Consider the following 72,089-nt stretch of genomic DNA (forward strand, 5'->3'; position numbering starts at 1 on the left):
GTTCATTTCACTGATAAGGAATGTGATGCTCAGAAAGGACCCGTAACTAATCTGTGCTGTAACTGCGATGACAGCCACACGTCCAGACTGTGCGTTTCCATCTGTAGTCATCTGCACACTCACAGCAGCATAGATTCTGGTGGAGGGAGGAACCCACTCACACCCAACTTTTCCTATAATGGTGCTGAGAAATCCAGAAAGTTTTTTTCTGGCATCCCAGTCCAATCTTATGCTAACAAGCATCAGGTCCCTAGGTGGTACCCAGAAACTGCCAGAGACTACAGGGGGAAGGGGTTTCCAATTACTCAGCTCTCTCTGATGTCTCAGTTCTATCCCTGTCTTGGCTCCATCCATTCCCACTGGGCTTTCAGTAGACTGTGTGGGAGACTGAAGGGGAAGATACAGAGAGAGGGAGAGAGATAGGATGTCCTTAGTCTCAGGGATACTTCTTGAGCAAGTGTTTGGATCCAAGACTTTGTACCTGGGTCTCCCTGGGATTTTTTTCTTCTTCTGTCCCAAGTTCTACAGCATCCCAAATCCTGCTTGTGTGTGGTTTCTACATGGAAGAAATAGAGGAAATTCCTAGATTCGACCCTGCTGGTAGCAGGTATGTGGCTGGGTGTGGGAGAATTGTGGGAGGTGGGTGTTCTTCCAGATACAGGTTTGTCTCTGCATCCACCCCTCCATCCACCCATCCATCCATCCGTCCATGCATCCATTCATCCTTCTATTCATCCATCCATCCATCCATCCATCCCCTCATCCATTTTTCCACTCATCCATTCACTCATCCATCCATCCTTCCATTCGTCCATCCATCCAACCTTCTATCCATCCATTCTTTTCCTTCTACCTGAGATACTTCCCTCTGTCTCCTGGCCACGCTAATAGGGTCACTGTTTTGTTCTCCCAACACTTCCTTCCATCACTTCCTTGGGAAGATTGCCTGTCCCTCAGATTGGAGCAGGGTCCTGATTACTGGTGTCAAAAACTCAGATCCCTGCGTTGCTCAGCAGGTAATACAGATGTGGGGGTTAGGTGAGTTTAAGACAATAAGGAGTAATGACACCTTTGAAAGTCCTGGAGACTGCATCGCCAAATGCCCCCTGGAATAACAATCTTTTACACCTAAATTCAATGAAATAAAAATATAATAAGTCTGGGCTCACTTTCTTATCTCTTAGCAATATTTATTTAACTTTTCTTTTTCTTTTTCCCCTTTTGGTGAAGAAGATTCGCCCTGAGCTAACATCTGTGCCAATCTTCCTATTTTGTATATGGGGTGCTGCCACAGCGTGGCTTGATGAGCAGTGTGTAGGTTTGTGCCTGAGATCTGAACCTGTGAACCCTGGGCCACTGAAGCAGAGCATGTGAACTCAACCACCACACCACCAGGCCAGCCCCCCTAACTTTTCTTTAGGAAGCTTGTAGAGTTTTAAAATATTTTAATAGTGAGCTTTTGGGAAAGATGGCGGCGTAGGCAGACTCTGAACTCACCTCCTCCTGCAGACACAGCCAATTTACAACTACTCGTGGAAAAATTATCCCTGAGACAGAACTGAAAACTGGATAAGAGGAACTCCTGCAACAAAGGACAATCCTAATTGAGGTGGAAGAGGCAGAGACTCCCTTCTGGAGAGGAAAAACGCCGCCTTCACAAGCCGCCAGCGTCACAGCTGCCTGGGAGCAGCCCACAGGTACTCAGCCCTCCCTGGAGGCGCGGGGCCCTGAGCCAGGGAGCGCCCCCGCTGTGGGCATTTTGTGGACCCAGCACAATCGAGACGAGTGGCATAATATCTGACTTTTCCTGCTACTAAAACATTGGGGAGTACCCCCAGAATATCTGGTTCACAAAGAAATTAAAACCGGCTCTTAAATGGTCCGGGCGCAAACTCATCCTTTTCAGAAAGCATCTTAAAATCACCAGAAAGAAAGGCACATAGTGCTTTGGTGAAAAGAGACTCACCTGATAGGCCCTGAGTGCATCTCGGCGAGAAGTGAGACCTCTCCAGGGACTGGGACATTGGCGGCGGCCATTGTTGTGGCCTGGTGTGAGCGAGCTGACACAGACGCCATTGGAGTTCTCCCTGAGGCCTGCTAGCCCAGGGTCTGCCCCACCCACTAGAGCGCCCATTTAATCCAGCTCAGCCGGGGCAGGCAGCCCACCCTAGAGACTGGCCCCACCCAACAACAAGCCCTCAGGCAACTTGTGGGCCTGCATAGATTGGTGACTGGATTCTCTGCAGCCTGGCAACTGAGCCAACTTCAGCAGGGCAGGGTGTGCACAAGGAGCGGGTGGAGAGTGTGGGGCGGTGGTGGAGTGTGTGGGGCTCCCGCCATGGAGAAACTGGGTCCACTTGGGGAGGTCGGGGAGCACACATGGGGCGGGACTGTGTTGACTGTGTGTGTGGACCTGTGGGCGGCAAGGCTTGTCAGCTGCAGAAGACTTGTGCTTCTTGAAGACCCACATAGGGGGTTTGCCCCACCTTCCAAAGTCTGAAACAATTGGGTGCTCCCGTGCCTGAGACCAGCCCCACCCAGCTGCAATCCTCAGACAGCTGACAAGAGACCTAAAGGCTGGAGGCTTATAGCAATTGTAAGCCCCTGAGCCTAACAACCTGCCACGCTGGGGGCCTACTCACTTAAAAGAAATACTGCAACACAAATGTGGTATTAGAACTTGCAGCCAACTGTGCTGGGGCTCCCCACACCTGATAAAGAGACTGAAGGGCCCACAACAACTACAAGCAGCTGAGCATTACAACAGCTGACCGGGAACATAACTCAGCCTCCCTGAGCGCCTACAGGGAGAGCAAACAGGCCACAACAGAAGGACACACGTAGCCAACGTGGGAGTCACCCCTGGAACATTGAGAACTGAGGGAAGCACACTGGAAGCCTCCTAAGCCATCACTTACATAAGGTCACCTATCCAAGAGCAGGAGACATAGCTGACCTACCTCATACGTAGACACAAGCACAGGGAAAGAGGCAAAATGAAGAGGCAAAGGAATACATTCCAAGTAAGGGAACAGGACAAAACCCCAGAAAAGGAACTAAATGAAACAGAAATGAGCAACCTACCTGACAGAGAGTTCAAACTAAGAGTGTTGAGGATGCTCACTGATGTGGGGAGAAGAATAGATGAACTCAGTGAGAATGTCAACAAAGAAATGGAAGATATAAAAAAGAACCAATCAGAAATGAAGAATACGATACTGGAAATGAAAAATTCGCTAGAGGGACTCAAAAGCAGAGTAGAGGATACAGAAGAACGGATCTGTGAGCTGGAAGAAAGACTAGAAGAAATTACCCAAGCTGAACAGGTAAAAGAGAAAAGAATTAAAAAGAGTGAGGACAGTCTAAGGGACCTCTGGGACAACATCAAGCGCACTAACATCCGTGTTATATGTGTCCCGGAAGGAGAAGAGCGAGACAAAGGGGCAGAGAATCTATTTCAAGAAATAATAGATGAAAACTACCCTAACCTAAGGAAGGAAACAGACATCCAGGTACAGGAAGCACAGAGAGCCCCAAACAAGATAAACTCAAAGAGGCCCACACCAAGACACATCATAATCAAAATGTTCAGAATTAAAGATAAAGAGAGAATCCTAAAAGCTGCCAGAGAATGACAAGTTACACACGAAGGAAACCCCATAAGGTTATCAGCTGACTTCTCAGCAGAAACCTTACAGGCTAGAAGAGAGTGGCACGATGTATTTAAAGTGCTAAAAGGAAAAAACTTACAGCCAAGAATACTCTACCCAGCAACATTATCATTCAAAATGGAAGGGGAGATCAAAAATTTCCCAGACAAGCAAAAATTAAAGGAGTTTGTCACCAAGAAACCAGTGCTACAAGAAATGTTAAAGGGACTGATTTAACGGGAAAAGAGAAGACCACAAATAGGAAAAATTATCTATTTCCATGATCAGAACGTAATGGATACAAATGCACAAAAAAGAGGTTAGATATGATATCAAAAACATATAATGAGGGAGGAGGGGAGTTAAAGAGTAGAGCTTTCAGACAGAGCTCAAACTAAAGAGACCATCAATTCTGTATAGAAGGAGAAAGGAACAGAGAAGGACTACTAAAACACTGAGAAAAAAAGTTAAAAAATGGCAGTAAGTACATACTTATCAATAGCTACTTTAAACCTCAATGGACTAAATGCTCCAATTAAAAAATACTGTATGATTTCCTTCATTAAGTAGTAGATAATAACAACAATAAACAAACACAGAGACAGATATTGGATTGGTGGTTACCAGAGGGGAAGGGGGGAGGGAGGAGGGTGAAAGGGATAATTCGGCACATGTGTGTGGTGATGGGTTGTAATTAGTATTTGGGTGGTGAACATGATGTAATCTATGCAGAAATAGAAGTATAATGATGTACACCTGAAATTTATACAATGTTATAAACCAATGTTACTGCAATAAACAAAAAATTAAAAAAAAATCTGCTATGGGCACAATAATGATGAATGGGGGAACAAGCGAGTGTACTTGCTATCCCTGGCTAAGGGCATGAATTTAGGTGTCAATTCCAAGTCCCATATGCTTTCAACTAAATCCTTCCAATAATAAAGGTTCATATCTCATGTGCTAGAATATTTTAATAGTAATCCTTGAGGTTTTTTTTTTTTAGATCTGCAGAAAATTGCAAAGAGAGCACATATACTTGCCATCTATTTTGCACCCATCTTCCCTTTTTTAAACATCACTTTTGTTAAAATTAATGAACTTTCATTAAAATTTATGAACCAATATTCATACATTATTATTAACTAACGTCCTCACTTCATTTAGATTCCTTAGTTTTTACCCCGGGATCCCATCCAGGATGCTATATTTACTTATCATGTGTCTCTCAGCTCTGATAGTTTCCCAGATTTTCCTTATTTTTAAGGATCTTGAGAGTTTTGAAGATTACTGGAATTTTGTAGAATGTCCTTCAACTGGAATTTGTCTGTTGTTCTTCTCAGAATTATTATAGGAACTAGGGGATTTTGGGAGGAAGACCACTGAGGTAAAGTGCCATTTTCATGACATCATTTCATGAGTAGGTAATGTCACCCAGACTTATCACTGTTAATGCTCACCTGCTTACCTGGCTAAGGTAGTACTTCAAGTTCCCCCATTATAAAGTTATTCTCCTCTCTCTTTCTAGAGTTTGAAATGATATATTTCTTGGTGATGTTTTTTCCTGCTCTGGTCTGCCTCCCATGCTAGACTTAGCCCCATAAAATTATGGTCAGAGGAGGAATATGTGCTAGAAACAGGTGGTTTAATAAGCATGTCATGATGAGGAGCCAAGGGCAGGGCACTGTGACTGTCATTGAAGTGGAGACGGGAATGGAGGGAGTTGGGGTTGCAGAGGTTGATGGGAGGAGATGATGCAGGGCCTCTGGGTTCTACTCAGAGGAACAACATGAGATTAGAATTGTATTTTAGAAATATAGTTTTGGCTGGTGTGTGAAATGGTGGAATGGAAGGAGAGAAGAGAAGGCTGGAGTCTGGAACAGCAGTGGGCAAGCTGCAATGAAAAGTCAGATTAAAGATTAGAGTGGCCACCAGTGGAAATGCAGAGGCTCTGAGAGGATTGTGCAGAGCTGAAAGATGCTGATGAGATGAGGTCCATAAGACAATCTTGCAAGATTGGATGTCAGGGAAGTGAGAAAGCCTGTTGTCTGGATGACTCCCAGATGTTTTGCTTGGTCAACTGGGAGAAGAGTGGTGCCACGATTGACAGGGGGGAGACGGGTGGCGGCACTTGTGTGGAGCAGGTGGGAGAAGGTGGAGATGACTGTGCTTATTGGACATGTTGAGCTGCTCGTGTTTGAGGGACATCCAGAAGCCTTGAGATATCAAGAATTGGGCTTCATTCATGGGGTTCAGTTTGAGGGGTGAGAAATCCATTGGTGATTGATGGTGGAAAGTCTCAACTTTTAATCATGATAGTCATCATTCCATAGCTGTGAATCCAACCCGATGTCATGCAACATGGTGCATTTGGATCTGCTGCCTTCACACAAATTTCTAGCGTTTGTGGAGTGTTTGTTTTGCACTGAGCACTGTTCTATGTAATTTGTATGTAACATCTCATTTTATCCTCATCCTGTTACATCATTACCCTATGATGCCGCCATTACTAGATCCATTGTGAAAATGATGAAAATAAGACATGGAGAAGTTAACCCTTGTCCAAGACGACTCAGCCAGTGAGTGGATGAGCTAAACTTTGTCCCCAGAAAGTCTGGCTTCCACCCCAGGCAGTCAACTCCTACACTCTCCTGTCATTCAAACAACATCTGCTCCTTTCCAAGTTTTCGCCTTCTAGAAGCTTATCCTACAAATGTGGCCACATGTGCAAAACAAGAGATGAATAGAACTATTTTCAAACACAATTTAAAAACAGTACTAGATTGTAACTCAAAAGATGGAAAACTATTCAAACATCTATAAATATTGGTCCAGGTAAAGAAATTATGGCTCGTGCATAAATAGGGATGGGTAAGGAAGTTGTCATCTATCCATACAACACAGAAATCTAAAAGGAGAAGGAAATGTTTTTATACTTTTATGAATAGACTATCAATACATTGTTAAGTTTAAAAATAGTCTGGAATGATTCATTTGGTGGAGGCAGTAAGTATGGTTGGAACAGTGGGTACACTACAGTGACCAAGAGAACAGTAGGTAGGCCAAAATTTCTGAAAAACGGGGGACAATTTATATGTATAATTTTATCTCCTCCTTTGTCCTGACACCCAAATTGAATGCTGTCATTTGAAGGGGATGAGAGAGGACATGTGTGTACCTTGGATGAGGGAGGTTCTCTGTGAAGGAAGTACAGTGGGGACACAGCAAGGTCTTTGGATGTTCCAAGAGCAGTGGGAGCCCCTGGGTTGGTATAGGGAAAGGTAGGAGAGACTGTTTATTCAGCATCCAGGATGGAGTTGGCCAGTCTTCTGCCTCGCTGCTCTCCTCTCACTCAATCCCCCAATTCACCTCTCCACATGGTGGGGTGATTCTTCCCATTTCCCAGATGAGGCGCTGAGACCATGAGCAGTGAAGGGATGTGGTGATGGTGACACTGGCTTCTGGAGCATGGCGACTCTTCCTGTAAGGGAGGTGCCACGATCAACACCCTTGGGACCCTTTTCCTTAAGGATCTTCAAATTCCTCATCAAGGACTAAAACCGGCACTGTCTGTATACCTTTCATACTCAGTTCCCCTGACATCTCACTGCAGGGTTTGAGGGTTTGTTTGTTGATTTATTTACATACTTGTCTATATCCTTGTCTCCACCCCTAACTGGAATCATTTTGAATTCAGGCACATTAACTTCTTTATGACTTGTCCCTCTGCCTAGAACAGACTCCTAGGAAATGGATAGTAAACATTCGTTAAAGTAATGAATGAAAGAATGAATAGCAGGATTTGCTATTTTTCTTTTAGTTTTCCTTTGCTTCTGCGCTTTGTTCTTTACATTATTTTAAATATCTGGCCTTATCCTGTGCTAAGAGATTTCACCTCTTGGGGATTATCCTAAGGAAATAATCTTACAACTGTGCAAAGATATATGTAAAATAATGCTTAAGAAAGGAATGTTTATTGTAAGAAAAAATGGAAATAATCTAAATGTTCAAAATGAGGGATTAATTACATGAACCATGACACAATTATCAGTGTTTTGGAATATGTCATAACTTGAAAGAAACAAATAAATCTTATTTATTACTATGGACTATGTCAGGGCTATCTTGATAAGAGAAAAAGCAGGTTAGAAAATAGAATGACATACATGTTTCTGTTTTGCTTCTTATGTGCACGTGTGTGTGTGTGTGTGTACATAGAAAAATATTTCAAATGAGTTATATTAAAAAAGTAAGAGTGGCTAAATCTGGTAATGGACTCGTGGGTTTTATTTTATTTTTTTATCTTTGCAGTATTTCTATATCTGAAAATTTTGAACATAATTAGTTGAACATCGAGGATAATTTATAACACAGTTGCCTTAATTTATAGCTACAATGAGACAGAGTCTGTTCTCAGTGCTTTTTAAACATAGTTGCATGTAATCCTCCCAGCATCCCTGGGAGGAAGATTCTTTATTTCCATTTTCCAGATGAACTCAGGATCCTGAGTGGGTTTTCTGAGTTTGCATAGCTACTGAGACACAGCGCTACGATTTAAACCTGGACAAAAGTGACACCTGAGGTCTTACACAACACTATCTCCATTCTGGTGTTGTTTACACAAATCTGCACAAGTGCTAAAACTCATAGGAGTGCAGAACAAAACCTTCAGCATTATATACATTAATTTAAAAATTAAGTCATTAATCTGAAGGATTAATAAATGAAGCGAGAAAGAGAGGAGCCATCTGCATACCCCACACTTTAGAGGAAAGAGAAGAGAAGACTACTATGAGATCATTACTCATAAACTCAAATATCTATGGGGCCCAGCTGGATATATTAGTGGGTAAAGCAGGACAGGAGAGTAAGTTCCACAGCTTCACTAAGACAAGTGGCTGTCACAAGTCTCCAGTGTCCCAGAGACTGTGGTAAGTAAGCTGGAGAGAATCCTCATCTGAAGAAGGTAGGTCCCCATCCCAATCTCTAAATATTTCTAAATGTTTCCATTGCTAACAATTAAGCCAATAAGCACAAATGGAAGGCAAAGAATATACTAGTGTTACTTTTCCAATTTTCCTTTAGGCTATCAACTCCATGAGGGCAGATCCCGTTTCCCATGTTCTCCATCGTAATTCCTTTGCCTGGGACAGAGTCTGGACCTAGTTAGTAGCTGCTTAAAAATGTTGGTTGAATGAGTGAATGAATTCATTAAAGAAAAAATGAGTGACTCCATCCATAAATGGATTCATTTTGAATGACTCCTTTATAAATGAATGAAGGAAGGAAGCCATTAACCAATATGTAAAAGAATTAATGAATGAATGACCGAATCGGTCCAACAATCCATCAATCCACTAAACACTGAATGGTTATATAATTGAATGAGTCAATGAGGGCTGCTGAATGGTAGAATATATTAAGCAACTTTCCCAGTGTTTGACATGGCCATTTTGGGGTAAAGGGGTAAGAATCTGGGCAGCAGTGCCCAGGAACACATTAATGCTGGTGTCTGAAAGAGTCAAACCTTATCTATATAAGACGGCAGTTTCTGAACAACCCCTCAAGGTGATACATGTTTTTCCACCCAGCTAGAGATTCAGAAGGAGCATGGACAGCCAGAACAGCACAGACGAGGTCACCTTCATTCTGCTTGGGCTCTCCCAGTACCCACAGGCCCAGACCATCTTCCTCTGCCTGCTCCTCAAGTCCTACATCATCACCCTTTGTGGGAACAGCCTCATCCTACTCCTGATCTACTGTGATCCCTGGCCCCACACCCCCATGTACTTCTTCCTCAGCAACCTGTCCTTCCTGGACATGTGCTGCACCACGTCCAGTGTGCCCCAGATGCTCATCAACTGCTTGGTGACCATCCTCATCAACTTGCTAGGACAGTGTTTGGCTCAGATGGCCGCAGAACTTTATCTGGGTTATGTGGAATGTCTTCTGCTGGCTGCCATGGCCTGTGATCACTGTGTGGCCATTGTTGACCCCCTGTGCTACTCTGTGCACATGAGGCCCCAGCTGTGTGTCCTGTTGGCTGGGACTTCATGGACTGCAGCCTTCCTGCTGACTGTGGTCCCTGTGCTGATCATGCCATTGGAGTTCTGTGGTCCCCAGTTCATCAATCACATCTCATGTGAGCTCCTGGCCCTGCTCAAGCTTGCCTGCTCTGATCTGCAGTTCTACCACTTTCTTCTGGTGGGCACCAGTGCCCTGACACTGCTGGCTCCTTTTGCCTTCATCCTGGGCTCCTATGGAATCATCCTGGTGGCCGTGCCTCAGATGCAGTCCACAGAGGGCTGTGATATGTGGATCATGCCTCACATTGGTGGTCCTCCTTTATGGCATGGCCATCTCCATGTATATGATGTCTCACGGCAAGACCATCCATGACCAAGAAAGATCATCTCCATCTCCTATAGCGTTCTCACCCCCATGATGAACCCCCTCATCTACAGCCTGTGGAACAAGCACATGAAAGGGGCCTGCAAGAGGCTCATGGGGAAAAGGATTGATCTCTAAGATGTAGTGTTGAGGGGAGAAGAAATATATTAATATACTGGATTGCCCCCTCTAGGCTGTGAACTGTGTTATTTCTTTGCCACAGTTCTATGGAGGATGTGTTATGCACACTTATACTCAAATACATAAAAACTCATATTTTAAAAACTGGCTATACACTATTTCCTCTGAGGAAATGAAACAAGGGCAGTGTGTGTGTGTGTGTGTGTGTGTGTGTGTGTGTATGTGAGAGAGAGGGAGAGAGGCAGAGAGAGACACAGAGACACACAGAGAGAGATGTGGACTAGAATGAGACTGTCCCAGAAATTCTCAATGACTGAAGGGGAAAAGGGATGAATAGATGGTGCCCTTCACATGTTGACCTACTCTTACAGCTGGTTTCAGGGCACAGAGGCCAGCCCCCAGCAAGACCTGACTGTAGCCTCATCTGCTGCCTAAGTAGCTCACTCTGGGAAGCCACAAATGGTGTGTGCATTTTAAAAATACTGGTATTCCTGCATTAGTGGCCCCTGCCAGCTTGCACTTTCCTGCCTGGGCAGTGTCTCTCTGTCAAGAGCTAAGAAAGACTTGTGATTTCACTCTAGATGTAAATGGTAGAAGATGCTGGTAGAAGGCAAGAGACTTCTGGGTCAGAGACAAAGGACTTTAGTACTCTGGCTAAAGAAGTATATAGCGCTTCATTTTTTTTTTTTTTGCATCAGTTCTCCATGCCCTCCAAGTCCCACAGGGATGATTGCAAAGAGCTTATGATGGATAACTGCAAGAATGGGTTGCATTACGGGAGAGGCACACTGAGTTTGGAAAATTTACCTCTTTCATAGTCAGTGGAAGCAAGTCTGCTCTTTCTCTGTGTAGAAGATGTGCCTTCATGCTGCAGGGTTTCTCACTGCAAACACAAGGCTGAGAATTCTCCTTGGCAAAGAGTAGTCAGGTTCGCAGTCATAGCATTCCCTTCAAGAATGTGCAGGGACATTCAGGACCCAGTGATGATTACTTCTCCCAACACCCTCCCTTCCCTCTGCAGTGCTCTCTAGTGTGGCCCCATTTGCTAAAAGCAGAATATTGAAGCATGTAGAGTGACTGACTAGCACAAGACCCACCACTAGACACTGAGGCAGCCAAGATGGAAACCAGTTCATCTGATGTGATGCCCCTTTGCAGCCTATCATTGCTGCATATTGCAAGGAAAAGGCTGGATATAAAGTCATCATCTGGCTGTGGTTCCCTTCTGTCCTGACCTGGATGACTGTAGACCATCCCATACGAGAGAGGTGTCATAGTTTTCCATTTTGCAGAAGGTTGTGAAAATCATAATCATAGCTAGCACGTTTAACTACTGCTGTGTACCAAACTCTCCAATTTACTTTGCTTCCATTTCTTCCTTATCCATAAGTTAAGTATTATGTCTATAGCAAAGATTGGTACTTTGCACCCAAAAAGCAGGCAAAAATTTCCCTGGTTCAGCCTTTGACTTGCCTTGCCCAGCCCCACCATTGTCTGAGATCTGTCCGTGGTTCTGAAATCACACTAAGATTGTGTACTCAATGACAGCTAAGGGAGGCAGGTGATGTCAAGTAACTTGTGCAAATGTGGCCTCAGAGCAAATTTATGGGATCAAGTGAGGTCAAGTTCCACTGTTTTATAAAGAAGAAGAAAAGGCCCCAACTGGGGGCATGATGTGTCTTCAGACACACATAATGTCTGGGTATGTATTCACCCCTTCACTCTGTGGTCACTTATCAGAAGCAGTGATAGGACCCACGCTGGGTGCTGAGGGAATAGAGCGTGTAGAGAATGAGAACATGTAGATAAGGCATCTGTGATTCCTGAATTCAAAGCACATTACAGTCCATGGTGTGTCTATGGTTCTATGGTGTGTGTGTAGGTAACACGCTGATGATTACAACATTCACATGCCTATTTCCTTAATTTTAGAGCAGTGCCTGTATATAAAATTGTGTTGATTGTTAAAAAATTGGCTTTGATGATCCTGAAAAAAAAACCATACTATTTTGAAGGACAGATGAGAAAAAAGAGGAAAAAGGACAATAGGGGAGAAAGAGTGAGAAACTCTGGTGGGAGAGAAAGTGAAAGAGTGGGCAAAAAGTACCTTCAGATTGAAGGAGATTCTGGGAGAGAAAGGGAGAAGCACATAGAGAAAGTCAGAGAGAGACCGAGAGTAGAAGAAACCTAGAGAGACACAGATACCACGGAAGTGAGTCAGAGAGACAATGAGAAATGAAACAGAGTGAGGGACAGAAAGCTGGTAGCAGGGAGACAAAGACATTTGGAAAGACTACAACAGACAAAGACTAAGTAAAAAAGACAGAGATACAGAAACAAAGAGGGATGAGAAACTGAGAAGGGGGCAGGCAGAGAGAGAACTTCAGAGAAATGGATTGAGAGATATTTAAAGAGATCTGGGAAAAATGAAAAGACAGAAGAGAAGGACAGAGGGAGGCAATTACAAAACACAAAGAAATAAGCAAGCTTCCCTCCCAGTCTGCCTTCAATTCTCACATCCAGAGAGGGTAGGCAGGGGTCCCAGAGGAGCCCAAGAGAGTCTGTGCTCTTGTGCCAAGGTCTCCCCACCAAAACCTCCTTGGTGGTGGCCAATTAAGGTTCCTTGTGGGAGCCCCGGGTGGTGCCCAGAGCCCTGGCCTGGGGCGCGTGTTCAGAGCAGGGAGACTGGCAGTTGCTTCCTCCAGTCCCTTGTGACAAGGCTCTCCAAGGAACCACTTAGAACACTTTAACTCTGCCTGTGATGAGGCCAGTTGGGACATCTTGCCACCCTCTCGGCTCCTGAGCCCCGGCACCAGGAATCTCAGACATACTGCCCACCCCTGGTCTTGGGGAACCATGTGACTGTCCTGCTATGGGGATGTGGAGCTTCGAAGCTGTCTTGTGGTGAAGGAGGAAGCAGGAGATTTCTGGGTGGAGGTGAGTCTGTGGCGTGTCATGGATTCTTGAGGAGACCCACATGGAGGCAGTTTTGTGTGTCAGAGATCCCAATGTGCAAAATTACTTGTGTGAGAGTGTGTTTATGAGGGTGATTTTTCTCCTCAAAGACTTTCATGATCCAAAAGGCACACACCAGTTCTGCATGCACCTCTCCTGCATGGCCTCACCTGCACCCATGACTTCAGTTGGTTTTTAAATGCCAAGGGCTTTTGATCATCTCAAATCCCAGTCTCCATCCATCATCCCTCTCCTGAGCCCCAGAGTCATACATATAACTGCCTATTGGAGATACGATTTTTTTGCACGCCCCCCCAAAGCCCTAAAAACCAATAAGTTCAAGAGATCAGGTTACCTTCCAAAATGTATTGGAGTATTTGCAGAGCAAGGATTCTTAACTTCAGGTTCATTACATTCATCAAATTGTGAGCACAGCTGTGCATGCATAAGACCTGTGTTCACTTGGAGACTAGAACCCACAATTTTTCTCCCATTGCTTCAGGTTTTGTAAATCAGACTCTGCCAATCTCCATGGTCGTCTAGCTCCTATATGGTCTGGGCAATGCCGGCCTCTCCAACCTCATCCATATCATCCTTCTCTTTACTCACAACACTTCAGCCACTGGCCTTCTGTTTGTTATACCAACCAAGCTTATTCCTGCTCAGGACCTTTTCACTTGCTGCTTCTCTACCTTGGATGCTCTTTCCCCAGATCTTCACTTTGTGGATCCTCCTTATCTTCAGGACTTGACTCAAGTGTTACATTCACTGGCCTCTGCTTTAAAATAACCCACTTGCTAACCACATCCTATCATAATATACCCTAGTATTTCTTCCATAACCCATAGTGTCTCTGTGAAAACACAGGACTAACCAATTGTTTGTTTGTTTGTTGGTTATCTGTCTCCAGCACTGCAATATACATTCCATGAGAGGAGGGACATCATCTATGAGTTTCTCCAGTGAACCCCAAAACCCAGCACAGTCCCTAACATTTGTTTGGAAGGTGCTCAATAAATGCTTGAGGAGTGAACAGCAAGGCAGAAAGGTCTCTAGAAGCTGATGTATAGGTGGGAGGTGCTGGGGTGCCAGAAAGATATTCCAAAGTATGAAGGGTCTCGTAGGGCTGTTACAGAATTTCCACTTTATCCTGGAGGCCAAGGAGACACACTGAAGATTTTCAAGCATGGAAGGGACATGATACAATATGTTGCTCAGGAAAATCACTAGTATTGAATCTGGAGACAGGGAGACAAGACAGGTGGCCACTGCAGCAGACAAGACCAGAGGAGATGCTCCCAATGAGGTGAGGGATGGGTGAGGGATGGTCAGAAACCTTTCAGCATCATCTGTCTTTATTCTGAGATGAAAAAATTCAGCATTAATGAGAGTTATCGTCCCAGGCAATTTGAGAACCTTTCTTTGAGTTGTTGAAGAGAAATCCTGCTGCATATTTTTTAAAAATGTCTCCCTTGGTCCTATCCTTCACAAATCTAAATATATTTAATTCTTTCAGTATTTTTCCTATAACATGGTTTCACAAAGCCTTGAACACACTGTTCTCTTCAAAGGGCCCAAGAATTGGTTCAGGGATCAATCACCTCTGATTTATAGGCGTTATGTTACGAATGGGATATTTTCTGGGGAAAGAGGTATGTCTCTTCCACACTCTCAAAAGGAGCCCTGATACAAAAGGGATTAAGAACAAATGTCATATAGTGGCTGGAGCTTGGCGTATAGGGAGAGAACAACATCAATAATGGCAATAGATTATAGTAGTAATAATCATGACAACAGCAATTATAATAGTCACATGCATAGGGCACTTTCCATGTGACAGGCAGTTTTCTTAGGGCTATGTGTATTAACATTTTTTGGATAAATGTTTTTTATTTATAAATCAAAATATTTAAACGGAATTGCATCCTTTTTTTATCCAAAAGAGTTTCTGATTCTGAGAGGTCTTATTGACTTTTAAGAAAATAGTACTAAGAGAAATCATAAGCATGAAACTCAACATCTCACAGACTTTAAGACATTGATGTCATGTGAAATACATACAATTTAGTGAGAAACTAAATGACTATCAGACACTTTGTAATTAGAGATCTGATAGTCACAGACTGAAAATTGTCAGAAGTTAATTTGAGATTGTGTGCTCCAAGATTAGTTTAAAATGAGAATAAAGTTGATATTGTAGTAATCTGAAGAAACAACTTACCATTAGGGATTTTAACATATAGGTAGATCTGGAAATCCATCTAGGCCATGCTGAAGATAAATTAAATAACTCTAAAATGAAAGAAAGTGTGTCGCTCTTGCTCATCATTATATCTCCAGCATCTAACACCAAATCCAGCCCATGAAGGGCAAACAAAATATATTTGTCGAATAAAGAGGAAAGCACACACAAACAGCCCCCCACACACACATGCACGCACATTCTCTATGTAATGATTCTCTTTCTAAAAAGTCATAGCAAAGACCTCCAGCTGGCTTCTACAGTATTTTCAGCAGATCTAGACATACCTCTCTATAGACTCTAAATGCCCCATCCTTCCTCTCTTAGCAGTAATTTCAATTATCACACTACAGACTACCCAACAGACCAGATTCAGGTGTGCATTGGAACTCATTTTCCATCAATATAATAATCAGATGTAGGATTATAATGCCATTATAACACTGTTTACTGAACTCATATAGTCTTCAAAAAGTTTGTGAGTTAGGTATAATAATTATCATCTTACAAATGAGGAAACTGAGGCATAGAGAGGCTACATCAGTATCCATGAACAAGGCAGAATATTTACAGAACAAATCAATTACAGAGACTCACACTCTCAACTACTATCCTCCATTTTTCAAACAAATATATATGGACACCTCTTCAATGAAGGCTCTGGGGTCAGCCCTGGGGATGTGGTTAGCTGAGAACAAGACCAACAAGGTCCCTGTGACTCTTGGAGGATGGGTGCCCTCTATTGACTTCCCAGGAGTGGTCTTCCTCTGGTGGAGGAAGAGGCCAGATTTCTCATGTGTTCACAGCCTGCCCTGTGTTTGTCCATTCCAGGCCCTGATGCTGAGAGAGGAGGAGTGGAAACCAGAGTCTTGAGCCTGGCTGTCCCCACAATGAACTGACATCAGCCACTGGTACTAAGGAGGGAGAAGAGGGGGAGAAGGAGGGAAAGGGAAGAGCGGGAAGCCAGAGAAAAAGTTGGGAAGGATGTTGAGGGATGAAGGAGAGAGAAAAGCAGGAAGTTGAGAGGAAAGAATGATGAGGCAGAAGGACAGCAAGAGGGGAAGTGAAGAAAGACATGATCAGAGAAAGAAAAATCTGTAGGGAGAGGGGGTAATAGAACTGCAGGGAACCATGAGAGTGGTAGGGAGAGAAGGAAAGAAAAGGAAGAAGAGAGAAGACAGACGCATGAAAATAAGGGACAGCAGAGGGAAAATAAGGAGAAAAACATAGAGACAAATACAGCTGGAACGAAGGAAGGAAAGGGAAAAAGAGAAATAGAGACTAAGGAAGGAAAGGAAGGAAGAGAGAGTGAGAGGGAAAATGAAAGACCCAATTGGAGGATCCATAGCACGAGACATGGGAGTAAGCAGAGAAAATAAGACACAGAATAAATAGAAATGGAAACAAACTCTGGGATGCAGAAGCAGAGAGATAGGGAGAGGAAAGGAGAGAGAGAGAGAGAGAGAGAAATGAATGGATTGTGACAGACCCAGAGGAAACATAGGTGGGGGAAGAAGACAACCCCATGGGGGGAGGGAAAGAGGAGCTGGGAGGAGAGAGACAGAGGAGGTGCTGACTGTGACCCTACCCTTGTGTGGGTGATGAAGCTCTTGGAGAAATTCGCTCTCCTCCCAGCAAAATGGACAAACACAACTCATGATTTAATGTTGGGGGTTTGCAGACTCCTGAAGCACAGCCATGGACCTCAGAGTAACAGTGCTTAGTCCATGGTGTGGAAGAAGGAGCTTTCAGAAAGGGAGGAAGATGAGAGGAGAGTGGAGAAAGAAATGAAGGGAGAGCAGAAGAGGTGAAAAGAAGCTGGCAGAATGGGTGGACTGGGTGGTGTGTAAACAACCCCAGGGCTTATGTTGCTGATGGGGGTCAGGATCCACTGGGGAGAATGGGCTCCTGTGGCCCCCGTGTACACACACAAACCCCTGCCACAGGGTGAGAGAGAGGGAGTGATAGAGACTAGGAAGAGAGAGGAAGACAGAAATGCAGGGGAATGAATAAGGGAAAAGAAAGGAACTAAAATAGGAGAGAGAGAGAGAAATGGAAAGAGAACAGAATGAGCTTTTACCAAATCTCCCAAGTAATTGATGAAGCAATTCTTATATACAAGACGTTACAGACAAGAGAAAAAGAGAGAATCCTATCTAGCTTATTTCAGGCATGGATAATTTTGATTGATAGCTGGTCAAAAGATTGATAGTTGATCTAACTTTTATCAGGCATGGATAATTTTGATCTGATAACTGGTCGAAAATAGTATAATAAACATACTCTAAAAGTCTAATGAATATGAAAGAAAAAAATCTAAATAAACTTTTAATTAAACAAATCCATTATTCTATCAAAATATTTATGCAACATGAGACAATGAAAGTTATTCCAGGAATGCAAAGAAGAAATATTCAATATAACTGGAATGGCACAGAGAGGAAGGTTACTGGTTCCAAAGTGAGAATGTCTAGGTTTGAACCCCAACCTGAATGCTTGTGTGGTTATATTAACTTGGGCAAATTAGTTGACCTCTCTTTACCTCAGTTTTCTCATATATAAGATAGTAATAAGAGGAAAATAGTAATAATAACATAAAAACACTAAAAAGAAAACTTACCTCATTGAGTATTTGTGAGGATGAAATTTATTCATCCATGTAAAAGCTCTTAAAGTATTTCCTAGGACACAATTGGTGCTGAAAAATTATTAGATACAATTGTAGAATGTGTATCAGTGTACAGCCATGCATCACTTAACAACAGGGATACATTCTGAGAAAGGCATTGTTAGGTGATTTTGTCGTTGTGTGAACATCATAGAGTGTACTTACACAAACCTAGATGGTATAGCCTACCACACACTTAGGCTGTATGGTACAAATCTTACGGGACCACCATCGTTTATATGGTCTGTTGTTGACAAAAACGTCGTTATGTGGTGCATGACTGTAATTCACATTAACAGAATGAAGAATAATGCATGATAATTAAAAACAATTAATGACAGAAAAGTATTAGATATAATACAGCATTTACTCATGATTCAAATAAACAAATATCTTAATAGATTAGAAGAAAGGGTGACTTTCTTTAACCTGATAAGGGTTGTAAAGAAAAGGCACCAGGAAACATTAGCTGAATCCTTATGAAGGTCAGGAGTAAGGCACGAATGCCTGCTATCATCGCCACCATTCAACACTGTCCTCGAGTTCTCAGCCAATGCAATAAGACAAGACAAGGAAATGAGAGGAACATGGATTCAAAAGGCAGAGAGAGAAGGAGGGAAGAACAAGTTGGATGTGATGGTTAAAAGCCTAGGCTAGCAGTCAGGCATGGCTTGGTTTGGTGTTTTGCTCATTTCTTCCTCTGTTTGACATTAACAAAAGATATGTCTCAGAATTTTTTTCCTCGTGTGTAAAATGGGAAAAATAATAATATGACTTTTCCTGGAATGAATAAGTTAATGCGTACACAGTGCTTAGAGGAGTGTCTGGCCCACACACGGTGCTCAAACAATGGTAGCTGCTGGTATTATCACTGTGAAACAGAAATCAAGATGTGGAGACAGAGAAATATGAGATAAGAGGCAGAGGAGAGAGGGAACCAGGCGCATTAGAAATGACAGGAAGACCAGGTAGGGTGAAGGGTGTGGGAAGACAGATGGAGAAATCAGAGAGAGGAAAGGAATAAAAACATGGTAACGTGCACAAGGCACTGTGCTGGGTGTATCCACTCATGCAACCTTCCCAATCCTGTGAGTTGAATTTTGTGATCATTATTTTATTTATTTTTTAAATTATTTCATTGAGGTCACATTGGTTTATAACATTGTGTAAATTTCAGGTGTACATTATTACATATCAGTTTCTGTATAGACTGCATCGTGTTCACCACCAAAAGTGTAGTTTCCTTCCATCACCATACACATGTGCCCTTTTACCCCTTTCACCCTCCCTCTGCCCTCTTCCCCTCTGGTAACCATCAATCTGTTCTCCTTATCTATGTGTTTGTTTGTTTATCTTCTACATATGAGGGAAATCATATGATGTTTCTCTTTTTCTGTCTGACATTTCACTTAGCATAGTACCCTCAAGGTCCATCCATGTTGTCACAAATGGCATGATTTTGTCTTTTTTAATGGCTGAGTAGTATTCCATTGTGTATATATACCACATCTTTTTTATCCATTCATCCATTAATGGGAACTTGGAGTACTTCTATGTCTTGGTTATAGTGGATAATGCCATAATGAACATAGGGATGCATAAATCTTTTTGCGTTAGTGATTTCATGTTCTTTGCATAAATACCCAGTAGTGGGATTGCTGGATCATATGGTAGTTCTATGTTTAATTTTTTGAGAAATCTCCGTACTGTTTTCCATAGTGCCTGCACCAGTTTGCATTCCCACCAGCATACACTGATTGTCATTTTTAAGAGAGAGAAAAGTCATGTTCACAAAGATCTGGAGTTAGCTTCCCAAAGTCACACAGCTGGCAAATGGCAGAGACGAAGTTGAGGCAGAGGAAGGGAGTGCAAGAGGAAAAATCTATTGCAAAAGGAAGGGGAAAGAGAATGGAGAGGTTGAGAGGACTAGAGAGATGGGGGGTGGGGAGGAAGGGAGAGAGAGGAAGGAAGAGAGGGAGACAGAGAGAGAAATAGCAAGAGAGGAAAGAGAGAGAGAAAGAAAACAGGGAGACAGAGAGAAAGGGAGAGAAGAAGGAGGGAGGAGGTAGAGAGGTAAGAAAACAAAGAGACAGAGGAAAAGAATCAGTGCCAACACCCACAGCCCCAGAAGTGGCTACCTCTGTGAGTGGAGCCTCACAGCTGCGTTTCTTCCCCAGGATGGACCCGGCCACCTGGAATGAGACGGGGACCTCTGACTTCCTGCTGCTGGGGCTGTGGGCCCCGCCACCCCTGCGGCCCCTGCTATGGGCGGCCCTCCTGGCGGCGTATCTGGCCACAGTACTGGGCAACGGCACCCTGGTGGGGCTGATCGCACTGGACCAGCGGCTGCACCGGCCCATGTACCGCCTGCTCGCCCACCTGGCGCTGCTGGACACCGCGTATGTGAGCACCACGCTCTCACAGGTGCTGGTGCACGTGACGGCGCGCCGAGCCACCCTCTCCCCGGCGCGCTGCGGAGCCCAGATCCACCTGGGGATCTCCCTGGGCAGCTGCGAGGCCATTCTCCTGGCTGCCATGGCGCTGGACCGCTGCCTGGCCGTGTGCCAGCCCCTGCGCTCCGCGGCGATCATGACGCCCGCGCGTTGTGCCATCCTGGCCACCACCGCGTGGGCGCTGGGCTTCATGTTGTCGGTGCCCAACGCCGCGGCTGCGCTGCGCCTGCCCTTCTGCCGCCGGAGGCCCCCAGTCGACCACTTTTTCTGCGAGCTGCCCGCGGTGCTGAGGACGGCGTGTGCAGACACCACCGCCGATCACGTGCTGGTCTACGGCTTGGGCACGCCCATCCTCCTGGTGCCCTTGGCCTTCATCCTCGCCTCCTACGCCTTGATTCTGGCGGCCGTGGGCCAGCTGCCTTCTGCCAAGAGCCGCCTGAAGGCACTGTCCACCTGCAGCTCGCACCTGGCCGTGGTGGGTCTCTTCTACCGCACGGTGACCGCCACGTACCTGCGCCCCCGGGGCTCCAGCGCCCTCCCCGCCAAGCGCCACAAGCTGGTGGCTGTTTTCTATCTCGTCATCACGCCCGTCCTGAACCCGCTCATCTACAGCCTTCGGAACCGCGAGGTGCATGCGGCGGCCCGCCATGCCCTTGCCCGGTTCCGAGGGTGGCGCGCTGTGCTGAGCTGACCCGGGGAGCTGGAAACACAGCTGGAAGCTCCCGCCCGGCTCTGACACTTAGCCCTGTGATCTTGTACACATCCCTCTAGCTCCCTGAATCCCCGTGCACCTTTTAGTGCCTTCTGTCTCCCTGAATCTCTGTGCAGAGGTCAGGGGCCGCCAGCATTTTCTATAAAGGTCAGATAGTAACTATTTTCAGCTTTCCAGCTATGTGCTCTCTGTTGCAACTGCTCAGCTCGGCCATTGTAGCCGGGAAGCAGTCATAGATGATACATGAATGAGTGAGCATGGCTGTGCTCCAAAGAAACCCTTTATTTAGGTACACTGAAATTTAAATTTTATGTAATGCTCACATGTCACAACATATTCTTCTTTTGATTTTCTTTTCAACCATTTAATAACATGAAAACTGTTTTTAGCTTGAGGGCCATAAACACCAGGCAAAAGGCCATAGTTCTCGGACCCCTGGTGTAGGACAAAAGATTGTCCCAATAGCATCATTGTCAGGATGAAGTAAATAAGATATGCCAGGCATGGACCTTCATGGTTCTTTTGGCCCCCAATCCAATGTAGGATATTCATTGTCACCCAGATACAATAGGTTGCACTTTATATTAAGTTTGTACGTGCCAAGCATATTTATAAGGGCTTTATGTGTTGTAACTCAAGCTGCAGAATAACCTTTTGAGGTTGATAGTATTGTGACTCTCATTCGACACATTTAAGGGGTGAGAAAACAAAGGCACCTATAAATGAGGTAACACATATGGCAAGTGGTGAGTGATAGTCAAGTGCAGGCAGTCAGGTTCCAGAGCCGTTTGCAAAAACATAGATGGACCTGGAGGGCATTGTGCTAAGTGAAATGAGCCAGGCAGAGAAAGACAAATGCTGTACAATCTTATTTATATGTGGAATCTAAAATTAATATGGATAGGGACATGGACATAGAGATAGATATATAGATACATCAACATGGAGGTGACATAGATATAGATATAGAAATGGATATGGATGTAAGTAGAGAGAAAGGGATGAAGATGTAGGTATAGACACAGACACAGACACGGGTGTAACTTGACTTATTCTTATGTCCTGAGAAGCTGATATTCTCTCCTCTATTCCATTTTTAATGCTGTATGTGACTTACTAAACTGATTAACACTTCGTAAAACACTTAAACAGGTATCTGGCATAAAATAGGCATTCAACAAGTGACAACAGTCATTCACTTACTCATTCATACACTTTACAAACATATATTGAGCACTCGCAATATGATGAGAACTATTGCAGGCGCTGGAGATGACGCTCTGTGGGTAGGCATGCAGTAATAGGGGTACTAGTGAGCGTTTATTCATGGCATGGAGGGAACCAGGCATTGTGCTAATCACTTAGAAGCATGATTTATTTTGATCATCGCATGCACACACAATATTAGGAGGTACATACTATTTTTATGCCCCATTTATAGAAGAGAAAACTGCAGGTCATGGTGTTCAAACCCTTTTCCCAAGCAAACAAGTGGGGAAAAATTGTGGAGCGCGGACACCCAACCACTCTCGTCAATAGCTGGTATTTTCATTTTCTACAATAAGGGGCTTAAAATGGCTATTTTTACTTTTGTGACTGAAGCATGGCAGTCATGGAGGAAAGAGCACAAATCATAAGCACAGAGCTTATTTCCGCCCCCCTGACATAACCAGCAGGGGTATGGGGCAGTGTGGTGAGGGTGGGAAGGTGAGCAGGGGCAAACTTCAGGGGTCCTCGAATGCCGGAGTGAAGATTGTGGATTTCTTATGTGGTGAAGGGGGAGCAGACAGAATCTAGCCCCTCTGGGACATCCTGGAGGCAGGAGGTCAGAAGGACCATGGGATGGAGAAGCCCAGGAAGAGGGAATGTGGTGGGGACCACAGCCTCCAGGGAAGCAGAGGCTCCACACTCCCCAGCTCCCTCTGCCCTCACGTGGGGCATACAGGCATAATGAATGGAATTCTCTGTGGATTGAGTCCTCAGGGCTCTCATCCCATGGCCAGAGCCAAAGATTGAAATTTCTGGTTCCTGTGATTCCAGTCAGCCCCAGGAGCTCCTGGATCAAAGGGATAGTCAGAGCTTTGTCCTCAGCTCCAGACAGACCAAGCAGGAGAAGGTAAGTGGGTCCTTCTTGAAAGGCAAGGGCTCCAGGCTGTGAGGGGAAGAGGAGTCTGGGGTTCTGTCAGACTGTGTGATGCTGGGACAGCCAACGTCCCTCTCCAGACAATGACAATAATTTGTAACAGTGAGTCATGGTGTTGTCATTCTTTGATGGTGATGATGATGGTGGTGATGATGGTGATGATGATGATGGTGGTAATGGTGATGAAGCTGGTGGTGGTGGGAGTAGTGATGAGACAGTGGTGATGAGGTTGGTGATTATTGCTAACAGTAACTGAATGCTTACTGTGTCCCAAGGATTGTGCATGATCTCAATGAATTCTCACAACAGTCTTATGGAACAGACACCATTATTATCATCAGTTTGCAGGCAAGGAAACAGAGGCTCAGAGAGGTTTATTAAGTCACACGCTAGTAGGTGGTAGAGTTTGGGTTTAAGTTTCCATCTGCTGGGCTTTAAGGTGGCTCCCTGAAATATTTGGGGGCGCCCGCCTTTTGCCAGGCCTTTCTCCTCCCACCAGCCCTGAGCCATAGGTATTGTTACCTCTCTTTTGCAGATGAGGGAATGGAGACCTCATCAAGGTTAAGTCCCTTGCCCAGGGCTGCACAGCTGCTCTGAGCTCTCACTCTGGGCTATTCTCACCCCAGTATTCGGTGGGATAGTTGAGCTCTAACTCCATCCCCCATAGCAAGCGTTCCACCATTAATGCTGTTTGCATTAAACCTCTGTTTAGGAGAGTAACTTCAAGGTAGACGGTTCCTTTCCTGTCCAGAGGTGAGCACCCTAGGTGAGTCTGGGGCTGCATGGAAGGTGCTGGGTCATTAATGGAGGTGGTTGTCATTCTGCATCATATGCTCAGGTCATCCCTAACATGGCCAGGGAAGCCCTTGAATATGAGACTGAGGGTGTGGACCGCCTCCTGGGAAACAACAGTGAATCATTTTGGCCAAGGTTTGGACATTGGCTGACATGTTGCCCCTATGAGCTGTGGGGACCAGGGCAAGTTATTTAACATTCGAGTCTTGGTTCCCAGCACTGTTACATGGGGATGATAGTACCTAGGACTGTGTTGAAGACTCAGTGCATTAGTAACATGCTTGAAACAATGCCTGGTACAAAATAAGTCTTGTATAAGTGCTTGGCATGTATAATATTGAGTCCCTCTCTTTCCCTCTCTGGGCATGACTGCTAGCCCGAACAGTTATCTGTGTCATTCCCAAGAGGGCAAAGAAAATGGCAGGGATTTCATGGGAGGAGAGTGTGGATACAATAAATGCTGGACAGAGTGGAGATGGGAAGGCTGATGGGGAGGCTGCAGCAATGGTCCAGGAGGTGACCCATTAGTGGATCCTGAAATCAATTTATCCCAGGGTTTCTCAGCCTCAGTTCTGCTGACGTTGGGGGTAGAATCATTCTGTGCTCTTGGGGGGCTATCCTGTGCACTGTAGGCTGTCAGCAGCCTTCCTGTCTTCTACCCACTACCGGAGGAAGAGAATTTCTAAAAAGATGTGTGAACGTTCAACTAAAACTGTCAGGCATTATTGTATTAAAAAGAAAACCAAGAGTCCAGTTGCAGCAGGAAGAAGTTCCAATGGCACTGCCCTGCTTTCCCTCCAAGAGTTATTGGAGCTTTCTATAGATCTGAGAGGTAGCGCCCCCAGACAGGAATTTGATAAACTGCTGAGTCCTTTATACAAACAGATATAATTTACGAGCTGCCATAGATTTTTCCCACCCTCCAGTGTTTTGTTACTTTTTGCAATGTTGTAAAACAATGTTTCTCATCCTTAAATGTAGCTCAAACAAAAGGAGGTCCTAGTGCGCATTTCTTCTTCAATAAAAAACAATGTCCATAGTGGTGTTTCTCAAATTTCTTTTGACAATGAGAACTAGGAAGAAATATAGTTTACTTTGTGGATAAACACACACACTACTGAACCAAACTTTCATGAAACATTCTCACCCTTCGTATACACCATGATCTCATTTAAAAAAAATCTACTCTACTCATTAAAAGAATGCGTCACATCCTCTTAAACTTATTTCATGATCTGCTTGTGGGTCACAGCCCACATTTTGGAAAGCACTGTTCTGTGGCACAGAATGGATCTGTGTTCCCTGGGTGTCAGGTAATTTAAGAAGTGAGAAAGTGTAGCATGACGCAGCAATGTGCCCTGATGTGCAACCTGTTCTTAGTTTAGTGAGTCCAGCTGGCAAAGCAAATTATGATTAAAACTCACTCCATAAATGCATCCTTGAACCTGGGAAGCCACAGCCAGGGTGGAGAGGTGAACGTGGATTTAAGGAACATGGGGTTTCGTTGCTCCACATGGCTCTGAATCCAGTCCTGCCGGTGAATTTCATAAAGAGTCAATGAAATCAGACTTGATAGTGTTTAACTTTGCAGTAACGAATGAATACATTCTCTTAATAAAACTTAAGTAGGATAAGTCTAAAGTTCCCCTTGATTTTTACCTCCAATTGCAGTCCTCACCCTTGAGGTAAACTCCATGATTAGTTTGGTGAGTGTCCTTCCCTATGTTGTCTGTGTATTTATATACCTATATACGAGCCTGAAGAAAAATACACAATTTCCCTCTGGATGGCTCTTTTTCATAAGTTATGTCATACCATCCCTCTCATCCCACAACTTGCTTTTTTTTTTGCATAATACTTCCTGAATATCTTCCACTTCATTGTATCCAGACAGCATTTCTTTTTAACAGCTGCATAATATTCCATGCGGATCTGCCATAATTCCGCCACCTTCGAATAACTTCCCACTGCACTTAGAATAAGATAAACAAGATCCAAATCCCTCATCATGGCCATCATTCTGAAGAGGAGCATGACATAATCTGATTTATTTATTTATTTTTAAAAAAGATCACCTGGGCTGCCTTTGAGTTGTTAGATGAAGTGCTAAGTGCTTTAGCAGGATTCTTTCAAGCAATCCTCCAAGTGGAGGAAATCCTGCTATCACCATTTCACAGATAAGAAAACAGGTTTGGAGGTGATGACACCTGTCTGAGTTTACCCAGCTCTCGCGTGGCAGGGCTGGGAAGAAGCCCAAGTTCTCATCACTCAAGACCCTCTCCTGCCTCCTAATATCACTGTATCGTACTTTCTCATTTACTGGCCATGTCTCTCCTGCTAGCTGGTGTTTTTCTTTTCAAACTGCAGGTCATGACCTATTAGTGGATCCTGAAATCAGTTAAATCAGGGCTTCTCAGCCTCTGTTCTTAGGATCATTCTGGGAGTCAGAGGGGGTGCTGTCGTGTGCACTGTAGGATGTTTAGGAGCATCTCTGTCTTCTAACCACCAGACGCCAGGAGCATCTCAGTTGTAACAACCCAAAATGTCACCACACACTGCCAAATGTCCCCTGGGGGCCAAATCCTCCCCAGCTGAGAAAGACTGATTTAGATGGTCAAAACCAACATTTAAAAAAAATGAGATAGAGTAGATTCAAACCAACAAAGTAGGAAACAGTGGGTGGGGAGAAAGCACATATTTTGTCTGTTGTCTACTGGAAAAGAGACTCAACCATTTAATGGACTGAACTTCATTGAGCACCTACTGTGTGCCCGGCACTCTTGCGTGCCACAAACACAGCACTGAACCAGGCAGAAAAGCCCTCATGCATGTGACACTCTTAGTGGGGCAGACAGACGATAAACAAGTAAGCAGATGACCCAGGCCACTTCCAATGCACTTTCAGGGGCGAGATGATATCACAGAGAGTGACCAGTGTGTGGACAGTTGGGGGGCAGGTCCCTGGGAAAGGACTCTCTCAGGGGGAGAGGCATCTTAGCTGATATTTGTAGGAGGAGAAGGAAACAGTTATACAAACACCCAGGGGAGAAGCGTCTGAAGCAGAGGGCCCTGAGGTGGGAAAGAAATGGCAGATATCACGGAAAACTAAGTCTTTGAAGCTGGATTTAGTGAGCGAGAGGATCAGAAAGAGACGGGGATGGGGAGGTAGCCACTCCACACAGGCTGGTATCACTGTTGCAAAGGAGAAACAGTGATGCAAACATCCGGGGAAAGAGCCTCTCATGGGAAGGGACGGGCCAGTGCAAAGGCCCTGAGGGAGGACAAGGCATCGTGGACAGAGCCTAGTGGAGACGAGGTCACAGAGGTGGGCGGGGCCCGCCAGGGCCTCGTGGGCCTTGGTAAGGTCATTGGCTCTCACTCCACGTTCACTGGGCGTGCAAGGAGGGTCCCGCGTGCGGCGTGATCTGATTTGCCTTTTAATAGGACCCCTCCGCTGCTCTGTGCAGCGTGCGCTGTGGGGGACACAGGCGAGGCAGGCGCGATTCTGCTCTTCACGGCTTCTCTTACCTCCTCCCGTCCCCCAGGCTCTTCGCCCCCCCGGGCGCGGTCCCCACGTCCCCCTGGGTCCATGCCGGTGGCCCTGGGCTCCCCGGGCGCCCCCGCAGCCCCGCCCTGGGCCAACCAGAGCTCCGGCCGCGAGTTCGTCCTGCTGGGCTTCGCGCACGTGCCCGCGCTGCGGCCGCTGCTGGCCGCGCTCTTCCTGGCCGTGTTCCTGCTCGCGCTGCTGGGCAACGCGCTCGTCGTGCTGCTGACCGCCCTGGACCCGGCCCTGCGCGCGCCCGTGTACTTCCTCCTGCGCCACTTGGCCCTGGTGGAGATCTGCTTCTCGCTGGACATCGTGCCCCGGCTGCTGGTGACCCTGCTGCGGCCCGGGCGGGGCGTGTCACCCGCGGGCTGCGCCCTGCAGCTGCTCTTCCTGCTGTCCTGTGTCACGTCCGAGTGCTTCCTCCTGACCGCCATGGCCTGGGACCGCTATGTGGCCATCTGCAGGCCCCTGCACTATGGCGTCGTGAGCCCACGGCTCTGCCGCCTGCTGGCTGCCACGTGCTGGCTAGGTGGAGTCCCCGTGTCACTGGTCTTCATCTGGCTGTTCCACTTCCCCTTCTGTGGGCCACGTGGCATCCGCCACTTCTTCTGGGACATCGCCCCTCTGCTGAGCCTGGTATGTGGGGACACCAGGGTCTTTGAGGCCAACGCATTGGCGGCCACAGTGCTGGTCATCATGGTTCCCTTCTGTCTGGTAGCCACGTCCTACATTGGAGTCTTAGCCACTGTCCTGCAGATGCCATCAGCCACAGGGCACCACAAGGCCCTGTCCACCTGTGCCTCCCACCTCATGGTGGTGGTTCTGTTTTATGGCACAACGGGGGTCATCCACTTGCGACCCAAGGCCAGCTACTCCCCAGAGAGCAAGCAAGTGGTGTCCCTCTCCTACACTCTGGTGATCCCCATGCTCAACCCTCTCATCTACAGCCTTTGGAACAAGGAAGTGAAGGCTGCCCTGGGGCGCATGTGTGTTCAAAGAAGAGGGTCCCATATTCCATGACCTCTCCGTGATTCCAGAACCATTCATCCAACCGTTTCCTGACTCTCCTACCTGGAGGGGCCTTTAGGTGCCTCAATGTCCACTAAACTGAATTCTTGCTGATTCTCCTCCTATGATTCTCTCTTTTGGAAGTGGCACCAACACTTCCTTGATGGCTGTCTTGAATCCAGCCATCATTCAGGAAGACTCAGTTTATTCAGCATGATAGGGTTCTGTTCCTGGTAATGGAGCATGAGCTGTATCTGTTTTTAAAATCATGGTAATAGCACACTTCCTGTGGAAGTGGTGTTGCCAGCTTTAGCAAATATAAATGCAGGACATTCAGTTAAATTTGAATTTCAGACAAATAATAAATAACATTTGAGTATAAGTATGTCCCGTGCAACATTTTTTGCAATTATTTTTGAGTACAAGTATGTCCTCCTTTCTCATGGCTGGGTAGTATTCCATTGTGTATCTATACCACGTCTTCTTTATATACCACACCTTCTTTATCCGTTCATCTGTTGATGGGCTAGGTTGCTTCCAAGTCTTGGCTATTGTGAATAATGATGCAATGAACACGGAAGTGCGTATATGTCTTTGATATCCTGTTTTCATTTCCTTTGGGTATATATCAAGAAGTGACATTGCTGGATCATATGGTAGTTCTATGTTTAATTTCTTGAGGAATCTCCATACTGTTTTCCAAAATGGCTGCACCAATTTACATTCTCACCAGCAGTGCACAAGGGTTGCCTTTTCTCCACATCTTCTCCAGCAGTTATGTCTTGTCTGCTTGATGATAGGCATTCTAATAGGCTGTGAGGTGATATTTCATTGTGGTTTGATTTGCATTTTCCTGATGATTAGTGATGTCAAGCAGCTTTTCATGCACCTTTGGCCATTTGTATGTCTTCTTTGGAAAAATGGCTACACGGTTACAATTTTAATTGTATCTGTGTGATGACTTTGTTAATGTTTCTCATTTCCCTACTAAACTGTAAGTTAATCATGTCTAATTCTACTCATTATTTAATCCTCAACACCTGGCGCCAAGTCTGACACATAGTGTCAGACACTCATTAAATGTTTGCCGAAAGAATGAATAAAGAATGAATGATACTCAGATATGCTTCTCAGGACTTTCTCTCTTTGAGAGGCCTGTGATCTCCTTCCACAGTGTCAATAGGATGGCAAGCACTGATGTGACGCCCTAAGACAGCTGGAGTGGAAGACACCTATAGCAATGTGTGCCATCACCCACTTCCCCTTCTGCTGACCAGTGGCTCCTCCGGGTTGAGGGGGAGCCGTTGCTCCTCGCTCTAGCTCTTTCAGACGGTGTTGACCCTTCCCTGGAGCTGCTGCTGTATTTTACCTCTGCGAGTGATTTTTGTTTCTGAGATTAGCACAGGACTCAAGTCAGTCCAGTCAAGATAAGTCTCAATAATTGTGCTGGTCCCACTGGGGCAAGACAGGCTCTCTTTCTGTTGTACTTGAGACTGGTTGGATGTAGCCATGGACTTGCCAGGAAGCACCTAGAAGGAGTTTATCTGGAATAAAATGCATATAAAGACACGAAGATTTATAAAATGGAGAAAGACACCGAATCCTGACATCATTATTACAGTATCTGAATTTCTTTGTGCCATATTACCCTGGATGTTCAGTTCATGAGTCAATAAATTCCAATTTTTGATCTTAATCAATTTTGAGTTTGATTTTTTTGCTTGCAACTGAAGGAGGCAAGATATCAAATAAGCTATCCCAGTCCTGAATTCAGTGCATGCCTGACTCATCCTCCTCCCTACCCCTTACGGTAGCCTCAACTCATGGCCTGTTTTCAGCTGGGCACAGCTAGAGTTTGGGGTTGGTGTTCATCCTTCAGATCCATGTCATGATACTGAAAGTCATGCTCACTCTACTTCACATTTCTCTCGGAATAACTTCCTTCCTTCTTTCCTTTCTGCAAGTGTTATGTAGTAGTCCCAATGCTGCATGCCTTGGATGAAAGATGAATAAGACCGTATCCTCTCTTCAAGGATCTTATAGTGTAGTACTAACTTATCTGATGCTTCTCTAATAAGTGTTTTTTTTTCTTTTTGGTGAGGAAGATCAACCCTGAGCTAACATCCATGCCAATCCTCCTCTTTTTGTCGAGGAAGATAGGCCCTGGGCTAACATCTAATAAGTATTTATTAATAATATTCTCCTCTCTCCTTCAATATTGATAGGAGGGTACATAGAACAAATTTTTAGGGAGCAACTTGGTAGTATCTCTCAACATTTATATTTTATATTTCTTTTGATCCAAAAATGCCACATCTAGAAATTTACCTTGCAACTACACTTGTACCAATACATAGAGATATTTGTACATGAATTTTCATTTTAGAATTGTCTAGAATGGCAAAAAAATGTGGGCAAGCCTAAATTTATACCATTGGGATTGGTAAAACAAATTGTGGTGCCTAATATACAATGGAATACTATATAACTGTTAAAAATTATGAGGGCCACCTATATATATTGATATAGAAAGATGAACCATGATATAGGGTTGAAGAAAAAAGTTATAAAAGAGTATGCATAGCATGATCCCGCTTGTGAAAAACAAAAACATGTCTATATCTATCTATCTATATCTATATTTATATATATATTTGTGTATAGAAAAATTTCTGGAAAGATATGTAACAACTGTTTCCTATATTACCTATGAATACCTGATTTGAAATTGGAAAGGGAGTATTTACTTCCGTAAGATTCAAACTTCTTATACAAAGCAAATATTTGTTTCATAATTTAAACAATTATAAACTTCTCCAAGAATGTTGACACTTCTTTAATCTTTTTATATTGGTAGAAAATCCACGCCAAGCCCTCAACTAATAAAGCATGATGATGCCAACTAAATTTAACACAAAAGATATAGTTATAGGGGAAATATTTCCCCACAACTAGTATCTGGCATTATCAGGATTTTAACCTGAGTCTCTCCGCAAAACCTTAAGGACTCAAAGCTTTAAGACCCTGACTCTTGTGCTTACCTGACTTAGATGTGGTTTGCCCTAAGAATACCCATTTTATTCATCCAAATTGCTGAGCTGAGCTTCTTTGAATAGAAACAGTCACCATAATTCCCCTCATCAGAACTTGTCAGGTGTTGGAAGCCACTCTCATGTCCATGAGCTCTAACTAGGTCTGGGTCCAGCCCTATAGGCCCCTGATCTAAAGACATCCAGCTAGCCCCAGGCAGCATTGAACAAAAGGTGGTTGGGATCACAAAAGACTTGAAAGTGAGATCTCAAAGAGATATTTGTACACCCATGTTCACAGCAGCATTATTCACAATAGCTAAGAGATGGGCTCACGTGTCTATTGACGGATGAACAGATAAACAAAATGTGATGTATACACCCAATGGAATATTAGTCAGCCTTGAAAAGGAAAGGAATTCTGACATATGCCACAATGTTGGTGAACCTTGATGACATTATGCTAAGCGAAATAAGCCAGACACAAAAGGGCAAATCCTGTGTGATTCCACTTATATGAGGTACTTAGAGTCATCAAAATTATAGAGATGGAAAATAGAACAGTAGTTTCCAGGGGAAGGAAGAATGGGGAGTCAGTGTTTAGTGGATACAGAGTTTCCATTTTGCAAGATGACAAGAGTTCTGGAGATGGATGGCAGTGATGGTTGCACAACAATGTGAATGCACTTAATGTCACTGAACTGTACACTTATAAACACGGCTAAAATGGTGAATTTTATAAGTGTATTTTACCAATTAAAAAGTCCATAAAGAAAAGAAGAGGGGGTTGGGATCAGTGATAAAGGAGGCTGGTGATAGCTTTTCCAAATAATTCAACCTCAAAGGATGAATCATATTTCTACAGGAGAAAGGGGGACAGGGGAAGGGATCCCAGGCAGAGGGATCAGAATAAGCCAAGATGGGGAAGTATGAAAGGGAACTAGGTGCTCCAAGCATGGGGAGGAGTCAGAGACAGTGGAGAATCATGGAAAATGAGGCAGGAAAACTTGCTTGGGTACACATAATGTAGGGCCTGAAATATCATGCTAAGAAATTTTTAGTTCATACAGAAGACAAAGAAGAGAGGGCTTTAAAAGTATCTTGCATATGACCTAATAAGTGTTTGCTCTAAGTATGGAGTCTTTCTTGACTTGTGCTGAGTGGAAATAATCTTAGAAGTCTTCCTGAACCTTCAATTCAGTTACCACATTCTCCTGAAAGTCTCCATACTGTAAGTTCCCATACTAAACTAGTCTCCTCTCTGCTTCCCCAATTTCTGGCCTTCATGTAGTTCCATATCTGCCTTTACCACAGATCTTGGAAGCAGAAGGGAAGTCTGATTTATTTTTGTGTTCCTAGCATGCAGAACACATTCTAGCATACCGTAGGTTATCAATGAACACTTACTGACATGGCCTAAAGATGGATTCCTAATTAGGGATGCCTTTACCCTCTTCCCTCAAGCCCAGTGGAGACTCAGAAAAAAATCTTTCCCATCTGTTCTCTAATTCCACAGAGATTAGGGAAGGGAGGTCTCAGAGATCCACAGGTTTGGTTTAAGCTGGCTTCCTCTGCTTGCCTACTGGCTGTGAGAATGGAGGAACTTGGCAGTGCCCATACAACACACAGTTCAGATTATGCAGTGGGTAAAGGTGTGAGATCTGGTGAGAACTCCAGCTCAGGACCAAGGACAGCTCCTTCTAGCCTGGCATGAATTCAAGGAGATATCCTTGTTTTCTAGCTACTGAACCCCCTGGCTCCATTCCTGAAGATTCTGTCCCAATCTGTGGGTTCTCAGTCCATATGGCCACTGACCAGAGACTCTAAAGAAAGAAGAAGACTAACGCTATCCATTCTGATAGACCCATCTCACTTGAGCTATTCAGGTAAGGAGACTAGCACATTTGAGGGACAAAGGGAAGGGAATATCAAGATGAGAAGAAAAGAAATGGTATGTATAGCACATCTACTCTACGTCAGGTGCTTTGCTGAATGCTTTCCTTGCATTATCTCTATTAATCCTCTCAATAATCCTATGATGTGGTTGTAAATACAATTCCTGTTTTACAGATGGAGAAACTGAAGGTCAGCAAGAGCAAGTAAAAATGCTCAATTTCATAGACGTAAGCAGGAGAGGATTTAGAGTTAAAGTCCAGGTCCACGTGGTTCTACAGCCTGAATTCTTTCTACCATACCAAGATGCCTATCAGGGATGACTGAAAAGGAGTAGCTGGGTTGGGAGCTGAAAACCTGGGCTGAAGTTCCCAGCTAGCTGAGTGAATTTGGTCAAAGTGTGGTCACGTCTTTGTGTCTTTGCTAGTGTGGTTCTTTCTTCCAGGATTTCCCATCACTCTGCCCATTTTCTAACTTTCAGATTTCTGCTAATCCTTCAAGGCTCAGTTAAAATGTCAGATCCTACATGAGGTCTTCCCAGTCCTTCCTTGTAGAAGTAAATACTCCTTCATCAAACCTCTGCCCTGCCTTGTCGTTCCTATGACTGCCTCCTCTGCTGAAACCAATTAGATTAATACACCAGCACTGAAATCCAATTTGGAGATGAGGCCAAAGGACAGCTTCACTGTACAGATTCAAACATATGCAACATCTTTCACACAGAGAGGCATCAAACTATAGAAGAATGATCACTGGCTTTAGAATCAAATAGATCCAAGTTCCACTCCTGGATTAGCCACTAACTATCTATGTGACCTTGGTCAAGTTTCTTCACCTCTCTAAGCTTTAGTTCCTCTTCCACAAAATGCAGAGCCTAAAACTTCGCTCAAAGAGTGGTTACAGCCTGGATTAGTGAAATAATGTATAGATCATAAAAATGATACCTATATTTAGTTGGTGTACTATTTAATAATAATGGATAACATTTATTGTTTATCATGTGTGAGAAACTTGGCACAGGGCAACCCTACAAGTACTAAAACAATCCCCAAATTGCATATAAGGAAACTGAAGTTCTGTGAGGACATATATCTTGTCTGAAGTCTCACAGCTATTAAGTGGAAGATCTAATATTCAGAGCCAGGTCTATCTGATGGTTAGTTAATAATGGAGATATTATATAATTTGAGATGAAGATAATCCCACCTATTTTTTTTCAGAAAAGTCCATTGAGGGTCAGACAGGTAAAGTAACTTGCCCAAGATTAGCCAATAAGAAAGAATCAGATAGAAAACTCCTCTGGGTGGTCCACATCTTGTTCATCTCCATATCCCCACTGTGCCTAGCACAGTGGACAGTGCATTGTTGTTGCTTGATAAATGTTTATTGGATGAAACAAAAATCCCAGTCACTGTACACTCTGATTTTGGGCTGAAGAATTCCAAAGTGACTTTTAAAGTTAAATTTATTGGTTCTCATATGAGATAAGCAAAAAACACCTCTTGGCATCTAAGGTGACTGGCTGTGAGGTTTGACTCATGGGAAACTTCATAGCAGAAGTCTGGTGCAGGGGCAAAGAGAAGAATTATTAACAGAAGTAGGAGCAGAGACAAAGTGGATCATGGAAAAGAAAATTCCAATGAGGGGAGGGAAACAGAAAGGGAAGAGGATAGTTGAGGAAGTCTTGTGTGGAACCATGGGAAGCTCCACCATGCAGTGCTAAAGCTGCGTGGCTAGAGTCATGTTCAGGACCACGGACAGCTGCCTTGGGCGGGAAAACCCTCTCAGGGTGGATGTGAGGTGCTTGTTTCAGTACTGGGGACAGCTCCAACCACTACTGGACTGAAGAGAACAGACTTCAGTTGAGCATTAAATGTATTAACCTCAGTGTCTTGTTTAATCTTCTCCGAGGTTAGATGTGTAACCCAGGGAATTGAGACTCAGAGCAGTGAAGTAACCAGATAGATACGGCTCCAAAATGCAGATCTTAATCTGTAAACCCAACTAAATAGAGTACCAGCTCCGTAATTTGCTGAGGGACCTTGAGCAACGCCCTCCACTTTCTAAGCCTCTGATTCTTCATTGGTAAAATGGGGCTAAGAAAGACTACTCCAAAGGGTCACTGGAATTATGAAATAGGATCCTACCCATAGCGTCTTTGTCCAGGATCTCAAGCTGATGTAGCTATAGCCACTTCACATCTGATATTTTGGGAAACTCAGATCCATTCTAACTATGTAATCATAACATCAACCACAACCCTTGCATCTGTGTAGGTATTTTCAGTTTCCTCCTATAGAAAATGAAGATGTCAAACTTAATGTCTTCAAATGGCTCTTCCAGCCCTAACATTCCCTTTCTAGAGTGGAAGAGTAATTTTCTTTTCCTCTTTGGCCAACATGTTTCAAAAAAATGAAATGAAAATTTCACCCCAAACCCCAAAAGATAAAGGAGAAAATAATCAGTTAAGGAGCCAGCCACTCCTGGGAAGTTGAATCTGTATTCTACTACACATTGAGAGGCCTTGTGGAAAATATTTAACTCTTTGACTCTTAGTTTCTACATCTGTAAAATGGGAACATCGATGCTTACTTCTCAGTGTTGTGATGGGGACATGATATGAATGAAAATCACCTGATGCAATATTTGGAATTTGGTAAATGTTGGTAAATGAGAATTACTGTTATTGCCAGTCTTCACTCTGGTACTCAGGATCCCAGAATTTATTTATGAGCCAACTGGGGCTCAGAAAGATTAAGTGACTTGCTTAAAGACCTCTTAGGGAGGAAGTGGCATGTTCAGGATTCAAAGATATGTCTGTTTTATTCCAAAGAAGATTCCTGTAAAGAGCAGAAGGATTAGAGTAAGCGTCATCTGTGCTGTGCAGCAGGATAGACGTAGCTGCTAGGCTGTATCCATGAAGGCTTTGTGAAAGCAAGGAGAATTAAGGCAACTCTCAATCAAGCCAAGGGTGTGTCTCATAAACAACACAATCTCACGCAAGACACTGATGGGTAGTAAAATCAGATAGAACTGACTTGAAAAATCCCAGTGTTCTCACTTTGTACTTGTAGCCTTTTGGAAACTCAGTTTTTTCATCTTTAACAATAAGGAAAATGACACCTACTTTGCAGGGTATTGAAAAATGAATGAAATCATTTGTTAAAGGTCCCAGCCTGGACATAGGTATATGCAATAAATGTTATCTCCATCTTTATAATAAAAGAGTTTTTTTTCCCAGAGGAAGGGGAGGAGATATAGTTCTCTCCAGAAGAAATCGAGAATCCAACTTCCATTTGCTTTTCTAGAAAATTACCATAGCTGAATCTCTTCTCTAACAAATGGTGGTAAATTTTATCAACAAATGTCATCAAATCAATAGAAGAATTTCAGAATACGGAGATAAGGATTGTTCTCTACTCCAAGGTATCAAGGAGAACTACTGAAGTCCACTGTAGTGTTGTTTTTTTAAATACCACCAAAAAATGACTGATGCAATTTTGTCAAAGGTAATAACTCACTTGTACAGAACTCTCTTTTTATTTTTTTTGGTTGTTTTTTTTGTGTGTGTGAGGAAGATCAGCCCTGAGCTAACATCCACGCCAATCCTCCTCTTTTTGCTGAGGAAGACTGGCCCTGGGCTAACATCCATGCCTATCTTCCTCCACTTTATATGGGATGCCACCACAGCATGGCTTGACAAGCAGTGTGTTGGTGCACACCTGGGATGCGAACCTGGGCTGCCAGCAGCGGAGTGTGCACACTCAACTGCTACGCCACGGGGCTGGCCCCTAGAACTTTCCTTTTAATTTTCTTATGTAATCTCCACAGCATCTCATGGGAACCAATATCATTCTCTCCATTTCACAGAGGAAAAAAAAACTAAGACTTGCATAAATCAAGCAGTGTGCTAAAGATTGTAACATGTAGATAAGGCAGGATTTCTGACCCCAAGGTGAGTGTCCTTCCAACCACGTATCATTGACCCCCTTCCAAATCGACAACTGTCAGAGATCGAAGAGAAGGTCACCTAGGAAGAGTCCCGATGCTCCCAGCCAACATCCCCTATGGTTTATTGTTTCACCTACTGAGAAGTGTGATGCTTGGAAATCTAACTTTCATCCACCACGCCTTGAATAAACATGTATTGAGTACCTACAACTTACCAGGCAATGTGCCCCTTTGCTAGGTACTGAGGAGAGAGTTCTGAGTGAGACAGACCCCATCAGGAGGTGCACAGTCCAGTTGGAGAGACATTGAATAACTGAACAAACACACAAGTAATTTAAAATAATAACAATCTCTCTGAAAGGAAGTAGTGGGATACAGCAATAGAAAATGACACAAGGTTTGACAGAGGATTTCCAAGGAAGGTTGATATGAGGATAAGACATTGAAAACTATTGAAGGCCATGATAAGGAACATGATGTTTATTCTAAGAATAATGGGGAATCTGCCAAGAGTTTTAAGCAGAGGAGTGACCCTATATTATCTATGATTTTGAAAGACCCCACTAGCTGCTATGTGAAGAAAGATGGACTGTAGAGGGCAAGGATGGAAGCAGAGAAACCAGGCAAGAGGTTATGTCATTTACTCAAGTGAGATAATGGCTTGGATCTAGGGTAAGGCAAGGTGTAGAAAGATATATTTGCAAAATATTTTGTAGATGCGTTTTGTTCTTGGATGGAGAGGTCACTAGAGCTGTGCAACATGACCAGAGTTCAGGAGTTTGTCTTGCTGGGTTTGTCCACAAGGCCAGACATAAGGGATGTCCTGTTTGCCGTCTTCCTGACTTTCTACCTGCTGACCCTCCTGGAGAACACGCTCATCATCTACCTCATCTGCAGTCGCAGTGAGCTCCACAAGCCCATGTACTTCTTCCTGGGCAACCTGAGCTGCCTGGAGATGTGCTACGTGTCAGTGACCATGCCCAGCCTGCTCATGGGGCTGTGGACTGGACCCTGCCATGTGCCCTTCACAGCCTGCATGACCCAACTCTTCTTATTCATCTCCCTCATCTGCACAGAGTGCACCCTCCTGGCCTCCATGGCCTATGACCGCTATGTGGCCATATGTCGCCCACTCCACTACCCACTGTTCATGAGGCCCCAGGTTTGCCTGGGCTTGGCCATGACTTCATGGCTTGGTGGGCTGCTGGTCTCAGTGGTCAAAACAGCATGCATTGCCAGCCTGTCCTACTGTGGCCCCAATGTCCTCAATCACTTCTTCTGTGATGTCTCCCCTCTGCTCAACTTGTCCTGCACCCACGTGGCCCTGACAGAGCTGGTGGACTTCATCTCTGCCATCGTCATCCTCTGGGGTTCCCTCCTCGTGGCCATAGCCTCCTATGTGGCCATTGGTAGGGCTGTGCTCCACATGCCATCAGCCACTGCCCGCTACAAAGCCTTCTCTACCTGTGCCTCCCACCTGGTAGTGGTGGGCATCTTCTACTCAGCCACTCTATTCATCTATGCCCGTCCCAGCCGCATAGAAGCCATGGATTTCAACAAGGTATTGTCTGTCATCTACACAGTGGTCACGCCCACGTGCAATCCTGTCATCTACTGCCTGCGGAACAAGGAGGTCCAGGCAGCTTTCCAAAGAACTCTACACTGGTCCTGAAGCTGATCAGCTGACCAGGGCATGGGGGAGACCTCAAGTTATCAATACTTTACAGTTTTATTGAGACGCACCCCTTCAAAAATGTGCAATTCAGTGGTTTTTAGTATATTCACAAAGTTGCGCAACCATCATCACTATCCAATTCCAGAAAATTTTCATCACAACCAAAAGAAACCCATACATATTAGAAGTCACTGCAAATCCCCCACCCCCTAGCCCTAAGAAACCAATAATCTTTCTGTCTCAATGGATTTATCTGTTTTGGACAGTTCACATAAATGGAATCATATAATAAGTGGCATTTTGTGTGGCTTCTTTCACTTAGTATAATATTTTTGAGGTTCATACATGTTGCAATTTGTATCAGTACTTCATTCCTTTTTATGGCTGAATAATATTCCATTGTATAGATATACCATGTATTGTTTTTTTTTTCTGTCCCTATGTGTTTGTTTATTGTTGTTATTATCTATTACTTAATGAAGGAAATCATACGGTATTTGACCTTCTCCCTCTGACTTATTTCACTTTGCATTATATGCTCAATGTCCATCCATGTTGTCACAAATGGCTAGATTTCATCGTTTGTGATGGCTGAATAGTATTCCATTGTGTATATATACCACAGCTTCTTTATCCATTCGTCCTTTGATGGGCACTTAGGTTGCTTCCAAGTCTTGGCTATTGTGAATAATGCTGCAATGAACACAGGGGTGCACGTACCTTTACAAATTGGTGTTTTCAAGTTCTTTGGATAAACACCCAGCAGTGGAATAGCTGGATCATATGGTAGTTCTATCCTTGATTTTTTGAGGAATCTCCATACTGTTTTCCATAGTGGCTGCACCAGTTTGCACTCCCACCAGCAGTGTATGAAAGTTCCCTTCTCTCCACATCCTCTCCAACACATGTTGTTTCCTGTCTTGTTAATTATAGCTATTCTGATGGGTGTGAGGTGATATCTCATTGTAGTTTTGATTTGCATTTCCCTGATAGTTAGTGATTTTGAACATCTTTTCATGTGTCTGTTGGCCATCTGTATATCTTCTTTGGAGAAATGTCTGTTCAGGTCTTTTGCCCATTTTTTAATTGGGTTGTTAGTTTTTTTGTTGTTGAGATGCATGAGTTCTTTATATATTTTGGAGATTAAGCCCTTATCAGATGTATGGTTTGCAAATATCTTCTCCTAATTGTTAGGTTGTCTTTTTGTTTTGTTGATGGTTTCCTTTGCTGTGCAGAAGCTTTTTAGTTTGCTGTAGTCCCATTGGTTTATTTCTTCTGTTGTTTCTCTTGCCCGGTCAGACGTGGTGTTTGAAAAGACGTTGCTAAGACCGATGTCGAAGAGCGTACTGCCTATGTTTTCTTCTAGAAGTTTCATAGTTTCAGGTCTTATATTCAAGTCTTTAATCCATTTGGAGTTAATTTTTGTGTATGGTGTAATGTAAGGGTCTACTTTCATTTTTTTGCACGTGGCTATCCAGTTTTCCCAACACCATTTGTTGAAGAGACTTTCTTTTCCCCATTGTATGTTCTCGGCTCCTTTGTCAAAGATTAGCTGTCCATAGATGTGTGGGTTTATTTCTGGGCTTTCGATTCTATTCCATTGATCTGGGTGTCTGTTTTTGTGCCAGTATCATGCTGTTTTGGTTACTATATCTCTGTAGTATATTTTGAAATCAGGGAGTGTGATACCTCCAGCTTTGTTCTTTTTTCTCAGGATTCCTTTAGCTATTTGGGGTCTTTTTTTGTTTCATATAAATTTTAGGATTCTTTGTTCTATTTCTGTGAAAAATGTTGTTGGAACTTTGATAGGGATTGCATTGAATCTATAGATGGCTTTAGGAAGTATGGACATCTTAACTATGTTAATTCTTCCAATCCAAGAGCATGGAATATCTTTCCATTTCTTTGTGTCTTCTTCAATTTCTTTCAGAAATGTTTTATAGTTTTCGGTGTACAGATCTTTCACCTCTTTGGTTAAGTTTATTCCTAGGTATTTTATTCTTTTTGTTGCAATTGTAAATGGGATGGTATTCTTAATTTCTCTTTCTGCTACTTCATTGTTAGTGTACAGAAATGCAACTGATTTTTGTATGTTGATTTTGTATCCTGCAACTTTACCATATTCGTTTATTACTTCTAAAAGTTTTCTGGTGGATTCTTCAGGGTTTTCTATATGTAAAATCATGTCATCTGCAAATAGTGACAGTTTCACTTCTTCCTTTCCAATTTGGATCCCTTTTATTTCTTTCTCTTGCCTGACTGCTCTGGCTAGGACTTCCAGTACTGTGTTAAATAGGAGTGGTGACAGTGGGCATCCTTGTCTGGTTCCTGTTCTTAGAGGGATAGCTTTCATTTTTTCACCATTGAGGATGATATTAGCTGTGGGTTTGTCATATATTATACCATGTATTCTTTATCCACTCATCAATTGTTGGATATCTTAATTGTTTCCACATTTTAGCTAGTAAGAATAATGCTGCTGCAAACATTTGTATACAACTTTTTGTGTAGATACATGTTTTCATTTTTCTTGGGTATATGCCTCGGAGTGGGATTGCTGGGTCATATGGCAACTCTGTATTTAACTTTTTAAAGAACTGTCAAACTATTTCTCAAAACATTCAATACCCTGTTTTCAAAATATATGTATGTCAGTGTAGGGAAGGCAGTTATAAATGCCAATTTATAGATGAGATAATGCAAATGACCAATGAATCTAAGAAATATCCTTGGTACTCAGGAGAAATGCTAAGTATGATAAGTTATACCATCGTTCTATCAGATCAGGAAAAATTCAAATGATTGTTGACACCTAGAGCTGAGGTAGCTTTGGGAAAGTGGGCACTCTCTCTCATAGATTGTTGGTCGTAGCATAAATTGTTAGGGCCTTCTTGCAGAGCAACCTGGTATCATCTATCATCTATTGCCTACACTTTGAACCAGCATCTCCACTTTTGCGAATATCTCATTTTCTTTTTCATCTACTCATCATTTATACAAAAGCCACTTATAAAAATAGCTTCATGTGTTAAAATTCATATAACTGTACAGCAAAAAAGTCAACTTTGTGTATGTTAATTTTGAACATAAAATTTAAAAGTGACTTTTCCCACTCCAGCATCATTCTCTCTTCCTCAGAGGTAACAACTGTTATCAGCTTATTGAGGGTTCTTCCAGAAATACTGCCAGCATATTCATGCACTTGTATGTATATGTACCCTCCCCTCTTTAAAACATGACCCAATTCACACATCGAGTATGAGTACGAAGATCCCTTTTAATCCAAATACTATATTTTTTCTCGCATGCTTTAATGCCTTCTCCCTCGATTGTTTTAGTAAATTTTCCCCCTTGAAAATGCTTAATTCTCAATACGTCCAAATTAAGAAAAAATGATTATTCCTTCCGAGTCTATTGGTTTAGGCAAAGATAGATGAGATCATTAAGACAGTCCCCTTCAAGTAACAGATGAAAAAATGTTGAATAAATGAATGCAATAAATTATTTGCTGTTGTTGTTAGTGTTATTTAAAATTATAGACATGCAGTTTAACCCAAGAAGGTAGATATATTCTTGGTGGAAACTTTCATCTTGGTATTTTGGCACAATACCTCATTTTTTGCATGAGCACAGTGAGGCTCAAAGTTGTTGCTTAAACCTCTTATCAGGTCATCTTCTGTCTGTTTGGGGTGCATGTTGTTAGCGCTGAACAAGGTCACCTGGGTGGTTGGGCTGTCCTTGGTCCTGAACAAGGCGGCCAAGGCGCTGTCCTTGGTCCTGAAAATGAATTCCTGCCACAGCCTCCTGCCATGGACTTGCCCTCCTCCGCTGGACTTCCTTTCTTCTCTGACCTGCTTTATCCCTCATCTGCTTCTGCTCTTCTTTCCCTTCTATGTACCCCTGTTCTTGACTTAACTTCTTCACGAAGACTCCTTGGGGTTATCTTTCCTCTCTGATATGCCCTAAAATGCCCCTGATTAGTCTGCTGAAGAACTGATAAGTGTATGTTAAAAGGTACTGGATTCTGTGGGGATGCTTCAAAGATTTTGAGCCTGTTCCACAAACATTTGTCACACTTGAATTGCACCGAGGGACTGAGATGTGGTTATGGTTGACTTAGTTTTTGCCTTCATAGAAAACTTTATGACCAGCAGCTTGCTAGCCGTGTAACCAGGAGTAAGATCCTTAGTCTTTCTAGGCCTGAGTTACCTGTTACTTACGTTAGTACTACTATTTCCATCGGGAATCAAAAAAATATACTATATAATGATAGCTTTCATTTATTGCCTGTGTTCTATGTACTGGTCAATTTAGATGCAGTATGATATAGTTCAGTGGCCGTCAAGCATTTTTACCATGGCCCACAATAAGAAATACATTTCACATTGTGGCCCAGTCACAATGACACACACATACAAGCACCACATACACAAATAAAACATAAATTTAACAAAAAAAACACACTTACCCTTACTTTATGTGAGTCTCTTTGATATTTTCTCTCATGTTCTATGCCCTGTGACTTTTAATGCTAGTATTGACCTCGTACATTTATTTATGTACCTCAGTTTAAAGTATACTGTCATTCAAGTTAAGAGAAGGGCTTTGGAATCAGACAAAAACTGATTCTAGCCTGGGCTATCTCTCTGACTTAGACAAGGGCTCTGGCCTTCTGAGCCTCATGTCTTCATCCCCATTATGGAGATAATAATCCTGACTTCTTCAGGCTGTCATGGGGATTAAATCCAAAACAGTCTCTATGGCACCCAAGTAGTGTCTAGCATCCATAGGCATCTAATAGGAGAGAGGACTTTTCTGGTTTTCTTTTCTTTCTTTCCCAAATCAAGTCATCTTGTTTTCTTACCTATCAGCTAAAGTGAGACAGATCTTGCTTTTCCTTCCTAAAGGAGACTCTGGGTGCCAAAATTATTCAGTTTCTGCCCCTGGACATCAGTGAAGATGCCAGTGACTTGAAGAACTGGCCAGTGAGTTCAAGGACCTCAGAAATGTTTGGAAGAAGTTGTCTTTGGTCCTGAGCAATGAACTCTCAACTGCCACTCCTCATTTCTCCACCTCTGTGTTCTCTGAGCTGCCAAGAGAATTCTGTTTTTACAGCCAGATGCAAGCAGAAGGGCCAGTTTAAATCTAAGAGATGGACCTTAGAGGGCTGTCCTAATCTCTGTGGATTTAGAGGAAAAATTGAAGTGAAAACTTTTCATGAAAGTGTACTGGGGCTTGGAATGGTGACTCAAAGGTAACACCGGTTCCAAGGCAGTTCTCATGCAGTTGGGACCCCTAATAGGTGTCAAGATTTGTGTTGGATACTGGAATTGCAAAGCTGAATGAGAAGTAATTCCAGCTGTCAAGTTGCTCCCATAATACTGCGGTATATCGACCCCAAAGCAGACATTTATAACATATTATAGTAAAAGATGAGGAACATGTGGATTTTCAGAGGAGGGAAACCTGGAGATTTGGGAAGACTTATTGTAGAAGGGATGTCTCAGCTCAGTCTCTCAGAAGTGTTACAAGACTATCTTTGTTTGATATAAGACAAGAAACAGATAGATCATTCTTCCAGCTCAAATACAAAATTAAAATAACCTTTCCCCATTGTTGGCTGGATATTCTAGCTCCCTAAGTTAGCATTCAACAATAGGCATTCTATACACACAATATATCTTTTCCTGTTTATGCCCTGGACTCTCCACCAAATAGGTCTTCTCTCTATTCTTGCCCAATGCCCAATGCAAATTTGGAGAGAGCACTATAAAATTAAATTTTACTCTTTTTCTCTTTTGTACAATCAAATAAAATAGATATATTTAAAAGAAATGTGCCCATAACTCTAGCATAGCATTTTTTCAGAAACAGTAAAACCATCAGTCCACGTTATGCTGCAGTCAGTAAACAGTACAAAATATTTTTGAGCTAATGGTATGATCCAAATCCTCTCCGGTATGTCGTCCGCCTCTCCCATCTTTTGAGAGAACCAATGATAAAATACTGTAACACAATCATGTGTATACTTTCATACCTTTTCCTATACTCATACACATATACACAAAACAGTGCATTTTGCACATTTATGCCCATACAGTTCTTTTGCCCAGGCTGTCCTTTCCCTTCCCATCCAAATGAAATTTAATTCACCCCTCAATTCTACCTACTTAGAGAAGCTTTCACCCACTTCTTTATTTTCCAGATACCAAGAGTTAACCCTTTTACCCCTCTGAGATAACAGTGGGCTGGAGTGGAAATGGCATGATCCCCAGCAGTTACCTAGAAATTTGGTTGAATGCCTGGCCTCCAAACCAAGTTGGAGAAATGTTCTTGGAATTTGGAGCATGAGAACCTGAATTTCAATTCCTGATTTGCCATTCAAATGCTGTGTGACTTTGGCCCCCTGAGCCTCTGTGTTTCCATCTATAAAATGGTGATGATGAAACTCACCTGTGATTGTTTCATAAAGATTAATTATTCAATACCTATAAACTATTCAATTCACCTTTCACAATCCCTAGTACCTATTAGGTACTCAGTAGGTGGTAGCTATTGTTATTATGAAAACCTGTAAAATGGGGATCACATAAACTTCTCAGAGATGATGTAAAAATTAAGTTTATAGAGATGTGTACAGATCTAGCACAGTAATGGACATACAGTAGGCAGCCAATGAATGTTAATTTTTCTTTTCTTTCAGTCTAAAAACTTCTTGGCTCCTGACACTAATATAGCTCTTATTACCTTCATTATAACTACTTACTTTTTTATCTCACCACTAAACTGTGACCTCATCAGAGAACGGACTCTGTCTTTTATTTCTGTATTCTTTGTAATGAAATGTTTGTTGATTTGGGAGAAAAAAACCTAAGACCTGGGCTCTGACTCCTAGAAGGTTTTTCTTCAATGTGAGTTTTAACTTTGGAATACTTCATCATGAACCATAGAGAAATGTCCGATGCAAGGGCAGTGGTGGAAGGAAGAAGAGTCTGGAAGAGGGATGGCCTGATGTCAAGTTTCCAAGGAATGGACCATAATGTATTTAACAAGTCCTTTATTAATGAATAGTTTTCCAGTTTTTGCTACTATAAGCACTGCTGGAGTAGATGCCCTGGTACACTTATGTTTGCCCACGGATAGCAATATGCCTATAATATACATTTAAGGAAGTGGAACTAATGGATCAATATGCATTTAAACTTCTTATACATACTATATAATTTCCGTCTGAAAAATTGGCACTGGTTTACATTCCCATAGAAGACATGTGAGAATGTTTGTTTTACATCTCCTTAACTATACTGATTTTCCTAAATTTTTTCAATTTTTTACAACTCACAGGTGAAAAATGACATCGTTGTTTCAATATGTATTTGCGTGCTTATCATGATGTGGCAGAATCAGGAGAGCTCTTCCTCCTTGGCATGCTGCGAAAGTACATCTCTCAGCATCCCTTGCATATCAGGATGACCATGTGACTAAGTCTGGCCCATGAAGAGTGGGCAGCAGTGATGTATATAAATGCCAGGCTTGGCCCTTCAAACTTTGGACGATGCCTCATTCTAATTCTCTTTCTCTCTCTCTTCCTCTTTACTTGTCTGGAGAGAAAATATTAAATGGAGAACTCCAAGGCTCTAGAAGATGACAATTGCAATAAGGAAAAACCCCGGGTCTCCGGACAATTGCAGGGAATAGAACACCCCTTGTCCAGCTGCACTGAATTATGATGCAAATGAGAAATAAACCGTGGTCGTGTTGAGGTGCTGTGATTTGGGATAATTTGTTACAGCAGCATGTTGCACACTGCTTGTGTTGCCCTTTAAGATCCTTTTAGACTCACTTCTTATGCAAGCCACTGCTAGAGACTTTGATGGTCTCCACATGGGTTTAATTGGAGACCACCTCATCTCTGATCTATGCTACATATCTCTTTCAACTTGACCAGGGGCACCTTTAACATCACAGCAGAAGAAGCCCCACAGGAACCCACTCAGCATCACATAAGTGCAGCTCATAGGTGTGGAGGTACAAAATACAGAATAATGCAAGGAGAGAGAAATAAAAGATATAAAAATTTGAAAGGGAGAAGGAAAACGATCATTATTTGCAGATAACATGACTATTTACATAGAAAATCCTAGAGAATCTACAAAACACATATTAGAGCTAACAAATGAGTTTATCAAGATCGTAGGATACAAGACAAATGCACAAAAATCAATTTCGTTTCTAAATACTAGATGTAACAGTTGGAAAATAAAATTTACAAAACAAATAGACAATAGCACCAAAATCACTAAATACATGGGGATAAATTTAATGAAAAATATGCTTGACCCCCACAGTGAAAAGTCTAAAACAATACTGACAGAAAGATTAAAAATGCTAAATAAATGGAAAGGCATACCATATTCATGGATTCGAAGACTCAATATTGTCCAAAATGTCAACTGTCTCCAAACTGACCTCTATATTCAATGCAATCATAATTGTAATCTAAGCAGGAATTTTTTATAGAAATAAAAAGGTGGTTCTAAAATTTATACAGAATTCAAAACACTTAGAAGAGCCTAAACTATCTTGAAATAGAACAAATTTGGAGAACTTGAAATTCCTGACTTTAATTCTTACAATAATGCTACAGTAATCAAGACAATGTCACATTGGTGAGACAAAAAAAACAAATAGATCCATATAAAGTAAAATAAAGAGTTTAGAAATAGACCCACATTTATATGTTCAACCTGATTTTTTACAAAGATGCCAATGCAATTCAATAGAAGAGTCTTTTCAACAACGATTATGGTAAAACTGGGTACACCATACGCAAAAATTATTTTGAGTTGCATTATACACACAAATGAAAAAGCTAAAACTATAAACCATAAAGGAGAAAACAGAGACTATATTTGTGACCAGGAAATAGGCAAACTTTTCTTAGGATGTAAAAACAACAACTGTACATTTAAATATTGATCATTTAGACTTCATCAAAATTTAAAGCTTCTGTTTATTAAAAGGCGCTGTAAAGTAAATGAATAGGCAAAGCACTGATTGAAAAAAAATATTAACAAAACATTTACCTTACCAAGGGCACGTATGCAGAATATATAAAGAACTCCTACAACTCAATAATAAAAGATTTACTAACGACCCGTAAGTACATGAAAAAGTGTTCAATAACACTAGTCATGAGAGAAATGCAAATTAAATCCACAATGAGATATCCTTACACACATATTAGAATGGCTAAAATTAAGGACTGACAACATTAAGTGATGAGAAGGTGGAGCAACCAGAACGCTTATACACTGCTCATGAGGATATAAAACTGTATAAATGCTTAAGGATATGTTTTGATAGTTTCTTATAATGTTAAACACACACCCATCCCTTAACCCCATAATTCTACTCTTAGGTGTTTATCCAAGAGAAATGAAAACATGCCCACAAAAGACTTATAGACAAAGGATCATAGCAGCTTTATTGATAATTGCCAAAAACGACAAACAACCCAAACTTCCATCAACAGGTGGATGGATAAACAAATGTAATATATTATGCATCAGAATACTATTAGCAATAAAAGGGGATGGATTACTGATACACACAAAAATATGGATGTCTCATGCTGAACAAAAGAGGTCATACATAAAAGATTATATACTCTGGACTCCATTTATGTAAAGTTCTAGAACAGGCAAGAACTAATCCACGGAAAAGTCAGAACAGTGATGACCTCTGGCAGGAGAATTTACAGAGAAGGAGCACAATAAAATAAATAATAAATAAATGTCCTGTATATTGATAAGTGTGTGGGCATACACATTCTTCAAAAAATGTTGACTTTAACACCTAAGATTTGTGCATTTCACAGTATAAAAATTTTTACATAAAAAGAGGTGAAAATAGGGGGATGGCCTGGTGGTGTAGTGGTTAAGTTCATGCGCTCTGCTTTGGCGGCCTGGGGTTCACAGGTTCTGATCCCCGGCATGGACCTATGCACTGCTCATCAAGCCATGCTGTTGCAGCATCCCATATACAAAATAGAGGAAGATGGGCAAAGATGTTAACTCAGAGCCAATCTTCCTCAGCAAAAAGAGGAAGATTGGCAATGGATGTTAGCTCAGGGTCTACCTTCCACCTCAAAACAAAACAAAACAAAAACAAAGAGGTGAAAATGAATACTGAGCTCTAGTTAGTAGGGTTGATTTCAAAGAGGTGTGGGTTAGAAATTTGTCAGTTATTTTCCTGAGTTCCAAACTGTAAAATAATGTTCTTGTTCTTAGGAAATAAACAGTAAAGGATATGTGACTGAGAGGGCACAATATCTCTAATCTACTCTCAAATAAATTATAAAAAGTAATAAATAATTGTGTGTGTGTGAGAGAGAGAGAGAAGGAGAGAATATGATAAGCAAATGAGGCAAAATATAAACGGTTTGTGACAATACATAAAGGTATATCGGAGTTTGATGTGTTCCTGAAACTTTCTGTAAGTGTGAAATTGTATCAGAATTCAAAGTCAATAAAAAAAAATAAAAATAAAGAAATCCATAGTTGTTTGTCTTGATGTTTTATTGAACACATATATCTCAGCCATATTTCCATGTCAATCATAAAAATCTATTTCTTTTATTTCATAGCCCAATGTTTATCTCAGAATGAATGTAATACAACATATTTAATCCATTCACTTTTGATCAACATGTAGACTGTTTATGATTTTTTATCATTACAAAGACACAATAAATATCCTTGTACATATTAACTATCTCTACTTGTGGGAACTTATAGACACATTTGATAAACATTTGTCGGTCTTCTAGGAATAAGACGATGGAATTGTTAGATTTGCATTTCTTGGTTTACTAGCAAAATTGAGCATCTTGTCATGTGAGTTACCAGTCATTTACCATTCATCTTTGATGACTCGCTTTCTCATGGACACTGCTCATTTTTCTCATGGGTAATTCAGATTTTGTTATTGATTGATGTGAACTTATTGTATATCATGTGGGAAATATAGTTCTTCAGTTTTTGATTTGCCTTTCAGTATTATTTGTGGTGTTTCATGGCCATGAAAGAGTTTCAGTCTGAAGATGAGAGGCCCCATTATCCAAGACCAAGATCAAGGCCAGTGGAGAGTTTTCTGCAGCACTGCGTGGACCTCCTTGTTCCGCAGGCAGTAGATGATGGGGTTGCACATGGGCGTGGCCACTGCGTAGATGACCGACAGCACCTTGTTTAGGTCCATGGATTTGACACGGCTGGGGTGACAATAGATGAAGAGGGCTGCTGAGTAGAAGATGCCCACCACAACCAGGTGCGAGGCGCAGGTGGAGAGGGCCTTGTGTCGGGCAGCAGCTGAAGGCATGCGGAGCACGGCCACCCCAATGGCTGAGTAGGAGGCCAAGGCTACCAGCAGTGTTCCACAGAAGATGACGATGGCAGAGATGAAATCTACCAGCTCTGTCAGGGCCACGTGGGTGCAAGACAGGTTGAGCAGAGGGGAGACATCACAGAAAAATTGATTGAGAACATTGGGGCCACAGTAGGACAAGGTGGCAATGCATGTTGTCTTGACTGCTGAGACCAGCATCCCACCAAGCCATGAGGACAAGGCTAAGCCCAGGCAGACCTGGGGCCTCATGAGCAGTGGGTAGTGGAGTGGGCAGCAGATGGCCACATAGCGGTCATAGGCCGTGGAGGCCAGGAGGGTGCACTCAGTACAGATTAGGGAGACAAAGAAGAAGAGTTGGATCATGCAGGCTGTGAAGGAGATAAGGTAGGGTCCAGTCCACAGCCCCACGAGCAGGCTGGGCATGGTCACTGACACGTAGCACATCTCCAGGCAGCTCAGGTTGCCCAGGAAGAAGTACATGGGCTTGTGGAGCTCACTGTGACTGCAGATGAGGTAGATGATGAGCGTGTTCTCCAGGAGGATGAGCAGGTAGAAGGTCAAGAAGGCGGCAAACAGGACATCCCTTATGTCTGGCCTTGTGGACAAACCCAACAAGACAAAGTGCTGGACTCTGGTCATGTTTGTCAACTCCAGGGACCTCTCCATCTGTGTAGAGACAAAGTTTGTTGACATTCTGGTTCCTGCAGAGACACAGTAGTAAAAAAAATATCGAGAGGATGTTCACAGTGCCTGGAGACCCTAGGGATTTGGCTAGCCGAACTTCTGTTGGAAATTGACTGTTATAGAGAGAGATGATGTGGATTCATGAGACAAACTCTGAACATGAGATCATTGTCTTTACTCTAGTCGGTCTTCTTAGTAAATCTGTGTCCTCATAGAAACAATTCTACTGCCTGAAAATTGAGAGAATAACACTTGCCTTCCATCAGGTTGTTATAATAAATAAAGCAATGAATGGCCAATTGCAATAACGAATGAAAAATTAGAATTATTGTTGTTTTGGTTCTGAAGAAAAGCACTTTTTGTTTGTTACTTTTTCTTTCTTTTTATGCTCCACACAGGAATTTAGGAGTATTCTATAATTCTGGAGTAGAGCAAGACTGTCAGCTTTCTTATTCAAAAATCTTCCTCTTCTCTTAACACGAATTTATTTCAAGAATTGTATTAGACTATAGGTCGCCAATGATAACATTCCAGAAGCACAGAGAGGGAGGAATTCCCTCAAAAAATGAGATGGCTGTCAGCAAATGTTGGAAATGTCATTTGTTGTACCCAATCTTTGTAATCATATTCAGACATAGGCATTATTTCCCCATTGATACATTTCAGAAAGTTGAAGTTCACAAAGGAAATTATTAATGTAGATTGGGGCACATGATCTCATGATTAAAATTTCTATAATTCATAATTAACACTTCTATAATTCCTACTATGCATCACAAAACCTGGTTATCTTCTTTGGTTCTGTGCCACAAAGCAGGTGCAGAGCTCAAACAGGTAAATTCACTTGCCGAAGACCACACAGCCAGGAAGCAAACAGCTGGATCAGACTTCAGTGATGTTTAATTCCATTGCCCCACATCATCACAATCAACCCTGAAAAATCTTCTATGCCTGAGAAGTAGAGGGGAGAGTAAAGAGCTAACAAATAACCCAACTAGAGAGTCCTTCTGACTATAGAGTATCATTCACAGAATTCATTCAATGACATTTGTTGAGCTTCCCTTTATACACTAGACACTGGGAGTACATGGGTGAACACACAAAGACAGTCCCTGTCTGTAGTGAGCTGACTTCTTGTGAGAAAGAGAGACAATGAACAAGCAAATCAATAAAAAAACAAGGAATTTCAGAAGGGGTTAGAGTTACGAAGAAATGCATAAATGGCCTTGAGATAGGGAGTTGAAGGCTACTGAAGCTAAAATTATTGGAGGTATAATGAGCTGACAGACGCCCATCATGGAAATAGACAGGGAAGGCATGCAGGGCAAGTGAATAGCAAGTGTCCTCTGAAGCACCACAAGAGATATACTCCATATTCACCCAGATTCTCACATATTGGCATATTGGATTCTTAGCAATAACGTGCTCACTTCTCCAGTCGACATGTCCAAATCCTTCAACCATATCTCTAGAACCAAGCCTTCCAGGACCCCTCTCCATAACGATAACTGCTTTGCACAAGATCAAGAGATCCCATGAATGGAAAACAAATACACAACCCCATTTGGCCATTCTCTCCGGGACCAACTCCAAGATGATATAAAAAATTCAGCTAACATATTTAGGCCCAAGATCCCTAGATGATCTGATAGCCCTCTGTTCAACTTTCCTACCTGCAAACAGAGAGAGTAGGAATTAATCTCTCTCTCTCCATTCTCATAAGTAATAGGCACTTTATTTCATGCCTTTTTCTTATCAGATAACACATTTACAGGTAAAAAAAAAATCAAGTAAATGTCATTCTTATCCTTCACACCTTGTCCATTAGCCACCACCCCCTCCTCCCCACCAAGAAAACCACCAGAGTGTCTCCTGGGAGTACTTCCAGAGATAGCTCCTGTGAACACTCTCGTGTATAGGTACATGGCCCTTGGTACACGTAAAGAGTAGCATACTAGATATGCTTTATTCATCTCAAATCTTTCACTAATAATATATCTTGAAGCATTATTAGTGAAAGATTTGAGATGAATATCTTGAATATCTTGAAACTAATCCCATATAATCACGGAGCTGACCTCATCCCTCTTAATAGCTGCATCTTGTGTAGATGCAGCAAAACAAACAGTTCCACACTAGAGATCTCCTCAGCTCCCCCAATACATCATAAAGATCTCAGAGTAGACCTGATTTGTCTGTTAATTTCCAGATCCTAGCACAGTGCCTGGTATAATGATTTCATTTTGATGAAAATAACACATCAATGGGAGGACTGTAACAGCAAAGAGCTTGAATACAAAGACAACAACGCATTTGGGCTTCATCCTGTATGTAATGTGGATTCAGGGAGGGCATGATGAGGGCTTTGGATTCATTTAAGAAACACCAATGTCTGTGGGCACATTCTCCAACATTTATTGAGCACTTCCTGTGTACCAGGCCCAATGCTAAGAACATCCATACATTAACTCATTTATTCCTCACAAAAACTCTTGTGAAGTAGAACTTCTAACACCATCTGATAGAGAAAAGAGTGTGCTGGGCACTTGATGGTAATGCATCTCTTCCAATAGGGCTCAGAGTGTATAGGTGGAAATAGACTTTATTAAACAAAATCTAAACTCTAACATAATTCCAGAGACTGAGATGGGGAGGGTGGTGACTGACTACATTTGTTCTGGCCATGATGGAAGTGACTCTGAGGCGATGATACTTGAATGCAGATTTGGAAGACGAGAAGCGTCCAGAAACGTGCAGAGTTGAGCGGAGCAGCATTGTGAACGGAGGGAATAACAAGTGCAAAGACCACAAGATGAGAAGGGAATGGCGGGTACCATGGCTCATGAGGAGGTCTTTCAAGCTGGGCTCAGGAGCAAGAAGACCAGGAGATGAGGATGGAGGGGTATCCAAGGACCAGTGCACACGAAGCTTTGGGAACGTAGGATTTTTACAGTTATTTGCCACAACTAAAAATGCAGCAATGATCCTAGGGTTTCTCAAGTCGTTTTCTTAATTTTACAGGTGCTGTGCCAGGGGTTTTATAAGTTATTTTATTCAGTTGTCTCAAGGACCCTGTAAAAAATGCTATCATTATCCTTATTTTACTAGGAGGATGACTGAAGGTCAGAAAGTAAAAACAATCTGCCCAAAGTCATATGGACAAAAAAGGAAATGGGAACAAAACAAAATTATTCTAATACACATGTGCAGCCACCCTTTCTGAATATTATAACAATCAGCATTCTAAGTGCCAAGTAATAATCACAGTGGTAGTAATAATAATTACTATGTGTTAAGCTCTTTCTGCACCCCACAGATTGTGCTAAATGCATTCCATGCTTTTCTCAAGTCTCACAAACCTCCATGAAGATGCTATTACTATTCCAATTTTTCAGAGATAAATCAAGCCCAGAGAAATAAGCAACTTTCCCAAGATGCAGAGCAATGACTACTAGACCTGGGATGCAAACTGAGGTATCTGTGAATCCACATCCCACCTTTTCTCCACATCTTCTAACGACTTTTTCTATCTTTATTTCTAGTAGAGTTTCCACTTCACATTTTAACGTATTGAATTGAATAAACTAATGAGAAAAGGCAATATCTGCCAAAGTTTTAGAATAAAGATGCCTGTTCTGCACAAGAACATTAGAGATGGAAGGTGCTTTGAGAGACGGCCTTTCAAGATATCTAAGCAGGAACCTTGTGGAACTTCATGCCTGAAAGAATTGTTGCTATTATTTTTTTCTAGTTGCAGAGAATCTGAGAAGCCAGATTTGTAGATGTTGGGAAATGTTTGATCTTAAGGTTCTGTACAAAGGCATAAGGAAGATGAGCTAACTTAGTCCTTGGGACATACAAATGTTGTGTACATTACTACACTTACTATACAGATTAAGAAAGTGATACTCAGGAATGTGAATCCACCAACCCGTTTTCTCAGCCGTTAAATAGAACTTGTACTACAATAAACACTTCCAGGAGTAAGTCCAGTCAACTCTTCACAGTCTCTTGAATCAGACACCAGTCCAAGGTCCAGGTATACTTCATCTCAGTGATGCGACTTTGGACTCCTTGCATCTTTCTGAGCCTCAGTTTCTGAATCAGTACAATGGGGTTATTTCCATTTTTCCTCATAGGATTATTGGGAGGATTAAATAAAAAATACAGTCATATGTAGTTGGTGGTTCTAAAACCTCAGACTTTTATCAATGTTCACGCCAGCGTCAGTCCAGGTTGGGTGGATCTATCTTTTGTCCCTGTAAAGGTCTCTTCACTATGGGCCAGCCCCGTGGCTTAGCAGTTAAGTGCGTGCGCTCCGCTACTGGTGGCCTGGGTTGGGATCCTGGGCATGCACCCATGCACAGCTTCTCTGGCCGTGCTGAGGCCGCGTCCCACATACAGCAACTAGAAGGATGTGCAACTATGACATACAACTATCTACTGGGGCTTTGGGGGGAAGAAGGAGGAGGATTGGCAATAGATGTTAGCTCAGAGCCGGTCTTCCTCAGCAAAAAGAGGAGGATTAGCATGGATGTTAGCTCAGGGCTGATCTTCCTCACACACACACACAAAAAAGGTCTCTTCACTAGCTGAGCATCAGTCCTGGCTGGCGGGATGGTCCTTGGTACTGAACATGGTCTTCCCAGGAAGTTGGGTTTGGCTACTGGTGGTAATCTCTCTGCAGTCTTAAACAAGAACCCTCACCTTATCAGTTTCCGGTTCCTCATGTCTTCAATATTAAAAAGGAGTCCTCGCCAGTCCACGTTTAGTAATGGTTGGTGGAGGTCTCCTTTGTTCTGGAGAAGACCTCCTCATCCTCCACTCTCCCTACGTCTTTCCCTCCACTGAGATTTCTTCCTTCCCCTCATTTGTGATTCTGCCTCTGATCTTCATTATTCTCCCATCCACCTTCGCTCAATACTCACATCCTTCATGAATCCTTTTGGAGTTACCTTTCCTAACTTAGGACTTCAGATGAACCAACATATCCTTGGATAAACTGTAGTAAAACCAATACCTGCACCCCAAAGGGTCACATTAGCATCCTGAATCCCAGAACTAGATATTCAGAGACTATTCCATCTCAAAAATATTCATTACCCATGAATTATTTGCTAACAGCTATGCTAGGTTTGAAGGAGATATGGTAGTGAATAAGAACTTTTGTTCCTGCTCCCCAGAGGAATTTGGGCCATAATGCTTTCTATATCTGTTGCTTTGAGCATTCTACTTAATCTATTCATGCCTCAGCTTTATGTTATTCAAAAACATAGATAATCATCTCTCCCTTGAATTACATAATTTCTCCACTATAAGAACAGGGCAACATAGTGTGGTGGTTAAAGCTTGGGCTCAGAGTTATACAGAAGTAGGTTTGAATCCTGCTGTCCTGAACAAAATTCAGACTTTCTCTCATGAGAAAACAGACTCTTGGTTGGTAAAGTCTTTAATTCTACTCCATCTCACAAATATTTTTAAGTAAGGGCTTTGTGCAAAGAAGCAGTGTGCCAAGAGTGGTGGATATATGGACATGAATGAACCTAGGTTGTAGCCTCAAAATGTTTAAGAACTTTCAAGCAGTGTAACTCTAAGTTACTTAATCCATATTATCCTCCTTTGCCTATTCTGTAATGTAGGAGTAACTGTTATTCCCTTAGAATTAATAAATTCCATATAATAGTAGCTACTAAATGCAAGCCTTCTTTGAGATGGTGGAACATAGTGGTTAAAAACAAAGACTTTGAAGTTAGACAGACATGAGAAACAAGTTATTTCTCCATACTAATTGTGTTGCCTTCAGGAAGCCATTTGACCTACTTATGCCATGTGAATTAATATACAATATGGACATAACTACTAAGTGAAGGTTAAATCAGTTACTATCTTTAAAATATTTAGAGTCGGTACCTGGTATGCCTTGGGTATTCTATAAACGAAAGTTTCTTTCTGTTGTTCTTTGTCTTCACCCCCAAAGAATAACATTTGTTTTCCTCATTTGATGGTTGAAGGTCAACAGGTACAGATCCTTTTTTGCTGATGCTGTACCTGGAAGAGGCTCAGATGCCCAGGTGGATTTAGCTCCTGCCTGAAAGGGGAGATGCCAAGGCATGGAAGAATTATCTTTCAGTCCATGTTGGAAGGAGCTGTTCCTGGTCCTGAATGAGATATCCACCCTACCCTTCTTTCTCTCCACTGTTCTGGATGCTCTGAGTTGCTGAGTTGACTATCTTCACAGTAGAAGGAGGCAGGGAGGCAATCTTAAGCTGGAGCTCTGGACCTCAGAGACCTCCCCTGGTCTCTGTGGATTTGGAGAAGAGGTGAAGTGGAAAACTCTTTTATTGATGCTCTGAAGAGGCTTAATGGGAGGAGGAGCCTCATAGCCACCCTTAGTTCAGGCCATCATGCATGGACTGATTTCTTCACAAATGCCTGGTCTTGTGTTTGGAGTCTGGGATATAAAGATGAGTGGGAAACTGCTCCTGCCTTTGGTGGATCAGTTGGGTTTTATGGAACACGTTAACAAGGAAACACATGTTCATAACTTATTCTGAGAAGAACTAACGTGTCTAAGGACAACAGGAAAGGGCATTCTAGTAGAGATTGGAGGCTAAGAAAGTGCTTCCCATTGAAAGTAGGGGCAGGAACAGATATCAGTACATTTGTGTTCATTGCAGTATTATTCACAATAGCCAAAAGATGGGAGCAATCTAAGTGTACACGGACGGAGGAAGGAATAAACAAAATGTGGTATATACATAGAATGGAATATAGTCAGCCTTGAAAAGGAAGGAAATTCTGACATGTGCTACAACACAGATGAACCTTGAAGACATTGTACTAAGTGAAATAAGCCAGTGACAAAAAAGACAAATACTGTGTGATACCAGTTATATGAAGTACCTAGAGGAGACAAATTCATACAGAAATAAAGTAAAATGTTGGCTGCCAGGGGCTGGGGGAGAGAGGAATGAGGACCTAGTGTTTAATGGGTACAGAGCTTCCATTTTTCAAGATGAAAAGAGTTCCGAAGACAAATGGTTATGATAGTTGCACAACAATGTGAATGTACTTAATGCCAGAGAACTGTACACTTAAAAATGGTTACAACGGTAAATTTTGTTATGTATATTTTGCCACAATTAAAATTAATATATCCTTTATATCTAACGTTAAGATATTTTTATGAATCCTTCCACACCTTTATCCTTGATCATACAAACATCCAGAAACCCAAAGTACATTGACTCCTAAGGAACTTTACCCAAACTGTTCTGTCTGACAGAGATTGCCCTTTCTCACAATGAAATCCATTCATTTTTTAAGTTTTAAATCAAACTTCACAGTCTTTGAGAAATATTTATTAACCTCTCTTTTCTCTAGCCACACAGAATTTTTTCCCTCCTCTGATAAAAGCAATGTGGTAAGGTAGAATTACTTCTGGAACCATGGTAAGGGATTGGTGAATGTTGGTTACACATTCACCCTCCAAAAGAGGTTAGAAGAACGTTCTGGAGACTTGGAGCTTGACAGGCTTGATATTCAGCTCTTGACCCAAATCTCAATAGCTGTAGGACTCTGATGCGTTTCTGTGTCTCTGAATCTCCCTACAAAATTAGATAACCTTCCTTCCTCTCAGGGTTATTAGAGGATAAAATTAGTTAATGCATTTAAGTCTTTCATCTCTGTGTAAATTAAATTCTTCCCGCATGGAAGCAATATTATTATTACCACGAGACAGGTATAAAGCCAAGACATCTATTAGAAAATGATATTAGCAAATATGTGTCACACATCCAGCACGGTAATTGACACTTCGTAGATACTCAATACATACTGGTTCATCCCCATCCCAGTGCTGATGATAATGGCCCAGTGTACTACTATAACACCCTTCACATTGAATTATAATTTTTTAATCTTATGTGTCCTCAACTAAATAGAATTATTTCAGAAGAGAAAACTTGTCTTTTATTTCTGTATCCACAGAAGCAAGCACAGGGCTTGACCCATAGTGAATACTCCAGGAAAGTTTGATGATGCGGGTGAGGGGTGGGAGGCTCTGCTTCCCACTTCCTAGAAAGTTCCCAGTCTCATAGAAAATAACCCTAACTTTGGAAGGCTTTCTCACCATACATACAGGGGTGGGGGAGATAGAAGGTAAGAGGAGGGATCTGGGAGGGTAGTGGCCTGGAACCAAGTGTCCCAAAGGTTTTGGGGAAATTTTGCATTCTTTGGTTGTTGGAAGGTCTGAGCTAGGCATTAGGGTTCCAAAGTCAAGGTTTATGAGGTCATAAGGCTCTCAAAGTCAGGAGCCACTGGGTCATGTTTTCAAGTAGAACCTGAAGCAACGGTTACAAGTCCAAATACCCAAGGATACCCTCTAGAGGAGAGTGCTGGAAAGTGACCTTGGCAACCCCTGGGTCCAGGCCAAACAGAGAACTGTAGTGTCGGGCAGGAAAATTGAGGCTGGTGCTGTATCATTTTAAGTCCTTTGGTTGCTAAAAAGAGAAGCTAACACTGTGTTACTTAAGCCAATAAAGAAAGTTGTTGGAGTATATGGCACTGTTGAAGGACCATATTTTCCAGGATCATGGACCAGGGCAGTTTTGGTAAAGCAGATGACAAAGTACCAGGCCCACCATAGAGAAAATTCAGCTCCATTTTCAGTCCTTGTTTCACTCAATAATCCAATTCCAAGGAGGAAGTCCTGGATTGGCTTAGTTTGGGGATTAATACCCTCTACACGGTGAGGGCGTAGAGGAACCCTACAATCAAAACTGCCAAAGACAGAAGGTTGTAGGGAACAGGGCAGATGTAGCTTCCCGAAGACAAATCCGGGTGCAGTTACCTAAAGAAGGGGGAATGGGTGCTGGGCAGGAAAAACAACGGACGTCCATGAGAGATGCCCCATGGTTGAGGAAGGCTGTGGTCTAGTGGATACCTGGAGGCTCAGCATTTTACCTCTTCCTCTCCCCAGTGGTACTGGACACTGGGCTCATGGCCAGATGACCACTTCTATATTCCAAGTGATATATTCCAAGAACTGAGGATCCTAGTCTTGGTCATAATTGTCTCACAGAAGTAGAGTAAGCAGATTTCAGTGGTGAAGACCTCAGAGTTTCAAGATAGGAAAGACGGAGTTTGGTTACATTACAGACCATCTTCCCTTTAGTATCTGTATTTGGATTGTTGTGTTGCCCTTCTTTGTTCTTTCCTTTCTAATGAGGTATATGCTAGACCAGTAGATCTCCGGCTTGACTTTACATTGGAATCATGTGGGGCACTTTTTCTAAATACACATTCCTGGGCTGTGTTCTTAGATTTTATGATTTGGTAGATCAGGTGTGAAGCCCAGGCATCTTCATGCTTCACAACCACTCCAGGTGTTTTTGAACCACATTTTAAGAAAATGCTGCTCACTCCTGAAAGCTCATGGGGACACAGACTATGTCGTCTTATTCACCACAGCATCCTGAGGGTCTGGAGAAGTGCCCGACACACAGTTTGTCTTCAACACACATTTGTTGTTTGATGCTGAATTGAGGAGCAATCACCTAGGAGAGATGGAAAGTTTGGCAGACCTGGTTTGATTACAAAGCACATAAACCCATTCAGCCTTGTGCAGTAGTTGTATTTTTATACTGATTGTCCCATTAGATCTCTGTGGTAATCCTGGGTGGTCGCAGGCAGAGCAGGAGCTATTCCTCACATCCTTTCCTGTTTATAGAGGATGAAATTGAGCCTCACAGGTGAAGAGACTTGTCAAACAACCCACATCAAGCGATGTGGTTCCACACCTGAATTCCAAGTCTCCCAGTGCCAATCCCAGCCTCCTGGGAATACTAGTGACTGTTTCCTCCTGAAGATAGAGTCTTGGGGTTTTTAATCTATGAGAACGGCTATGGGAATAATGAATGGAAACCATCAATTGAACACCTACTGTCTTCCAAGCACTGTGCTAGGTGCTTCCACACATCTCTTCATTTAATGTTAGCACCCAGTGTGGTAGATAAGGTTACCATTCACACTTCACAGATAGGAAAGCTGAGGCTCAGGGAAGTCAAGTCCCATACAACCAAGAAAACAAAGAGTGACTATTCATTTCCAGGTCTGTCTTCTAGGAAAACCAGATCCCTTCAAAGATAGTCTATAAGCTGAAGGGAAGGAACTTCTCCTCTGATACACTTACCCATATTCAAAAAAATATTCTTAAGAGCTTGAGAGAATAAATATATTAATTAATTTATCAGGATAGTTATTAGAGACGAAATCAGTAAATCTGGTCACTGAAAGAGAAAGAACACCAACCCAAACTGGCTTAAGTAAAAAGTGGGTTTATTGGTTCACATAAGAGGACTTCCCGAGGGTAGAACAGACTACAGGCATGGCTGGATCCAGAAACTCAACAAACTCAACATCTTTCCCTTTCCCACCACTGGTTCTGATTTCCTTTGCACTGACTCCATTATCAAGGAGGAATTCCCCTGTTAAAGGCCAGATAGTTGCTGGCACCTACAAGCTTACGCCTTCACAGCTCCAAGTCTACGGACAAAGAGGAGTATGAACAAAAATCGCAGTGTCTGGCTCTCTCAAGTAGATTCTAATGTCTCAAATTCCTCACTCCTCCCTCTATTGATGTCACGTATAACTTCACCATTCCTCCCACAAAGAGACAGAGTTTACTTCCTTGCCCCCCATCTTTGGATTTGGCCAAGTGACTTGCATTGGCCAATGAGATATTATTGGGTGTGATGTGACCAAAGCTTTAAAAATCCATTGCACAATTGGGCCTTCTCGCTCAGTTATTGCAATGGGAAAAATGATGCATGAGCTAACCCTCTGGACCCAGCAGGACATGTGGACCAGAGTGTCCTCCAGCTAAGCCAAGCCTGCATCTGTCAATGCTCATTTGCATGAGCAAACCCAGCTAAGATCAGAAGAACCACCCAGAGGACCCCAGCCTAGATTAGCTAACCCTCAGCTGATGCAAGATCCATGAGAATAAATAACATGTTTTAAAAAACTACATTTTAGGGTGATTCGTTACACAGCATTCTTGTGGTGATTGCTGACTGATACACTCTAGTTGACTCAAATTAGGTTCATTTGTCCACCACTCCCAAATAATTGTGAGCAGGGATTGAATGCTTGGTCATGTGCCTTTTCTTGGACAGAGAGGTGAAATCAGCACCACCATGACTGAAGGAGGAAAAATTATGGTTCTCCAGAAAAATATCAGAGACCTGCACCACATATTTGCACATAGACTCTCTGCAAAAACTGACATCAACAGCTCCTGACTCTGAAAAGTGGTCCTGAAGAGGTCATTTACGGCGTCCAGACCCCTGGTGACCGCAGCACACACACCCCAGGGCAGCCTTCACCTCCTTGTTCCGAAGGCTGTAGATGAGAGGGTTGAGCATGGGGGTCACCAGGGTGTAGGAGAGGGACACCACCTGCTTGCTCTCTGGGGAGTAGCTGGCCTTGGGCTGCAAGTGGATGACCCCTGTTGTGCCATAAAACAGAACCACCACCATGAGGTGGGAGGCACAGGTGGACAGGGCCTTGTGGCGCCCTGTGGCCAATGGCATCTGCAGGACAGTGGCTAAGACTCCAATGTAGGACGTGGCTACCAGACAGAAGGAAACCATGATGACCAGCACTGTGGCCACAAACACATTGGCCTCAAAGACCCTGGTGTCCCCACACACCAGGCTCAGCAGAGGGGCGACGTCACATAAGAAGTGGCGGATGACACGTGGCCCACAGAAGGGGAAGTGGAACAGCCAGATGGTGAAGACCAGCGACACGGGGACTCCACCTAGCCAGCACGTGGCGGCCAGCAGGCGGCAGAGCCGTGGGCTCATGATGGCGCCATAGCGCAGGGGCCTGCAGATGGCCGTAGCGGTCCCAGGCCATGGCGGTCAGGAGGAAGCACTCGGACGTGACACAGGACAGCAGGAGGAGCAGCTGCAGGGCGCAGCCCGCGGGTGACACGCCCCGCCCGGGCCGCAGCAGGGTCACCAGCAGCCGGGGCACGATGTCCAGCGAGAAGCAGATCTCCACCAGGGCCAAGTGGCGCAGGAGGAAGTACACGGGCGCGCGCAGGGCCGGGTCCAGGGCGGTCAGCAGCACGACGAGCGCGTTGCCCAGCAGCGCGAGCAGGAACACGGCCAGGAAGAGCGCGGCCAGCAGCGGCCGCAGCGCGGGCACGTGCGCGGAGCCCAGCAGGACGAACTCGCGGCCGGAGCTCTGGTTGGCCCAGGGCGGGGCTGCGGGGGCGCCCGGGGAGCCCAGGGCCACCGGCATGGACCTAGGGGGGACGTGGGGACCGCGCCCGGGGGGGCGAAGAGCCTGGGGGAGGGGAGGAGGTAAGAGAAGCCGTGAAGAGCAGAATCGCGCCTGCCTCGCCTGTCCCCCCCACAGCGCACGCTGCACAGAGCAGCGGAGGGGTCCTATTAAAAGGCAAATCAGATCACACCACACGCGGGACCCTCCTTGCACGCCCAGTGAACGTGGAGTGAGAGCCAACGGCCTTACCAAGGCCCACGAGGCCCTGGCTGGCCCCGCCCACCTCTGTGACCTCATGTCCACTGAGCTCCGTCCACAATTGCTTCTCCTGCCTCAGGGCCTTTGCATTGGCCATTCGTGCCCCATGAAATGAAGAATAAATGAGAAAATAGGTGGAAGTTCTTAGCACTGGGGCTGGCACGTAGTAAGTGTTTGGTAAGTGGTGGTGAACAAGTCCATAGGCATCAGTGTTTGTTAAATGAATCCAAAACCCTCATCATGTCATTTCTATACTCCTATTACATATAAGATGAAGCTTAAATATGCTGTCATGGCATTCAAGCCCATTTAAGGAATGGCTCCCACATTCATTCATTTATTTTAGCCAGAGTGCATTCACCATAGCAGGCACTGAGCTGAGATTTGGGGATGAACAGGAAAATCAGACCTATTTCCTGACCTCATAATGCCTTGGGGGAACAGAAGGATGCCTTCCTCAGAAGGGCGACATGAAGGTGTTTTTAGAATGGCATCCCAACCCCTGGTCCCATGTCTGGTTCTATTAGATGCCCCATCAACACTTATTGTATGCATTAACCTCTGTCTTGCTCACGATTTTATCCCCGGCACCTAAACAATGCCTGGCCCGTGGTTGGTGCTGAACAAAGATTTATCGAATGGTCTCATACATAGTTACACTCCCCTGGACCTAGATCAGTGTCTGGCACACACAGTAGCAGCTCAGAAATATCTGATGAATAACCAAGGAGAGGATCTCTTCTCAGTCCTCACTGCTCCCCTCTACTTAAACGCAGTCTTCTCATAATTTCCCCATCTTTACTTGCAGCTCATTCCTGGCTGTTCCCACTCTTCTCCACGTAGCCCCAAAATCACGCCAATCTCGGATCACGCAGTGTCTGACTACACAGCACAGTAATGAGAGCTGGAGTCAAGGATTAAGTGTTGAAGCTCTATATCCGCCATTTATTAACCCTGCAATGCCAGCAAGATGACTATTTTCCTGCAAGCCTCAACTTGTCATCTGTAAGTGGGTTTTGTAGTAAAAACAAAACAAAACCCTATGTCTCAGGACAGCTGATGAAGAAAACTAAGCCTAGAGAATATAAGTGTCTTGTTCAAAATCAAGGGGAAATTGGCACTTTTAAATTGAATAACTTTCCCAAAGTCACACTGCTGGTAAACAGTAGACCGGAGGTTCACGCTCAAGCCTTTCCATCTACGAGGTTCATACTCTCACGTCTCAAAGTTGGGGATGTGATGACAAACCACGCCAGACATCTGTCTGTGGTCCTACATTGTACCATCTCCATGGCAACCACCCTGGTCTAGGCCATGATCATCCTTCACATGAAGGATGGCATAGGCTCATAACTGGACTCTCTACTTCTACTCTTGCTGGTCCCAATCCGTTCCCCATCAGAACGATATGATTGAATGCATTGTGGGAAACAACCAGGCGACTGTAGTTCTCCTGAGAAGCACAGAACACACTCCTGCATCCTAGACTGGAGACTCAGTATCAATCTCCGGGTGGACACATTTTGGATTCCTCTTCTGTTACCTGAACCAGGAAGGGTCCCCATCACCCCTCCAGGGACCCCTATCTGCCTCCACTCTTCTGAAAACTTCCCCGTAGTCTTATTTATTCAACTTGTAGTGACTGAGCCCCTCTTCTAGTCCCAGCACTGTGCTAGGTTACTAGGCTTCTCTACAGAGCACACTCTTGAGGGGCGAGAATGGAACCAGGGAGAGCTTTCAGGAGGCTACCACAGTAGTCCTGGTGAGGGATGAGAGTGGCCGAGACTATAGTGGCAGACGTTTAGAGGAGGAGATGTGGACACTTTCAGGATAAAATTTGGAGGTCAAGTCAATAGCATTCCTGATGCATTGGATATGAGGGATGGAGGACGGGGAGGAATGAAGGGTAACTCCTGGATGTTTGGCCAGAGCAATGGAATAATGTCATATACTGAGACGGAAAGACTTGGAGATGATCAAGTTTGGGGCTGGGGTGAGGAGAATGAAGGTTCAGCTTGGGACATGAGTGTGATAGTTCTGTGAGACCCCTAGTTGGGTGTCATGGAGACAGATTTACAGGTCTGGGGTTCAGCTGAGAGCTCAAGATGTGGACAAGCACTTGGGCATCATCAGCATAGAGAGACTCTTCAGTGTCATGGGTTGGATGAGCTTACTCAGAGAGACAGTGTTGATTTAATTTCTCTAAATTTCCATCTCCTCCTCTGCAATACGGGGAAGGTGTAAGAATTGCTGGCCTTAACTGGGCGGTCACTACAACTGTATGACATGCTCTTATTATCATTCTCATTTCCTGTTTGAGGAAACTGAGGGTCAGAGAAATTAAGTAACTTTGACAAAGTAAATGACGAAGTGAGGATCTAAACCCAGAGTGTCCAGCTCCAGGATAAGCTCTGTCCTATGCAGCCTCGTCACACAGTAGATAATAAATAAATAGTTTATAATTGAGTACATTATTTCCCTCCCATATCCCTGTCTTATTTACCCCAGACCCACACAGAAAACCCCCTCACTTGCCTCCCTCCTGGTGGATGAAGTCATCCGTGGCTACTCGCATTTGCACTTACCCAATGAGACTTAAACGTCCTCCACTCCCTTTGAACCGTGGGATCATGAGCAAAGTTCAGACAGAGCTGGGTTCAAATCCAGACTTCATGCTTTCCTGATGATGTGATCATGGGCAAGGACGTTTGCCTCTCTGAGCCTCCATTCCCTAGTCAAAAAACTAGGGGGGAAACTTTTTTTAAAAAAAGACCTGGTCCTCAGGGTTGTAAGAATCCAAGGAAATTGCATCTCAGAGACTCCAAACAGTACCACCCCCAGAGGAAACCCCAGCTTGGAAAAACACACCAGTGGGAAGTGGCAGAGAGGACAGAGGGGGGTTGTGGCTAAGTGGGATGTTAATTTTACCATAACAGTTTAATCTTTTTCAAGGAAAATGTGTTCATATACTATTAATATACTACCGAGTTTCATCTCCTGTAAAATGGGGACGATAATGGTAACTTCCTCATGATGTGATTAAAAGAGTTAACCAGACTAATCAATGGAGCAGGGGCTGGCACCTAGTAACAGCTCAATGATAGTCATTGTTTACTAACTATTAAAAGTAAATAATCCCACACACTCCTTAGCTGTGTGACTTTGGGACAGTTTTGTCCCCTCTCTGAGCCTCTGCTTCCGCACAAGTAAACTGGAGCTAAGAAGACCTAACCTGCCATGTTGTTAGGGCAAAATTCAGTGTCTGGGGATATCTGGGCACATCTCAGACATGGCTCCTGTGTTGCTCTCAACACTGGGAAATCAATGAGAGGCATGGAGCCTGCTCTCTTCCCTTTCATGAGCAAGGGTGTCGACGCTGATAACTCAATAAACATTTGAAGGGCTTCGAGCTACACTCCCTAGAGTATGGATGGGACCATCTAATTATAAAACCTGTGGCTTCTTCGAGTGACCTCACCCACTTCCCTTCTGTGATTCTGGAGCCAAAGCCATGACAACATCCCCACCAAGTAGTTGTTAAACCCTTGCTTGCATATCTCTCATGATGGGGAGCTTATTACCTCCCATTACAGCCCCTCCACTCCCACACTTTAAGAATGGTCACAAAGATCTTCCCACCAGCATTCACATACATGGCTGGCAGGAGTGTAAACTGGAACAAATTCTTTGGAGGGTGTAGTAGCAATATCTGCCTACACTAACACTCAGGAATTCTCTTGGCCCTGCAGTGAGACTTCTAGGAACTTATCCTGCTGATAAATTTGCATGTGTGCCCAAAGGTCTGTGTGTGAGATTAGCTGGAGAAAAGCATTATTTCTAAGAATAGAAGATTGAAAGGATCCTAATATCCATTGATCAAGGACTGGGGAAATGCATTACAGTATATTCTCACACTGGAAAACTCTACAGCTCCTCAGCAGTCGCACGGGCAACAATGGTATTAATACATGAGAAGCAAGGTGCAGAACACTGTGGAGGGAATGCTATAATTTTTATGAATAGCAGATGAGATTATATATAGTTATAAATATATAATAATATATATTAATATAATTAATATATAAATACATATTATTATAATAATATACTAAATATTTGTATATATTATATATAATATATAATAAGTATATAATAATAATATATATACACATATATATATTTGTATATGCAACATATGCAATGGATTCTGGAAAGACACACAAGATTCTGCTAACAGCAGTTTCCTCTGGTGAGTTTCACTGGGAGTCAGTGAGACAAGAGACATTTGTCATCACATGTTCTTGGAACATTTTTATTTTTGTCCATAGCATGTATTGTGCTTCTAAAAATTTTTTTCTTCTGCAAAAATTCTAGACAGTGAAGAAAGAATGAAGGACCTTCACAAATAAACAAGCTTGCTGTAAAAATATTTGATCCACACATGTGAGGTCAGAATAGTCAAATCCACAGAGACAGAAAGTAGAATGGTGGTTGTGGGGAGTTAGGGGAAGGAGAAGTGAGGACTGGTTTAATGGGTACAGAGTTTGAGTTTTGCAAGATAAAAAAGTTCTGGAAGTTGGGTGCACAACGAAGTGAATATATTTACTACTGAACTGTACACTTAAAATGGTTAAGATGGTAAATTTATTTTGTGTATTTTACCATAATTTAATAAAATAAAAATTTTAAAATCTATTTGAAATAACACAAATATGTCCAAAATAGAAAAAGAGCATCCCCAGAAGCCAATTCCCACTTCCAAGTGATAACCAGGGTTTATAGTTTGGCTTATATCCTTTATATTTTTGTTATGTACACAGTGTTTTATATGAATTGATTCCTACTAATTTCATCTAACACTTTGGAATCAGAAAAAAATTAGGTTTATGAAAACTTACCTGTAATTTTATTACCCACAGATCATCCCTGTGAATATCTGATGCATTTTCTTCCAATTATATGTATAGATATAGATTTCATTTATAAAACAAAATTACAATTGGTTATTAATCACATTTTGCATTTTAGTGGTTTCACCCATGGAATATTTTCCCACATTAATAGAAATGTTCATAATCATGATTTTTAATGGCTGGGTTATTTAGGACTGGCTGGGATATTTATCTTGTCCTACAGTGTTGGCAAATATTTAACCAATTCTGAGTTACATAAGTTACAAGAGGAAGCTTTAGTTTCTTTGTCAGCCAAATGAGGTGAGTGAAAGTACTTACCTCAAGGGCTTGTGATGAGGATGAATTGAGCTAATGCATCAAAATTCTTAACACTGGTCCTGGCATATAGCAAACATTTTATAGGTGTACATCATCAAGTTGTATTCAATTTTTTAGAATTCTAAAGAATGCTACAATGAACATCTTTGTAGACAATTTGTGGGCTTGTCATTTTTTTTTTAAATGAGCTATGGTGAAAAAGAATTGAGAGAAGAGAAAGAGGAAGGGAGGGATGACAGGAGGAAAAAGGGCAGGAGGGACAGAGGGAAGGAAGGAAGGGAGGGAGGAAGGAAGGAAGGGATTGTTTTACAGTTAGGGGGTATAAAGTTTTCTTGAAGATCGGACAATCATCTTCATTTTCAGACCAGAAAAAGTGCAACCCTGAGAGGGTCAGTCTCTGCCCACATGACCCGGCAGTCCTCTCTCCCATCTCGGTGCTCCTACCATCATTCTGTTCTGTAAGGTTATCTTCAGATGATGGATGAGGCGGGAAACACAAGCCCAGCAAGCTTCACCAACGCACAATGCAAAGCGGGAGCATCCACACCTCTTGCCCCAGTCAGATCCTCAGAAGAACCATCTGTTTTTCCCTGAATAACCAAAAGATGCTCTAGTCCCAAAGAGGACAAAGACGGAGTCTCAGCTCCCAGTGTGTCCACAGCTCAGAGGCTTGGCTGAAGGCAGGCTCAATGAGATATCAACGCCAGATATCAAGGCCAGGGACCTTGAGGCTGTCGTTCTCCCTGAAGACCTCAGGATCAGGGCTCATTATCTACCCTCTGCGCCTAGCTGCAAGCAGTGGGGAGATGGCCCTTCCATTCTATTCACTCCCTCCTTCCATGACACAGGTGGAGAAGAGTCACCTCTCCATGGTGGAAAAGCCCAGTTTCATGGCAAGCCTGTGGACAAATGAGTCCTCTCCTACTCCTCCAGTGGGAGTGCAAATGGTTGCATCCACTCTGGTGGGCAAGCTGGCGGAACGAAGTTAAAATCAAAACATAAACCTGTTACGATGTTTATTATCAAAAAGACAAGAGATAAATGCTGGCAAGAATGCGGAGAAAAGATTATTATTAGTAGTAGTAGTAGTATTTTTTTATTATTTTTCCCGGAAGAGGAATGAGCAAGCAGCAAGATCCTGGGGCAGGGGGGCATTTACATCAGATGAGGAAAAGTTCAAATGTTATAAAACTTTGGGGGCCATGCCAAAGTGTCTGGATTTGGGGGGATTTTATTTCTGTTACAATGGGAAGCGACTGCAGAATTTTAACTCAGAAGGGACGTGATCTGATTTAGGTTTATTCTGAGTTATTTTTGTGAAGCTTATTATGAGAATTAAATAAATTACATATGTAAAACATGTCTCACTGGGGTTGGCACACCCTCATAGTAGATGCTCAATAAACTGCAGTCAATGTGTTATTGTCTAGCTCCCCCTCTGGGTTCGGAGTACCTTGAGGATAGAATCTGCGTGCGATTTTTCTCTATATCCTCAGTGCCCAGCACAGAGCCTGGCACAGCATGGGTGCATGTCTGCTAGAAGTCTTTGGTTGCAAGCAACAGAAACTGACTGTGTCAAGAGCAAAGGAAGCCCAGGCCTCCATATCTCTCTTGGCAGAAGTGTTGAGGGGCCCCTAACATCTGCATACTCCTTGCAAGAACTCCCCCATCTCTCCCTCCCTGTCCCAACACTCTCGACCTTGCCATTGCTTTCTGCCTTGAAATCATCAGGACTTAACTCTTTGGGTCCTTTGCCACTCAGCATATGAAAGTCAGGTCTCCTGCATCATCCCTCCTCCTTCGGACTCAAATCCCCTCACAGACCTGTGGGCAGAGAGGAAAAACACCCAGGCATTCCCTATCCCCTTTCCACCTTTTATAGTCTGATGTTGTCGAAGCTGCTAGATTCAGCCATGCCTGAAGCCAGCTATACCTTCCATTGCACCCAACATCATTGAACATGCTGTGTACTTCATGCACCTTGTTTATCGTCTGACTTTCCAACCAGAATGTAAGTTCCATGAGGAAAGAGCTTTGGTCTGTTTTGTTGACTACTATATCCCCAGGTGCTTAGCACATAGTAGGCATTCCATGAAGATTTGTTGATGGAATTAATAAATGGCTAACTTAAGAAAAATATTGAATCTATTGGAATTCTGTGAGTCAGCTGGTAGAATCTATGGAAAAGTCAAATCATTACATCTCAGGAAACGCAGAACTGAGGAAATTCCAAGGGTCCTAAGACTAATGGACTCTCTCCTGTAATCTTTGCAATGAATCAGCTCCAAGCATTTTCCATCCTTCAGGCACAAGAAGGAACAATGGATTGGCCACTCTTTAGTCAAGGGAGGACAGGGTGCCATGGCTGGACACCTTGCCAGCCTAAGAAGGGTACTTCTCTGTCTCCGTAAGAATGCATCAGCTGCAAGATATCAAATGTCTGTAAAAAGTGACTTAATGAGCCAGCCCTGATGGCCTAGTGGTTACGGTTCGGCACATTTTGCTTCAGCGGCCCGGGTTCTGTTCCTGGATGCGGAACTACACCACTCGTCTGCCAGTAGCTGTGCTGTGGTGGAGGCTCACATAGAAGAACTAGAAAGACCTAAACTAGAATATATAAAGATATACTAGGGCTTTGGGGAGAGGAAAAAAAAAGGGAAAGATTGGCCACAGATGTTAGCTCTGGGCAAATCTTTCCCAGCAAAAAGAATAAAATGAAATAAAATAAAAAATGACTTAAGTCAAAGAATAAGAAGACAAGCCACAGACTGAAATACTGCAAAAGACATATCTGATAAAGGACTGCTATCCAAAACATACGAAGTACTCTTAAAACTCAACAATAAGAAAAAGAACAAGCCAAATTAAAAAGAAGCAAAAGACCTTAACAGACACCTCACCAAAGAAGATATATAGATGGTAAATAAGCACATGAAAATATGATCCACATCATACATCTCAGGG

The 72,089-nt window shown here is 43.0% G+C and overlaps 4 protein-coding genes and 2 pseudogenes across 4 annotated transcripts; 4 read left to right on the forward strand and 2 right to left on the reverse strand.

The window, feature by feature from the left end:
* Window positions 1-9,260: 9,260 nt before the first annotated feature.
* Window positions 9,261-10,178, forward strand: LOC131397485 (olfactory receptor 13H1-like; annotated as a pseudogene).
* A 10,046-nt stretch (window positions 10,179-20,224) lies between these two features.
* LOC131397741 (olfactory receptor 2H2-like) lies at window positions 20,225-21,190 on the forward strand. Its single transcript, XM_058530797.1, has one exon. The coding sequence runs from the start codon at window positions 20,225-20,227 to the stop codon at window positions 21,188-21,190; it is 966 nt and encodes a 321-aa protein (XP_058386780.1).
* Window positions 21,191-27,738: 6,548 nt separating this feature from the next.
* Window positions 27,739-28,716, forward strand: LOC131397742 (olfactory receptor 10A7-like). Its single transcript, XM_058530799.1, has one exon. It carries the CDS (start codon window positions 27,739-27,741, stop codon window positions 28,714-28,716), a length of 978 nt encoding a protein of 325 aa, XP_058386782.1.
* Window positions 28,717-38,310: 9,594 nt separating this feature from the next.
* LOC131397481 (olfactory receptor 6Z7) lies at window positions 38,311-39,249 on the forward strand. Its single transcript, XM_058530431.1, has one exon. The coding sequence runs from the start codon at window positions 38,311-38,313 to the stop codon at window positions 39,247-39,249; it is 939 nt and encodes a 312-aa protein (XP_058386414.1).
* An 11,136-nt stretch (window positions 39,250-50,385) lies between these two features.
* Window positions 50,386-51,324, reverse strand: LOC131397482 (olfactory receptor 6Z7-like). Its single transcript, XM_058530432.1, has one exon. It carries the CDS (start codon window positions 51,322-51,324, stop codon window positions 50,386-50,388), a length of 939 nt encoding a protein of 312 aa, XP_058386415.1.
* An 11,345-nt stretch (window positions 51,325-62,669) lies between these two features.
* LOC131397480 (olfactory receptor 10A7-like) lies at window positions 62,670-63,654 on the reverse strand (annotated as a pseudogene).
* Window positions 63,655-72,089: the final 8,435 nt, after the last annotated feature.

This window comes from Diceros bicornis, chromosome 34 (genome assembly GCF_020826845.1).
Source record: "Diceros bicornis minor isolate mBicDic1 chromosome 34, mDicBic1.mat.cur, whole genome shotgun sequence".
NCBI classification, from domain to species: domain Eukaryota; kingdom Metazoa; phylum Chordata; class Mammalia; order Perissodactyla; family Rhinocerotidae; genus Diceros; species Diceros bicornis.

Excerpts from the sequence above, each read along its gene's own strand:
- LOC131397481 (XM_058530431.1), top strand. The coding sequence starts at position 38,311 with ATGGAGAGGTCACTAGAGCTGTGCAACATGACCAGAGTTCAGGAGTTT.
- LOC131397742 (XM_058530799.1), top strand. The coding sequence starts at position 27,739 with ATGCCGGTGGCCCTGGGCTCCCCGGGCGCCCCCGCAGCCCCGCCCTGG.
- LOC131397482 (XM_058530432.1), bottom strand. The coding sequence starts at position 51,324 with ATGGAGAGGTCCCTGGAGTTGACAAACATGACCAGAGTCCAGCACTTT.
- LOC131397741 (XM_058530797.1), top strand. The coding sequence starts at position 20,225 with ATGGACCCGGCCACCTGGAATGAGACGGGGACCTCTGACTTCCTGCTG.